The sequence below is a fragment of the Salmo salar genome, chromosome ssa27 (genome assembly GCF_905237065.1).
Source record: "Salmo salar chromosome ssa27, Ssal_v3.1, whole genome shotgun sequence".
In the NCBI taxonomy this organism is placed as follows: domain Eukaryota; kingdom Metazoa; phylum Chordata; class Actinopteri; order Salmoniformes; family Salmonidae; genus Salmo; species Salmo salar.
In genome coordinates this window covers 1,410,275-1,482,363 of record NC_059468.1, presented here as the reverse complement: position 1 = coordinate 1,482,363, position 72,089 = coordinate 1,410,275, and the positions used below count along the sequence as shown (strand labels likewise).

The window sequence follows — 72,089 nt, the reverse complement described above, 5'->3', positions numbered from 1 at the left end:
TCGTCCATAACGCTGTACTCCTGCTGCTCCTTCCTCTTCCGCCGCTTGGTCCTGGTTTGGTGGGTAATTCTGTAACGGCTGTCTATGGAAGAAGTGGACCAAAATGCGGCGGAGTTAGGGTTCGTCATATTTAATTAAACGAACACTATCCATTTCACAAAAACAACAAAAACTGACAGCCAACACAGTCCTGTCAGGTGCAACCACAATGACAAGAACAATTACCCACGAAACACAAAGGAAACGTAGGCAACTTATGTGTGACTCCCAATCAACCACAACCCTCTACAGCTGTGCCTGATTGGAAGTCACACGGCCAAAATCAATGAAACAATAAAACAAACACTCCCTTATGCCACGTCCTGACCCAACTACACCCTCTACTGGTCAGGACGTGACATGCTGTTGTTGCTCTGCTAGGGGTGCGTGTTTGCGCCACAGGGTTTTTTTTCCCTCACGGTCGTGTTGTACCGTTTTGTAGTGTATTTAGGAGCAGAGGTTTCTCCTCCGTGTGTTATATTTATTTCCCTGTGTGTGGCGACTTCGTTGGGTGTGTTTCCCCACCTGTTGTTGTCGTGTTTGGGACATTCAATAAACGATTGTGCTACTGGAATTCCTTGCTCTCCTGCTCCTGACTCCTGCACGTACCTCTTCTTAGGAGGCACCTGACAACAGTCGGTTGCTTTCACCTTACTACTGAATGTGCCATTAAAATAATTTGCATCTCACAAATCCTGAGCAGGGAGTTGAAGACCAATCAAATTAGATTCCATCACTCTAGCAAAGAGTGCGCCATCATCCCTTCATTCTACGTTCATAACAGTTTTGTTCTTTACTACACTTTTATGACTTGTATAATGTGTAAAAAAAATATCCCAATGGTTCATGCATTCAAAACAAGACTTGCAATGTCAGTTACCTGTGTGATATCATCGGTCTGACTAAACTGTTATCAATTTAAAATGTATATTCTGCGTGTGGTAAGCTCTTACTTACATACGTATGTACGTATATACAGATGTTGTATCTTAACTTGATCACTTGAATTTTCCTTCTGCATCAGGAAATTGAAATGAGCCTCCTGAGTCCCTGAAAATATGCAGCTCTCTTTCTCTCCATGCGGGAGCAGTCGAGCCATTGGGATCAGGACTTGCTGTCAAAATCATTTTCTTTCTCGCTCTCCTAAGTTCTATAATTGCAACAATCAAATGTACAACAATTTATATGAAATTCAGCCATACACATCAGCAACCGTTGTTTTATATAGTTTAATAACGCAAGATAGATATTGGTCTTCACTAGTGTACACTAAAGTCAACATTTTGTTAAATTGTTGCCTGGGGTGGTCTAGCGGTTACGGCCACTGCCTTCAGCATGCACATATAGGCCTACGTGTCAGTGTGGCACAAAACTCAATTCCCCCGATTGACTTGGTTTATTTACACATTTCAAACAGTCCAGGGATATTATACCCCCTGACCATACATACCAAACTCTGACCATACCAGACACTTTTGGATAACATAAATAGGGAACAAATAAAATAATAACAATAGGCTACATCAACATTAGTTTCCATTCATACAAAGTGTCGGGTAAATTGCCACAATAGATTTGCCGTGGTAAATGAGGAAATTTTTGATTTATATTGTAAGCAATGCTTGTCAAATATACTGAACAAAAATATAAACGCAACATGCAACAATTTCATTGATTTTACTGAGTTACAGTTCATATGAGGAAATCAGTCAATTGAAATAAATAAATGAGGCACTTATCTATGGATTTCACATGACTGGGAATACAGATATGCATCTTATGGTTACACATACCTTAAAAAAATGGGCCTCAGGATCTCATCCCGGTATTTTTGTGCATTCAAATTGCCATCGATAAAATGCAATTGTGTTCGTTGTCTGTAGCTTATGCCTGCCCATACCATAACCCCATGGGACACTCTGTTCACAACGTTGACATCAGCAAACCACTTGCCCACACGACGCCATACATGTGGTCTGCGGTTGTGATGCCAAATTCTCTAACATGACGTTGGAGGTGGCTTATGGTAGAAAAATGAACTTTCAATTCTCTGGTAACAGCTCTGGTAGACATTCCTGCAGTCAGCATGCCAATTGCACGCTCCCTCAAAACATGAGACATCTTAGGCATTGTGTTGTGTGACAAAACTGCACATTTTAGAGTGGCCTTTTATTGTCCCCAGCACAAGGCGCATCTGTGTAATGATCATGCTGTTTAATCAGCTTCTTGATATGCCACAGCTGTCAGGTGGATGGATTATCTTGGCAAATGAGAAATGCTCACTAACAGAGATGTGAACAAATTTGTTCACAAAATTTCATTGTAGATAAAATCACCCTTAATCTGTAAAAAAGGACTAAGTTGTTCCGAAACAATACCAACCAGAGGGCTAACATACAGTATCTTGAAAGACTTAGGTTGCAAGCAGGACTAACGTTAAGGTAACATAGTGTTAGGTTCTAATTCTCAGAGTAAAAAACTCAATGGACACTATGAAAGCTTAACCAAGTTTATTCTTCCCAGAGGGCCAATACAGCTGCAGTAGACAATGACATTTCACACAAGCACTGATATTTAACCCTTCCTTCTAGGCTGAGTCTCCTCCTACACATCTGAACAGCCAATGCATCTCTGTTGCTAGACAGAACCATAGTGATATCTGTTCTTCCTCACTTTATCTGACCTGACCTCTACCCCAAAGTGCTCACTCCTCCCCAACTCACAGCTGTCATGGAGCCTGGTACCAGACTGTGTCTCTTCTCCTCCCAGAGGATCCCTCCCATAGGATCCCTGATGGCTAACAATAGCATATCCTGAAATAATGTAAATGTGATACATTACCCTCTCTCCCTCAATGACATGAATAAGTATATTTCATATTCTCAGAATCCAACAATATAAATAATATTTTAGGGTGCGGTAATGAGGTGACCAATAATGGTTGCAACTGAGATCAGCTGTGCAGGTGAATTTAGCGTTATTCATGGTTTAATGAGACATCAGATGGCGATAATCTAGTGCCATCAATGGTTGCAAAAGGCCTGTTGTTATTTGATTATATTCCAATAGCCTACACCCATTAGCCTATGCATTGTAACATAATGAAAGGTGTGAAAACCGATAATAGGCTGTTAGTGTTTCCGTGGCTGAGTTGGTGAGCTGCTATTGGCCATCAGTTGATTGACAGATGTAGGTCTACTATAAAACGATAAACTTTCCTCCAATGTGGATGCTCGCCCACGTTTTATACTTAGGATACAGTTCCTTCAGAATGTATTCATTCCTCTGGACTTATTCCACATTCTCTTGTGTTACAGCCTGAATTCAAAATGGATTGAATGCAAAAATTAAATCTCACCAATCTACACACAATACCCCATAATGACCAAGTGAAAACAGGTTTTTTGAAAATGTTTCACATTTATTCTAAATAAAAATCAGAAATACCTTATTTACATACAGTACCAATCAAAAGTTTGGACACACTTACTCATTCCAGGGTTTTTAATTATTTTTTACTATTTTCTACATTGTAGAATAATAGTGACGACATCAAAACTACTTTAGGGCCTTATTGCAAACAGGATGCATGTTTTGGAATATGTTTATTCTGTACAGGCTTCCTTCTTTTCACTTTGTCATATAGGTTAGTATTGTGGGGTAACTACAATGTTGTTGATCCATCCTCAGTTTTCTCCTATCGCAGCCATTAAACCATTTTAAAGTCACCATTGGCCTCATGGTGAAATCCCTGAGCGGTTTCCTTCCTCTCCGGCAACTAAGTTAGGAAGGATGATTGGATCTTTGTGTGAGTTATTATGTGACTTGTTAAGCCAATTATCCTCCTGAAGTTATTTAGGCTTGCCATAACAAAGGGGTTAAATACGTATTGACTCAAGACATGTCAGCTTTTCAGTTTTAATGAATTTGTAAAAATGTGTACAAATGTAATTCCACTTTGACGTTATGGAGTATTGTGTGTAAGCCACTTGTATTTTTTCAACAACATTATAATTGATTGGTGGCGCAGTCTACTAAGACAGTTGGTAATCCTGCATGGGGCAAATATATATAAAAAAAGTAAAATCCTTTATTTACAATGTTCATCCGTGCCCACACAAAAGTGAAAGCATATCTTTGAGAGGGGTCACCCTGGTAGTAGTTGTAGGTTTTTATACAGTACCCAAGAAGACCAATCTGTGAGTTCATTTGACCATTGGAAAAAAAGCTGCATAAATACTGAAATGCGTGTTGGATTGAACTGAGCCCCTAATCTTAATTTTCAAGGTGATGATTGCACTTTTCTTTCCTTCTTTCCAACACAATTTCGCAATAAATGTGAGTTTAGTAATAATAATAATCGCATCACGGGGGATTCGAATTTACACAGCAAGTGGCAATAGATGTGACACTCACAAATAAACCACCCACAAATAATCCCCCTCCTGAACCAACATTTGCACTTGATCTCCCCCTTCTAGCTCTGACTTTGCTGATGGCTACTTTATTGAGGAAAAGTATACTTACTATGCCTGTGATACAGTATGTGGTTGTACCAACTAGCTATCTTAAGATGAATGTACTAACTGTAAGTTGCTCTGGATAAGAGCGTCTCCTAAATTACTAAAATGTCAAACGTAAATGTGAGGGGTCTCGGCGCCTTACCACTGTGAGTTAACTGTCCAGAACTGTATTTGCTTGCGATGCACATCATTTTATTATCCAAGTGGCTCTTTTCAGCTCGTTTCATCTTGTTCTTGATACCTTAGCTGTGTTCAAATACACATACTAACATACTGTATACCACATACTTAATGAGGATATAGTACATACTATATACTATTAGTTCATTTTAGTATACTGTAAATGAACGGTATCCTTTCAGTTGAGCATACTAACGCTACGCCTGTCTGCCAGAAGTTGATGCTGTTGCTATGCAACCTCTTGCTAACTTGTTAGCATAACAAATTACTAGCTAGACATTTTACAACTTCGGGTGTGTTTGTAAATTCAATCTGGAGTTCCAGAGTGCGCTCTGGGCGTTCGTAAATTTAGAGCGTTGTCAGATTGTCCGTTCGTAAATTCATAGCCTTTCCCTCTCGGAGCATTCAGAGCGCACACTGGACTCTCTGGCCGAGGAGTAGGGTTGATCCTATCGTTCTGACCATCACAACGGCAGTCAAGCACACAACAAGCTAACTGGCTAGCGACATCGAGACACAAATGAGAGACCACTTCACTCTGAACATTTTACTCGCCCTAGCAGAGCTGGTTAGGCTGTTTTCATGTTATCCAGAGCGTTGGTGACTGTGCTTCTGGCAACAATTTAATAATGATTTTTTGCCAATGTTTATTGACACCGGCCATATACAACGGGTGTTGAGCATTCGTAAATTCATCAGTTATTCTGCGCTCTGGCACAGTCAGGCAAGAGTACTCTGAAATAAGAGTAAATAGCCAGAGTGAATTTATGTCCATTGAGAACGCACCATGACTATACCACTTAGCTAAGAATGACGTGATTTATCAAGTCAATAAACATTGGGTAGTTAGTTAGATATCATATAGTTAATATACTGGCAATTAGTAGCCAACTAACATTAGGTAGCTAGCTAGCAATGCACCCCGTATTATCGGCATATTAAACAGTGTTTAAAAAATATATTATCTTCAACAGTGTTATCTTGTGATCAAGCCATCAATGTTTTGTAATTATTGGTGTCGTAAAAATGTTAGCTAACGGGTTAGCAATTAGCATGTTTGACATTTCAGTGGAAATACTACTACTATCAGCGGTAAGCGGTGTAGAAAAAAAAAATCCTGTATTATCGGCATACGGTTCCCAGTTAATGGCCACCTTAATATTTTGTTTAATTGCAAGATATATCTGTTTAATTTTGTTAAAAAAGAGAGACCAACCTTGTATCCGAAGTGTTTACTAGAAGTTGACTAGTTCCCCCTCCGATGTTGGGGGAAAATGAGCTAACATACCAGTAGTTAAAGCAATGAATTTGTATCCACTCTCGTCGGACTTCGGCTGCATATTTTCCGCCATTTATTCAAACGTTGTGAAGCCACGCCCATTTTCTGAAGAATTGCATTATTGGCCCTAAAAGCACGGAAATAGTGTCCACTGCTTGTTTACCTCGTATTTTGGCGAATGTAGCACGACATCTGAGAACTTTTGGCATAGTAACTATCTATACTATGACCAATTAGCATACTACATACTTAATTTACGTCACAAATAGTATGGTTAGTATGAGTATACAAACACAGCTCATGTCTTTTTGAGGTGTTTTGACTGATTTCATGTCAATGCTAATATGGCAAAAATGTTGCCCCATAGTTGCTAAAAAAAACTAACCGTCTATGCTTTAGTGAGAAAGTGTTAGGATCAGGTGCAACTACATGTACCCACCTCCAAAATGAATATTTATGAGCAATTCCCCCCATCCACAACTTCTCACCTGAATGCATTTTTTTTAACATTTGAAGCGGTTGGGCAATTGCGGTTGAGACTTACCCTTTAACCTTTGAGTTGTTTCTGTTTTAACACTGTAACCACACAGGATTAACGCGTCAAAAATGGATGTTCATCCGTGAGTCAAAGGGCAATGGGCCGGATTCGAACCCATGCTGAGTCTGGCATATGTGTGCTGGGGTCAGTGGCTATAATAATTTATTCTGCCTATTGCTTTCCTTCAACATACAGTACCAGTCAAAAGTTTGGACACAACTACTTATTCAAGGGTTTTTCCTTATTTTGACTATTTTCTACATTGTAGAATAATAGTGAAGACATCAAAACTATGAAATAACACATATGGAATCATGTAGCAACCAAAAAAGTGTTAAACTTGTAACGAGGGTCGTATAAAGGGGACCAAGGTGCGGCGTGTAGAGTGCTCAGACTTTGCTTTAATGAAAAACCTTGAACAAAAAACAACAAAACGACAGCCAACAGTTTCGTCATGTATACTCACAAAATGGAAAACAACTACCCACAAAAACCCAGGAAGAAAAACCCCTACTTAAGAGGCAACGAGGACCAGCTGCCTCCAATTGGAGATCAACCCCAAACAACCCCAACATAGAAATAGAAAAACTATAACTAAACATAGAAATAGAAAACATAGAAAAACACAAAACACCCCTGTCACGCCCTGACCTACTCTACTATAGAAAATGACATCTTACTAGGGTCAGGACATGACAAAACTAATCAAAATATATTTTAGATTCTTCAAAGTACCCACCCTTTGTCTTGATGACAGCTTTGCACACTCTTGGCATTCTCTCAACCAGCTTCACTTGAAATGCTTTTCCAACAGTCTTGAAGGAGTTCCGACATATTCTGAGCACTGGCTGTTGGCTGTTTCTTCTTCACTCTGTAGTCCAATGATTGGTTCAGACGCGCGGAGGAGACCTGGGAAGCCGCCCATGGTCACCCCCAGCAGGCCGCGCTGCGCCAAAAGACCAGTGAGGCCCTGGTGTTCGCACCGGGGAACAGGGTCTGGCTCTCGATCCGAAACCTGCCCTTCCGCCTGCCCTGACGGAAGCTGGGCCCGCGGTTTGTGGGGCCATTCAAAGTCCTGAGGAGAGTGAACGAGGTATGTTACAGGTTACAGCTTCCCCCCGATTACCATATTAACCCCTCGTTCCATGTGTCTCTCCTCAGGCCGGTGGTGGCTGGTCCGCTCCAGGAGTCTGAGGTACGGGAGGTTCCTCCGCCCCCTCTGGACATCGAGGGGGCCCCGGCGTACTACGTCCGTTCCATCCTGGACTCGAGGCGTCGGGCGAGGGGCCTTTAGTACCTCATGGAGTGGGAGGGGTATGGTCCGGAGGAGAGGTGCTGGGTTCCGGTGGCTGATGTATTGGACCCTGATGCTGCGTGAGTTCCACCATCGCTGGCCGGATCGCCCTGCGCCTCGCCCTCCGGGTCGTCCCCGAGGCTGGTGTCGACGCACCGCTGGAGCCGCGCGTTGAAGTCGGCTTCTCTCCTTGTTCGGACGGCGTTTGGCGGTCGACGTCACCGGCTTTCTAGCCATCGCCGCTCCATTTTTCATGTATCCATTTGTTTTGTCTTGTTCCCTGCACACCTGGTTTTCATTCCCCAATCAATCTACATGTATTTATTCCTCTGTTCCCCATCATGTCTTTGTGTAAGATTGTTTGTGTTACGTGTTTGTTGTTGATGCGCCAGACTGGTTTGTTTTTTCCGTGGTATTTCACAAAGATGTTTATTGTTAAACATAATTCTTGTGACTGTTTTGCGCGTTTTGCACTTTTGCCTCAATAAAGTGTGCGCCTGTTCACAAATCTCTGCTCTCCTGCACCTGACTTCGCTACCAGTACACACACACTTGACAATTGTGGAGGCCAGGTCATCTGATGCAGCACTCCATCACTCTCCTTCTTGGTCAAATAGCCCTTACACAACCTGGAGGTGTGTTGGGTCATTGTCCTGTTTAAAAACAAATGATAGCCCCACTAAGTGCAAACCAGATGGGATGGTGTATCACTGCAGAATGCTGTGGTAGCCATGCTGGTTAACTGTGCCTTGAATTCTAAAACAATCACAGACAGTGTCACCAAAAAAGCACCCCCACACCATCACACCTTCTCCTCCATGCTTCACGGTGGGAAGTACACATGCGGAGACTCTGCGTGAGCGGTTGAAACCAACAATCTCAAATTGGGACTCATTAGACCAAAGGACACATTTCCACCAGTCTAATGTCCACTGCTTGTGTTTCTTGGCCCAAGCATGTCTCTTCTTCTTATTGGTGTGCTTTAGTAGTGGTTTATTTGTAGCAATTCAACCATGAAGGCCTGATTCACGCAGTCTCCTCTAAACAGTTGATGTTGAGATGTGTCTGTTACTTGAACTCTGTGAAGCATTTATTTGGGCTGCAATTTCTGAGGTTGGTAACGCTAATGAACTTATCCTCTGCAGCAGAGGTAACTCTGGGTATTTCTTTCCTGTAGCGGTCCTCATGATAGCCAGTCTCATCATATCGGTTGATGGTTTTTGCAACTGCACTTGAAGAAACTTTCAAAGTTCTTGAAATTTTCCACACTGACTGACCTTCATGTCTTAAAGTAATGCTGGACTGTCGTTTCTGTTTGCATATTTGAGCTGTTCTTGCCATAATATGGACTTGGTCTTTTACCAAATAGGGCTATCTTCTGTATACCACCCCTACCTTGTCACAACACAACTAATTGGCTCAAGTGCATTAAGAAGGAAAGAAATTCCACAAATTAACTTTTAACAAGGCACACCTGTTAATTGAAATGCATTCCAGGTGACTACCTCATGAAGCAGGTTGAGAGAATGCCAAGAGTGTGCAAAGCTGTCATCAAGGCAATGGGTGGCTACTTTTTTGGTTACTACATGATTCCATATGTGTTATTTCATAGTTTTGATGTCTTCACTATTATTCTACAATATAGAAAATAGTCAATATAAAGAACAACCCTTGAATGAGTTGGTGTGCCCAAACTTTTGACTGGTCTTGGTACTGTAACAATTGATTTTCCGTAACTAAAAATACATATACCCCCTACAAATATGTAAATGTATTATAATACACATAAGAATTCACACGAGACGCGTTGTAGCCTGCACATAGCCTACATAAGGTAGCCTACAATGTTGGTACGATATTGCATCATATACAAACACTGCTTCCTGCTGCCACCTGGCGGCGATTCAAAATATTTTTTTAGATATTCAAATCCTCCTGCTGCAGGATTATTTTCATCCTTTGACCAAAGTGGTCAAATTAAGATCCGACATCTGTACGTACATACTTATTTACTAATTTCTATGCAGAACATAAGGCATTCCAAATGTAAGCTACTTGCCTAGTAGCCTACTTATAATAGTTTCCACCCCCAGGATCACCATCAGTCACAGACACCAGACCTCTGGAAGCCTCCCTGGGACCTCTGGAAGCCTCCCTGGGAGCTCTCATCATGACAATCCACAAGCACGCTGGCAGTGAAGATGCCAAGACCCTCATTAAGAAAGAGCTAACCAACCTCATCAAGGCTAAGCTGCCAAATATTGCTGGGGTGAGTCATTGCAACACCTTGGGACAGTTTCCCGGACACCGATTAAGCCTATAGTCCTGGACTAAAAAGCACTTTCAAAAATGAAGATCCATTGAGCATGCTTTTTTTTATGTCCAGGACTAGCCTTAATATGTGCCTGGGAAACCGCTCCCTTATGAGATAGAAAATGCTATTCTAATGCTATTTTTTATTGTTAAAGATGCAGTCCGGGATCTTAAGCACTTACAAATTTGTAACATATTTTACGAATTGGAATTCGCAGGACGTAACATATCATATGAAATGGATGACGTAGTACACAATTTTGCAACATTTTCAGGGACCCGTTTTTGCTCTTGAGCACCACTTTCAAAACTACTGATTGAAATTATACAAAAGCTCTGGAGCATCACTTTAAATGTGTCATGATTTTAAGAAAAAAATCCACTTGAAATGAAGTTTTATTGATCTTTGACTGATTCTATATTGCAGTCCTAGCCATTCGGTGTGAATGACAATTAAATACAGAAATCCTAATATATTGTGTCTTTCTTGTGATCCTATATTACATTGACATAAGCAGAAGGGTGGTCCTGAAGTGGGGCACCTGATGACAATGCTGGACCAGAACGCTGACGACTCCATGAACTTCAAGAAGTACATCACCTTGAATGGATCCCTTACATGTGCAACTCTGCCCTAGTGGGAAAATGCCAGCTTCCATCTGCTTTGTACAGTGTATTACATTACACTCGTGCACCCCCCTCCTGCAAATCAAAATGCGTCTGGATTTACCGGTAATATTCTCAACTCCAGAGCATAAAAAAAACTCCCATAGGCCTATTTCCTGTGGGATCAGGCGCATGCTTTCTCTCTAAAATGCTATGTTTTAATAGGCCCACCAAGAACCCATGTTATCTATATCTATTATAAAACAGTAGGCCTGTAGGCTAGGGCTGGTCCTGCATGTCCGATGCGCAAAATGCACATCCAAATTGGGAGTGAGAATGTAATTTTCACTTCTCCAGTGTAGGCTGACTAATCTACCAGCTCACGTTTGTTGCCTATGTTGTAGGCCTAGTGCTAGTTTGACTCATTGTGTACAGTACTTTGCTTTATTTGACAGCATTATTTTAAAGGATTTGAGGGGTAGTTTAAGAGTTGGGAAAAACAGGGCAATGAGTCATTAGATCAGCCATTGAAGATTTTATGCACAGGGAATAGGCTGCTATAAGCCCATAGCACTTTTGATAGTATACCTTGGATACTGTGGATTGCTGCATGTTGCATACATGATGTGTATAAACCCTGGATGACTGACAGGGGGCACTGTATTGAAGTCACCTCACAGCCATCTTGGCATCTCTGCAATGTAAAACATATTTTTAAAGATATAGAAATGCATTTATTAATGTCTACATTCGTTTTTTGACACATTTATTATATTACAGACACAATAATGCACACTTTTAAATTATATTATGTGAGCTAAACATATATATATATATATATATATATATATATATATATATATATATATATATATATATATATATATATATATATATATTTAAAAAAATCCTTGAAGTATATATTTTTGGAGAGTTGTTCCTGTTCCCAACAACAAAAATACTTAAATAGCCGTGGGAAGTAGGGGTGCTGAGGGTGCTGCAGCCACCCTTGATAGATTACAATAAAGAAAGTATTAATAAAAAATACATATATGTTTTTTTAAGAAAATAAAAAAATTGTGCACTAGGCCTTTATTACTCCTGTATGAGAGGAGCAGAGAAAAGAAGTCCTTATCAGCAGAGCCTGCCTCCGTTCTTTCACCATTCATTGTTCCCATAGGGGGATTTTACAACCACTTCAAACAAGGTCTGTGTTTCATGTAGGCTTTCCCTGGCGTGACATTTTGATAACCGTGTAAATCTCTCTCGGACAAGGTGACTTTTATCAATATATTCCGCTCTATTTACCCCCAGATTCTAAAATGCTAATTAGCCTCAAAGGCGACATATGAAAACCTACAAATCCATGCAAGCTCCTGCGCGTCATCTTTAGCTGACACCTTTGCTGTCAGCTAGCTAACTACTAGCTACTGTGTTAGAGCTAGGCCGTAACAAAACCCTTCCAACACTCCTGCTCTTCAGGACTTCCTGCAATGACTGAAACAGACCAAAGCCGGAGAATAGTATAAACAGCTTACCTAGTTGAGAGGTGATAAGACTCAGGCATACCCATTGGTTCTGGAATAGAGAAGGTTTGCAATTTGGCATCAATTACATGACAGTAATTCTACCTAAAAAACAAACGTGTGAATACCAATTACCTTTCATATTGGTAGTTACAGTCTTGTCCCATCGCTGCAACTCACGTACGGACTCGGGAGAGGCGAATGTCGAGAGCCATGCCTCCTCCAAAAACACAACCCCGCCAAGCTGCTTCTTGACACAACGCACGCATAACCCGGAAACCAGCTGCACTAATGTTTCAGAGGAAACACAGTACACCTGGCAACTGTGTCAGCGTGCATGCGCCCGGCCCACCACTGGAGTCGCTAGAGCACGATGGGACAAGGACATCCCGGATGGCCAAACCCTCCCCTAACCCAGACGATGCTGGCCCAATTGTGCGTCGCCTCATGGGTCTCCCGGTCGTGGCCTGGTATCAAACCAGGATCTGTAGTAAGGCAGCTAGCACTGTGATGCAGTGCCTTAGACCGCTGCGTCACTCAGGAGGCCACAATTCCAATTAATTTAAACCCCATTATAACAAGTAGGACTAAATAAGGTTACATAACCTTATTTAGTCCTACTTGTTATACAAATTGCAGTCTAGTAGCTATACTAATAATTTGCTGTCCAGAGTGTAACAGCAAACAGATCAATGTCTTCCCGAAGTAAAGTAAGTAGAAAGTTGACTCAAGAGATGCTAATTGGTCAAAACTCTCAAAAAGCCAGACCAATATAATACAGCTAGCTAGCTAGGGTAACTACAAGTCAAGTGGTAGGTTACTGGGAATAGGCTTCCCACCCCTCACCCACAGACACAAACAAACATGATCAAGAATGCCTAGCTTCATCATCAAAGTTAGCTAGCTAGTTAACTAGCAAGCTAGACTGTTGGTTTATAAAAGCCAAAGAAAGCAAACGTTGTTTTTAGGAATTTCTCATGCATTTAAATATCAAGACAAATAGATGGCTAATGTAGCCAGTCTACATTTGGCCACCCAAGTGGCGCAGTGGTCTAAGGCATTGCATCTCAGCTATTGGCGTCACTATAGACAACCTGGTTTGAATCCAGACTGTATCACAACCGGACATGATTGGGAGTCCCATAGAACGGCGCACAATTGAACCAGCGTCGTCTGAGTTTGGCCGGTGTAGGCCATCATTGTAAATAAGAATTTGTTCTTAACTGACTTGCCTAGTTAAATAAAGGTGAAATTAAAAATGCTAACTAGCTAACCATTAGTTAGCTAACCATTAGCTAGCTAGCTAGCCTACAACTCAACATCTTACAGGAACAAGCTCACTGGCCAAGCACACGCACGTTCGTGGATGCAAGGTCCGATCACTTCTGACACCAATGAAATGAAACAGACAGGGAGCAGGTCTCGAGCCCTCAACATTCTGGCCCGAATTCCAGCACGCCATCGACTGTGCCCCAAAAGCATGCTCGAGCGGCAGAGTCGATATCTACCCTTATAAACCTAGAGTTGTTACAGTATTGATAAAAGTAGACTTGTCCGAGAGTGATTTACAGTTATCAAAAATACAGTTATCAATCAAAGTGTTTCTAAAATCCCCCATGGGAAAAAGTAATGGTGGACAAACGATTGGAACCGTTTCCATGTTTGACCACTAGGTTTTATGGGTATTATGACTCATACTGTGATACTTTATACTTTATAGCATCAGAAATCCAGGGTTTATATACATAAATGGTTGCATATTAAGGGTGTGTTCGTAAATTCCCTCTGGAGTGTCAGAGTGCGCTCGGAGTGTGCTCTGGGCGTTCATAAATTCAGAGTGTTGTCAGATTGTCCATTTGTAAATTCAGAGCTGATCCGAGTGTTCTGACCTCGCCCATTTTACTCGCCCTAGCAGAGCTGGTTAGGATGTTTTCATGTTATCTAGAGCGTTGGTGATGATAACTGTGATGCTGGCAACAATTTAATTACGTTTTTTTGCCGACGTTTACTGATATCGGTCATATTCAACGGGTGTTGCACGTTCATAAATGCATCTGTTATTGCTCTGGCACACTCAGACGAGTGCTCAGAAATCGGAGTAAATAACCAGAGTGAATTTACGAACTCACCCTAATATTACTATTGGGATGTATAATTGCTATGGTAATTTGGAATATCCAGTCAATGAGCATTATGGGTAATGTAGTCATTATACAGAATCTACATTGCAAGTGCTTACAAGTGCTTACATCATTGACATTGTAACAGCATGGTATCCCAGGGAAAAAAACTGGAAAATAAACAAAAATACAAAATACAGGAGGACATGTTTCTTTTAAGCCTAAAATTAAGAAATGAATCGTAAAATCAACTGCAGTTTAGAGGCTTAAGGTATAGATGCCACATAAATAAATGCCTGTTTAATTTGAATTTGTTTGTCTGGGTGTTTTCTTTGTGAATAAGGTTTTTGTTTTGTAGAATGAGGAATTTATAAGGAATAAACGTTTGTGTCAATAACATATGTACCAGTACGCTAAGTAATATGTAATAATAACATTATGCGGTGACACCATTTCCTTGTACTATAAGGATATTTGAGATCAAATTGTATTCACATGGTTGCACTGGTTATGCTAGTAAATTAATGAAACTGTTTCCTATAAAAGTATAGCCTAACCAGATGTGTGGCTTTCTGAAATTCAGTCAAAATCAGCAAAAGCATGGTAGGCTATCTGTCCTGTCCCAGTATGGCGTCTGTGAGCGCACAGGCAGCGCCATTGAAATACAACGTTGCAAACTCTCTAGGCCTACATCTCTATGGGGACAACGGGAAATAATGGGGAAGTGGCTAGACTCTCGTTTTATGATTATCAGTGAAATTAACGAATGTATAAAATATGAATTACTATGTATAGCTTTGTAAGACTATAAATGTCTAATCACCCAGGTTTGGAGTAGTTAGAAGGTCTGTTCCCCTGCTTTTGAGTGGAGCTGGCGACTATACCGGGAGACTTCCAGCAATTGTGCTAAAATAACGGGTTGGCTGGATAACGATATGCTAACTTCAATAATCTCCAAACTGCAGGCAGACACATAAAAATGGTAGGCCTATACATGCGTTCGTCTGACTCTGGGTAAGTAGATAAACGACTTAAACAAATATAGTAGGCGACAGTATGAAGTTTGGCATAAACTGCTTCTCCAATACAACTGATACGCGTGTACCGAACGGCGGGGAAGGGAAGAGAAAGGCAAACACCCTGGTGCATGCCTGGTTTGAGAGGCATGGTGCATGCCTGGTTTGAGAGGCAAACACCCTCGCGCTAATAGGGTTAATGCACTCGGTCGGAATTGTAACATGGCTCATATAGTGGAGGATTGCTACAAAATGTTTTATCTTTGTTGTTAATAAATTGACAAAATACCCAACAACGTTTGTAAAGCGTTTTTTGGCACGCGTTGATGAATATCTGCAATCCCACTTGACAGTGGCGAACCCACTGTTTTTTTTCTCCCATTGAACAGCAGTCATTTCTTTTGTAGCCTAAAATATCAACGTACAGTGGGGGGGGAAAGTATTTGATCCCCTGCTGATTTTGTACGTTTGCCCACTTACAAAGAAATGATCAGTCTATAATTTTAATGGTAGGTTTATTTGAACAGTGAGAGACAGAATAACAACAAAAAAATCCAGAAAAACCCATGTCAAAAATGTTATAAAATGATTTGCATTTTAATGAGGGAAATAAGTATTTGACCCCTCTGCAAAACATGACTTAGTACTTGGTGGCAAAACCCTTGTTGGCAATCACAGAGGTCAGACGTTTCTTGTAGTTGGCCACCAGGGTTGCACACATCTCAGGAGGGATTTTGTCCCACTCCTCTTTGCAGATCTTCTCCAAGTCATTAATGTTTCGAGGCTGATGTTTGGCAACTCGAACCTTCAGCTCCCTCCACAGATTTTCTATGGGATTAAGGTCTGGAGACTGGCTAGGCCACTCCAGGACCTTAATGTGCTTCTTCTTGAGCCACTCCTTTGTTTGCCTTGGCCGTGTGTTTTGGGTCATTGTCATGCTGGAATACCCATCCACGACCCATTTTCAATGCCCTGGCTGAGGGAAGGAGGTTCTCACCCGAGATTTGACAGTACATGGCCCTGTCAAATGATGCGGTGAAGTTGTCCTGTCCTTAGCAGAAAAACACCCCCAAAGCATAATGTTTCCACCTCCATGTTTGACGGTGGAGATGGTGTTCTTGGGTCATAGGCAGCATTCCTCCTCCTCCAAACACGGCGAGTTGAGTTGATGCCAAAGAGCTCCATTTTGGTCTCATCTGACCACAAAACTTTCACCAGTTGTCCTCTGAATCATTCAGATGTTCATTGGCAAACTTTAGACGGGCATGTATATGTATTCTTGAGCAGGGGGACCTTGCGGGCGCTGCAGGATTTCAGTCCTTCACAGCGTAGTGTGTTACCAATTGTTTTCTTGGTGACTATGGTCCCAGCTGTCTTGAGATCATTGACAAGATCCTCCCGTGTAGTTCTGGGCTGATTCCTCACCGTTCTCATGATCATTGCAACCCCATGAGGTGAGGAGCCCCAGGCCGAGGGATATTGACAGTTCTTTTGTGTTTCTTCCATTTGCGAATAATCGCACCAACTGTTGTCACCTTCTCACCAAGCTGCTTGGCGATGGTCTTGTACCCCATTCCAGCCTTGTGTAGGTCTACAATCTTGTCCCTGACATCCTTGGAGCGCTCTTTGGTCTTGGCCATGGTGGAGAGTTTGGAATCTGATTGATTGATTGCTTCTGTGGACAGCTGTCTTTTTTTACAGGTAACAAGCTGCGGTTAGGAGCACTCCCTTTAAGAGTGTGCTCCTAATCTCAGCTCGTTACCTGTATAAAAGACACCTGGGAGCTTGCCTACGGAGCTGTGAGGGGAACGGCACCTCCGTACCTTCAGGCTCTGATCAGGCCCTACACCCAAACAAGGGCACTGCGTTCATCCACCTCTGGCCTGCTGGCCCCCCTACCGCTGCGGAAGCACAGTTCCCGCTCAGCCCAGTCAAAACTGTTCGCTGCTCTGGCACCCCAATGGTGGAACAAGCTCCCTCACGACGCCAGGACAGCGGAGTCAATCACCACCTTCCGGAGACACCTGAAACGCCACCTCTTTAAGGAATACCTGGGATAGGATACAGTAATCCTTCTAACCCCCCAAAAAAAGATATAGATGTACTATTGTAAAGTGGTTGTTCCACTGGATATCATAAGGTGAATGCACCAATTTGTAAGTCGCTCTGGATAAGAGCGTCTGCTAAATGACGTAAATGTAAATGTAAATGATTGAGAAGGGGTCAAATACTTATTTCCCTCATTAAAATGCAAATCAATTTATAACATTTTTGACATGCGTTTTCCTGGATATTTTTGTTGTTATTCTGTCTCTCACTGTTCAAATAAACCTACCATTAAAATTATAGACTGGTCCTTTCTTTATCAGTGGGCAAACGTACAAAATCAGCAGGGGATCAAATACTTTTTCCCCCCGCTGTAATTGAGGCCACTTTAACAGGGTTTATTAGGCTACACATGCTCCGACTATGTAGTCCGTTTTACCCCCGCCCCATCATATTACAGTGTAACCAGCCAGCAACAGCAGAGACAGAAACCCCTGAATCGTGGCAGATTTGCCAAAGTTGATGCGATTCGGTAAAGGAACGGTGGGAGAGGTCTGGGCGGGGAGGATCCCCCCAAGCGCATAATCTGGCAGCACTTGGAACAGTGCATTTTTATGATCGGATGATCGTTATACCTACATTTAATTTCGTTACAAATTTATTTTCTCTTCCATTTGTCTTCATTTTTCTATTGGGTTGCAGGCCTATAATGTAGCCTATAGCCTTGCTTGCGTTCAGTTCCAACCTTACTGCGCAAAACAGATGCCATATTAGGACAAGGCCTACTCCAGCTAAGTAAACGGATCTTCCAGGATTTATGAATATCTATTTTGCAATATTTGCCTTCATGGCACCTGTTGTTATTGTTATGATAACGGTAGGGGTATCATGTGTAATTCATCGAAGGAGGCACAGTCGGATTGAACGCTCGCTTCAATGATGGACGCTCTGGTTCGTGAGTAGCCTGTGTCTGTGGTCGTGTCAGTGTGTGTTTTGTCTGTGTTTACATGTTTTGTTGTTTCCCGTTGTAGTTATAGCCTCTGACATTTTATAGGCTAACGATGATGCATGCAGACAAATCTCCCCCTCACCCCTCCTTATGGCGGGGCAGAAATCCCCCCCCCCCCTTTCAGTTTCTATCCTCTCCGGGAGCATCGCTCCGATAACCATGGAAGAAACCTTCCTATCATGGCGGCTAGATTCCAGGTGAAGGTAAGAAATGCGCTGTTCTGGAAAACAAGCTGGTGAGAGACAGACGTCGCATTGCACAGCAATTTGCGCTGTAATAGGCTATTTGGACAAATTGCTGGTCTACATCAGTGTATTTCAGCGTAGCATGCACTGTAAAAAAAATATATATTGTTGTTTTTAAGGTAACTTACTGTCTGCCATTTACCTGTACTGTTAAAGCAAAGTTTAGACCTATTTAGAATTTATGGTATGCTAACATACTGTACTTATTTTTTTCCCCCAGTAACTTACAGGTGACAGTAAGATAGGGGAGACCGGGGTAACTGGCTGACAGTAAGTTAGGGGAGACCGGGGTAACTGGCTGACAGTAAGTTAGGGGAGACCGGGGTAACTGGCTGACAGTAAGTTAGGGGAGACCGGGGTAACTGGCTGACAGTAAGTTAGGGGAGACCGGGGTAACTGGCTGCCAGTAAGTTAGGGGTGACCGGGGTAACTGGCTGACAGTAAGTTAGGGGTGACCGGGGATGGATGTAACATGGGTTGATTGTAACACTCAATATCTTCAATCAGGAACAAACTAGAATCACGACTCACTGTGCACATGCTGTTTATTCCTCAACCCTCATGTGAAGAAGTAAGACCCTGTGATAGATTTTATTATCACAAATCTGTTTTGAGGTAAGAAAGTACTTTTTTTGACCAATTATTTTTTGCAGATGGTATCACCTGCTTTGTAATTCGATTCATATATTTTTTATGTAAGTCAGCAATGCTAGAGTTTTAATATGTAGCTAAAATTGAAGATAGCTAAAGATTGCAAGGGTCATGGTTAGTTGTAACAAGCCTAAGGAGGCCTGGGTGCAGTCGGAGGAATATAAATGATGGGCCCACCAAGCCTGTACCCCAAGACTACCATACCACTGTCCCAACTGTGACTCTGATTGAATGAACATGTACAACATTCACTCACACACACACACACACACACACACACACACACACACACACACACACACACACACACACACACACACACACACACACACACACACGCGCTCTGTCTTTCTCAAACTCACTCATTCACTCACCCTCACACATACGCACACACACACACACATTTTTTTGTTAAAAAGGGCCAGTTAATGGAGCATAAAAATAATACACATTTTATGATTTGTATTATTATTTTATTATTTCTGCCACACAAAATGTTAAACATGGCAATGTGGTTCTCATGTTCTCAAAAAAGGCCTTCAATATTTCTTAGCATGTCATGATTTATGCAATTTTTCAAACTGTTACATTTTACCCTAAGCCCTGTTACCACTGTCCTGGGAGGTGGGGTAAATTGTAACACTTCACTCCTTGCATTTGAGACAAAGTCACACCTTGTCTGTTTGATTTAGAGAGATATTACCTACACTAATTTGTAGCAGACAGATGTAAGTTGTTCGTATCTCATTTTGAATATAGTAGCTCAAACAATCTCAGAAAAATTAACAAAATGCAAAAAGTGTTATAACCATCCCTTGTCTACCCTACCTAAAAATAACATGATTTTTTTTACAGTGTGGATATTCCTTGTTTAATCGGCCGCTTAGACTGAAGCGTAGAATATTACATTGATCAATAGGGAAGAATGCAGGAATTTATAAAATAAATAATTAAAAAATACTTTTGAAAACAGCACATTATTCTTCATGCATGTGTCATTTTGAACACTCATCTACATAGGGTACAGCTGTGTGACTGTTAATGATTCTTTCCTAAAGATGTACTGTTCATAATTATTTGGTTCTTTACTAGACCAACACTACTTTTTCAGAAAAATATTTGAAATAGCGCCAACATTAATTTACATGCATTGAAAACACGAGTTGAAATGTCAGTTACCTGTGTGATATCATAGGTCTGAGTAAACTGTTATCAATTTAGCATGTATATTCTGCATGTAGTAAGCGCTTACTTACATGATGTACTTTACTTACTTACTTTCCTATGCAGAACATAAGGCATTCCAAATGTAAGCTGCTTGCCTAGTAGCCTACTTATAATAGTTTCCACCCCCAGGATCACCATCAGTCACAGACACCATGGCACAGCCCACACCCCTGGAAGCATCCCTGGGAGCCCTCATCATGGCATTCCACAAGCACGCTGGCAGTGAAGATGCCAAGACCCTCAGCAAGAAAGAGCTAATCAACCTCATCAAGGAGGAGCTGCCCAACATAACTGGGGTGAGTCAATGCAACAACTCGGGCCAGTTTCCTGGACCCCCATTAAGCTTATCATCCTGGACTAAAAAGCACTTTCAATTAAGATTGTCCATTGAGCATGCTTTAAAAAAAATATGTAATCTGCAGTGAGGAAACAGCAATGTGGTATAAAAAAATTAAAATACAGTACATATTCTGTTCTATCGTGCCGACCTGGTCTCAGAGCATTTCGTAATATACTGTACGTAAGACCGATAAGCTCCATTTAGTATGATATGTTACATTTGGTATGGTTACATAAGACAGATGGTTACTTAAGGCAAAAATCAAAGGAGGGTGCTTTGGTGGGCGTATAACGCAAATGTCTAGCAACCCAAAGGTTGCGAGTTTGAGGCTCATCACAGACAACTTTAGCATTTTAGATAATTACATTTACATTTAAGTCATTTAGCAGACGCTCTTATCCAGAGCGACTTACAAATTGGTGCATTCACCCTATGATATCCAGTGGAACAACCACTTTACAATAGTGCATCTAAATCTTTTAAGGGGGGGGTTAGAAGGATTACTTTATGCTATCCTAGGTATTCCTTGAAGAGGTGGCGTTTCAGGTGTCTCCGGAAGGTGGTGATTGACTCCACTGTCCTGGCGTCGTGAGGGAGCTTGTTCCACCATTGGGGTGCCAGAGCAGCGAACAGTTTTGACTGGGCTGAGCGGGAACTGTGCTTCCTCAGAGGTAGGGAGGCGAGCAGGCCAGAGGTGGATGAACACAGTGCCCTTGTTTGGGTGTAGGGCCTGATCAGAGCCTGAAGGTACGGAGGTGCCGTTCCCCTCACAGCTCCGTAGGCAAGCACCATGGTCTTGTAGCGGATGCGAGCTTCAACTGGAAGCCAGTGGAGAGAGCGGAGGAGCGGGGTGACGTGAGAGAACTTGAACACCAGACGGGCTGCGGCGTTCTGGATGAGTTGTAGGGGTTTAATGGCACAGGCAGGGAGCCCAGCCAACAGCGAGTTGCAGTAATCCAGACGGGAGATGACAAGTGCCTGGATTAGGACCTGCGCCGCTTCCTGTGTGAGGCAGGGTCGTACTCTGCGAATGTTGTAGAGCATGAACCTACAGGATCGGGTCACCACCTTGATGTTAGTGGAGAACGACAGGGTGTTGTTCAGGGTCACGCCAAGGTTCTTAGCACTCTGGGAGGAGGACACAATGGAGTTGTCAACCGTGATGGCGAGATCATGGAACGGGCAGTCCTTCCCCGGGAGGAAGAGCAGCTCCGTCTTGCTGAGGTTCAGCTTGAGGTGGTGATCCGTCATCCACACTGATATGTCTGCCAGACATGCAGAGATGCGATTCGCCACCTGGTTATCAGAAGGGGGAAAGGAGAAGATGAATTGTGTGTCGTCTGCATAGCAATGATAGGAGAGACCATGTGAGGATATGACAGAGCCAAGTGACTTGGTGTATAGCGAGAATAGGAGAGGGCCTAGAACAGAGCCCTGGGGGACACCAGTGGTGAGAGCACGTGGTGCGGAGACAGATTCTCGCCACGCCACCTGGTAGGAGCGACCTGTCAGGTAGGACGCAATCCAAGCGTGGGCCGCGCCGGAGATGCCCAACTCGGAGAGGGTGGAGAGGAGGATCTGATGGTTCACAGTATCAAAGGCAGCAGATAGGTCTAGAAGGATGAGAGCAGAGGAGAGAGAGTTAGCTTTAGCAGTGCGGAGAGCCTCCGTGACGCAGAGAAGAGCAGTCTCAGTTGAATGACCAGTCTTGAAACCTGACTGATTTGGATCAAGAAGGTCATTCTGAGAGAGATAGCAGGAGAGCTGGCCAAGGACGGCACGTTCAAGAGTTTTGGAGAGAAAATAAAGAAGGGATACTGGTCTGTAGTTGTTGACATCGGAGGGATCGAGTGTAGGTTTTTTCAGAAGGGGTGCAACTCTCGCTCTCTTGAAGACGTAGCCAGCGGTCAAGGATGAGTTGATGAGCGTGGTGAGGTTAGGGAGAAGGTCTCCGGAAATGGTCTGGAGAAGACAGGAGGGGATAGGGTCAAGCGGGCAGGTTGTTGGGCGGCCGGCCGTCACAAGACGTGAGATTTCATCTGGGGAGAGAGGGGAGAAAGAGGTCAAAGCACAGGGTAGGGCAGTGTGAGCAGGACCAGCGGTGTCGTTTGACTTAGCAAACGAGGATCGGATGTCGTCGACCTTCTTTTCAAAATGGTTGACGAAGTCATCTGCAGAGAGGGAGGGGGGGGAGGAGGATTCAGGAGGGAGGAGAAGGTGGCAAAGAGCTTCCTAGGGTTAGAGGCAGATGCTTGGAATTTAGAGTGGTAGAAAGTGGCTTTAGCAGCAGAGACAGAAGAGGAAAATGTAGAGAGGAGGGAGTGAAAGGATGCCAGGTCCGCAGGGAGGCGAGTTTTCCTCCATTTCCGCTCGGCTGCCCGGAGCCCTGTTCTGTGAGCTCGCAATGAGTCGTCGAGCCACGGAGCAGGAGGGGAGGACCGAGCCGGCCTGGAGGATAGGGGACATAGAGAGTCAAAGGATGCAGAAAGGGAGGAGAGGAGGGTTGAGGAGGCAGAATCAGGAGATAGGTTGGAGAAGGTTTGAGCAGAGGGAAGAGATGATAGGATGGAAGAGGAGAGAGTAGCGGGAGAGAGAGCGAAGGTTGGGACGGCGCAATACCATCCGAGTAGGGGCAGAGTGAGAAGTGTTGGATGAGAGCGAGACATCCAGCGAAAAATCATATCGCCATTAGCATAACAAAATTTACAAAAAAAAAATCGTATATTTTTTTTCTTCAAATTATATCGTTTTATAGATACACCTCTCCTGAATCGAACCACGTTGTCCGATTTCAAAAAGGCTTTACAGCAAAAGCAAAACATTAGATGATGTTAGAGGAGTATATCGTAAAAGTAGCCACATAGCCATTTTCCGACCAACCACATGCATCACAAATAACCAAAAAACAGCTAAATGCAGCACTAACCTTTTACAAACTTCATCAGATGACACTCCTAGGACATCATGTTACACAATACATGCATTCTTTTGTTCGATAAAGTTCATATTTATATATAAAAACAGCATTTTACATCGGCGCGTAACGTTGACTAACTATTTTCCCTCAAATGCATCCGGTGAAACAGTGCTACAATTTACTAAATTACTATTCGAAAACATTTTTAAAATGTAATATTGTCATTCTAAGATTTATAGATGAATATCTCTTGAAAGCACCTGTAATGCCAGATTTAAAAATAACTTTACTGGGTAATCACACTTTGCGATAAAAGGGGATGCGATACTCAGAACAATAGGCTAGCAATAGCAATAGGCTAGCCATCTTGGAACAATCGCATATCACATCTAGTCTTGTATATGTAACAGATGTATAGCGTACTCTCCTTGCGTTGTGTTTTTTTTCCTAATAAATCACATCAGCCAGCGGTCCCAGTTGAGCATCATTTATTCCTGCTGTTGTTAAATGAGAAACAGCACGGTAGTTGTGCAGGGCTTAATGGTACTGATGGCTGTCGATGACAAAAGCCCTTGCATCACATTTTCATACTGGGTCACAAAATACAAAAATACAATACAAAATATAACATGTGTAAATACCTGTTGTTAAATGAGAAACAGCACGGTAGTTGTGCAGGGCTTAATGGTACTGATGGCTGTCGATGACAAAAGCTGTAGCATGAAGACAACTGTGTTAGCAGTGGGCTTATGTGACCATTACAACGATGTATGCTAGCTAACACTTATCTACAGCAATCATATGCCAAAGCACATCCCAGAAAGCCCCTCAATCCCTAACAGGTACCATATACTCACACATGTATAAATCCGTAACGTACAGCAAACTTGAACACATTGTAAAATATAAAATATAAAACAGTATTCAGAACGTGACCTACCCCTTGCATCACATTTTCATACTGGGAAGACCTGACGTTCGCGATCTCCCCCTATCTGCAAGCGGGGCCAATCACAACACACCTTAGTGTCATCAGTTGAACCAACCAATACGAATGCTTGAACATTAAGTACACATTTCTTTAGAGGCAAGTGGAAACATAACCAACCCTGTTACATATACTATTGTCAATAATCCCTTACCTTTGATTATCTTCATCCTTAGGCACTTCCAGGAATCCCAGGTCCACAACAAATGTATTTTAGTTCGAAAAAGTTAATCCTTTACGTCCCAATAGTTTGTTCTTGTTAGCGCGTTCTGAAGGCTTCACCAAAAGTTCCGACGTGCGCGGGGCTACTCTTTCAACAAAATGCTTTTTTTTCTTATTTAGGTTCGTTCAAACATGTCAAACGTTGTATAACATAAATCTGTAGGGCCTTTTTCAACGAGAGCTCCAATAAGATTCGAGGGGGACGATTGCATTGTGTTTCAAAACGTTTCGAAAGGGGAGGGTAACCAGGGGCGCCGGCGTCATAATGGTGATGGCCCTCTCCGTATGACCACGTTCCACAGCGTGTCATTCTGTCAGTTTTCACAGTAGGAGACTCAAATCACTTTGTAAAGACTGGGGACATCTAGTGGAAGCAATAGGAAGTGCTCAAAGAACCATAGCTCACGGTGTGATTAATAGGCAACGTGATGAAGTTGAGTTCGCAATTCAGAATTCCACTTCCTGTTTCGATCGGTCTCGGGGTTTTGACTGCCATATGAGTTCTGTTATACTCACAGACACCATTCAAACAGTTTTAGAAACTTTAGGGTGTTTTCTATCCACAAGTATTAATTATATGCATATCCTAGCTTCTGAGTTTGAGTAGTAGGCCGTTTAAAATGGGCACGGATTTTTTTCAAAATGCGCTGTGGCGCCCCCTATCCTAGGCGACCGTCAAGAGGTTAACCCTATAACTTAATTCCTAAACTTAACCCCAACCTTAGCCCTAACCCCTAACCTTAACCCCTAGCCTAGCTAACGTTAGTGAGCTAGCTGAATTTAGACACATAGCCACCTAGCTGAAATTCGTAACATATCGTACATTTGCAAATTCGTAACATATTGTAAGTTTTGAAAATTCATAACATATTGTATGTTTTGCAATTTGTAACATATAATACGAATTGTAATTCGTAACATATCATACAAAATGAGTGATGACATCCACAAATGAATACATACCATATGAAACGAAAATGAAGTATTCCAGTTTTAAAGTCCAGGACTAGGCTTAATCTGTGTTTGTGAAACTGGTCCCTCATGAGACAGCAAATGCTATTCTAATGCTACTTTTATTGTCAAGTGTTGTGATTTTAATAAAAAATGCACTTGAAATAAAGTTTCATTGTGATTGACTGATTCTATATTGCATGGAGTCTCATTCATTTAGGACTAATGACAGCAAAGTAAAGAAATCGTCATGGATTGTGTCTTCCTTGTGTTCTAATCCCCTGTTCTCTTGACATGAGTGAAGTGTCAGCAATTCAGTGTGAATGACAACAAAATACAGACATACAGACATCCTAATGAATTGTGTCTTCCTTGTGATCCTATATTACATTGACATGAGCAGAAGGGTGGTCCTGACGTGGGTGAGCTGATGACAATGCTGGACCACGACGGTGATGGCGCTGTGGACTTCAAGGAGTACATCACCCTGATTGAATCCCTTGCCTGCATGTGCAACTGCTTCCTGGAAGGGAAACTGTATCTTCTATCTGCTTTCTACAGTGTATTGCATTAGGCCTACATGTCACATTAATAATGTCTCATATCTCATTGAGTAAATTGGATACACGCCTTCCTCGGTGTCCACACGCATGCCCGTATGCACACATAGACGCAAAGAGTTGCATACCTCTGCAACAATTATAAGACTGATCCTCAAATACATGCACCCAGATGGATTCTCTTGTCAGAAATTGGCTCAATTGGTAGTGCATGGCGCTTGCTACGCCAGGGTAGTGGGATTGATTCCTGGTACCATCCATACGTAAAATATATGCATGACTAAGTCGCTTTGGATAAAAGCGTCTGCTAATTACATATATTATTATATGATAGGCTGTTAAGATCTAAGGAATGCTGCTAAACAGAGCATGTGAGATAGTTAACAGGGTGTGTAGGCTATATGTAGGCTTATGTATTTACTGTGTTATGCATGTACAGTAATTCAATCAGTCTGTTTGGAATTATTGATATGTTTTGTCTTTGTTGCTAATAAATGGGCAAAAGACCCAACCAAAGATCCACGTTTGTGAAGCGATTTGTTTTGCATGCGTTTATGAACATTTGCAATCTCAGCTGTGCTATAGATGTCCCAGCTGTGCTAACTCATGTTCTCACAAAAGGCCTTCAATATTGCTTTAGACACTAGTGTTATTTTTTATTATGTTTATAAAGCAGTAGCATTTGTTTTAATGTAAAGTAGGCCTATTCATTCATTCTCACATTTTTTGGGGTGGTGACTTTTTGGTAACGGTTTATTACGCATGCTCCGACTGTAGTCCTTTTCACCCGCCCCTTTATTACAGTGCCTAGCAGAGACAGAAACCCCAGGATCGTGGCAGAATATCCGAGGCTGATGCGATTCGATAAAGGAAGGTTGAGAGATGTCTGGGCTGGGAGTAGTTTACGAAGCGAATAATCTTGCAGCATTTGGGATGGTGTGTGCATTTTCATGATCGTTTACATTTATTTCGTTTAAATAAAATGCCTCTCTCCCATTTGGCTTAATTTTTCTATTGTTAACGTTTTTTATGGGTTGTAGCTTCACGCGCCTGCGCCCAGTTCTTATAATCTTATTGTGGAAATGGTGAACCAGGAGTTATGAATATCTATTTTGCAATTTTCGCCTTCATGGCACCTGTTGTTATTGTTATGATAACGGTAGGGGTATCATGTGTAATTCACCGAAGGAGGCACAGTCGGATTGAACGCTCACTTCTTCAATGATGGACGCTCTGGTTCGTATTAGTATGACTAGCCTGTGTATGGTTGTGTCAGTGTATTGTTTGTGTTACATGTTTTGTTGTTTCCCCGTTGTAGTCTACTAATAGCCTAGGACATTTTATAGGCTAATGATGCAGACAGTAACCTAATGCCTAAACTACCAGAACCAGATTGCCACTATTTCTTTTCAGGTGTCTGATTCGCCCCAATTTGCACCTGTCGGACCACTCTTATTTCATAATAATTCCCAACATTTAACACGGCTCAATGTCACACATTAATATGTTAAAAAAGGTGATATAGGCCTATCTATAGCATACGAAAAAATATATATATTCCTATTCCACCCCATCCCTCTACCTGGTCATTAATTCGTTATGTTGGCTAATAGTCTTCAACCTAGACCAAAAGGAAACAGAAAGGCCTATTTGTGTTTTAAATAACATTGTAGCCTTTACCATACTTTCCCATTCAATTCACCTGTAAATATGTGGATGCCTACCAAATGTATTGAACCACTCATAGGCCAATTATAGGCGTTACCCATTTTGGTGCAATTTTTTTTTACAACTAGTCTATAAGGTGCGCTATAATGACCTGGTGATTTTTTTTGTGGACAACAAAAATGCGTTAAGGATGTAGACCCTATGCTTATTCGAATGCAACACTTGACACGCTGGAAACAAACAAAGAAGCCGTGCAAATAAAATGCCACACGTTTTGTGCGAGCTTGTAGGATGTGCAGGTACCAGGGATGCTTGTTACCATGGAGACGGGATGCAGGCACGCGGTGCAGTCTTGTGGTGCATAGGGGGAGATTAAAAAAACTAGGGTACCGAAGATCGCACAGCGCATAGGCTATTGTAGTTTTCAACAAAGAGAACAATGAAAGACTGACAATCACTATTTTTAAGCACTATATCAACAGGAATTAAAGGTACTCTTTAAAATAATTAGCATCTCACAAATCTCCCATGTCACACCTCCTTGTAGTTGGGCAGAAATCCCCCCCCTTTCAGTTTCTAGTATCACCTCTCCGGGAGCACCGCTCTGATTACCGCGGAAGAAACATTCCTATCATGGCGCCTAGATTCCAGCTGAAGGTAAGAATTGCGCTGTATCACAACGCGTGTTCTGGAAACCAAGCCGGTGACAGATATTGCATTGCGAAGCAATTTGGGCTTTTAAAATGGAATGCAGGTCCTATGTGGACAAATCATTTGTGGGCGTCAGTGGATTGTAGCCAGTGTAGCATAACCTGGCTAGCATATTGCTCGTATACTCGGCCGCTGTTTGAATAGAACAAGAAAGGTCAGGACGGAGTTGACATTGGTGAATGACATAGGGACAGTGTGACTCAAACCATATCGTGCTCGTAAATTATAAATTATCTTTCTTTGACCTTCAGATCTGCGTGTTTATTGAGGTGTGATGTGATGTGTGTGAAGGGCTTGGCTTCATATACATTATATAAAAAAGATAACTTTGGTGCATATTCACAACTCTGAGCACAAAAATCTAAACAGATCATCAAAATAGCTCATGTTTCAAAACTCGAATCAACATTTCTTATTGACCAATTACAACAAACGAATTCACAGTCACTTGTTCACTGCAACAAATCACTCTTTCAATTTGGATGCATATTCAATTTAATTATCTGCTTTTGAAAATGCAATATTCACTTTAAGCCTACATTTGATATGATATTCTTATCATTTGTTAACACTACAATTCATTATCACTCAATCAAACTGCTCAAAACTGTTAATTACTGAGCTAAACTGATGTAGTGCCTAGTTAACATATATAGTTCGATAACTGTACATTTCTATATTTTTACCTCATAAATGTATCCATTTGACATCAATTTATGTTGGAAGGGAAAACGAAATCATACTGTATATGGATGTGACTGTAAATACTACATCATCATTTTCCAGAAGCCAGTGTGCTTCAATAGGACAACGTGGAAAGAGTCACTCTTATGTGCTACCATTTGGAATTATAGTGTAGAGTACAATGCACTGTTGAAATACCTGGGTTGTATATAACAATATATTCCACTCATTTGAATTTCATCGATACACTCACTGTAAGCTGATTCATTTTGTTGAGCAGAGAGATAGGAGATACTGTATAGAAACACATAGAAAAGGTGATCTTGTAAAATGTTGCAAGGGGCAGAAATGACATACAACACCATGGTAAGTGACAATAAAACATATATTTAAAAAAAATATATATATATACCCCATATTTCTGATGATTTGTCCTACGTTTGTACTGTATAAGGATAATGAAACCATAAGACTGACCTATTTCCCAACATGCTCACAATGTGTATATTGTATTGTTTTGCTATTGGATTAAATAGTAGTTTAAATAACTAAATGGTGAACCTGTCATTATCTGATGCTTTGGTGATTTTGCATGAATGACTCGGGGGTGAAAGACATGTGCAACCCCAATGAATGCACAATCAAAAGTTATTTAAAAAGATAGGGGCCATTACAAGTGTTATCAGTTTAGAGTTTTGTACTTAGAGTTTTGAAAATATACCACTTACAATACATTCGGAAAGTATTCAGACCCCTTGACTTTTTCCACATTTTGTTACGTTACAGGCTTTTTCTAAAATAGATGAAATAAAAATGTTTTTCCTCATCAATCTACACACAATACCCTATAATGACAAAGAGACAACAGGTTTTTAGAATTTTTTGCAAATGTATTAAAAACAAACAGCAATACCTTATTTACATAAATATTCAGACCCTTTGCTATGAGACTCGAAATTGAGCTCAGGTGCATCCTGTTTCCATTGATCACCCTTGAAATGTTTCTGCAACTTGATTGGAGTCCATCTGTGGTAAATTCAATTGATTGGACATGATTTGGAAAGGCACACACCTGTCTAAATAAGGTCCCACAGTTGACAGTGCATGTTAGAGAAAAAAACCAAGCCATGAGGTCGAAGGAATTGTCCGTAGAGCTCCGAGACAGGCACAGATCTGGGGAATGGTACCAAAAAATCTCAGCAGCATTGAAGGTCCCCAAGAACACAGTGGCCTCCATCATTCTTAAATGGAAGAAGTTTGGAACCACCAAGAACCTGATGGTCCCTCTGACAGAGCTCCAGAGTTCCTCTGTGGAGATGGGGGAACCTCCCAGAAAGACAATAATCTCTGCAGCACACCACTAATCAAGCCTTTATGGTAGAGTGGCCAGACAGAAGCCACTCCTCAGTAAAAGCCACGACAGCCCCGTTGGAGTTTGCCAGAGGCACCTAAAGGACTCTCAAACCATAAGAAACAAGATTCTCTGGTGTGATGAAACCAAGATTGAACTCTTTGGCCTGAATGCCAAGCGTCACGTCTGGAGGAAACTGGCACCATCCCTATGGTGAAGCATGGTGATGGCAGCATCATGCTGTGGGGATGTTTTTCAGCGGCAGGGACTGGGAGACTAGTCCGGATTGAGGGAAAGATGAACGGAGCAAAGTACAGAGAGATCCTTGATGAAACCTGCTCCAGAGCACTCATGACCTCAGACTGGGGCGAAGGTTCACCTTCCAACAGGACAATGACCCTAAGCACACAGCCAAGACAACACGTGAGTGGATTCAGGACAAGTCTCTAAATGTCCTTGAGTGGCCCAGTCAGAGCCCAGACTTGAACCCGATCTAACATCTCTGGAGAGACCTGAAAATAGCTGTGCAGCGACGCTCCCCATCCAGCCTGACAGAGCTTGAGAGGATCTGCAGAGAAGAATGGGTGAAACTCCCCAAATGCAGGTGTGCAAAGCTTGTAGTGTCATACCCAAAAATACTTGAGTCTTTAATTGCTGCAAAAGGTGCTTTTAACAAAGTACTGATAAAGGATAGGAATACTTATGTAAATGTAATATTTGTAATACGTTTTTATTTTTAATAAATATGACAAAATGTCTAAAAACCTGTTTTGCTTTGTCATTATGGGGTATTGTGTGTAGATTGATGAGGGGGAAAAAACGATTATTCAATTTTAGAATAAGGCTGTAACGTAACAAAACGCGGAAAAAGTCAAGGGGTCTGAATACTTTCTGAATGTACTGTATATCTGAAGAATGTGCCAAAGTGATTGAATAAAACTGTAATGTGGGAAAAGTATCACTTGATTTAGGCTGTGCTATAGTGTTGCTTAAAGCAGGAAGGTTGTCATCCTCCTCTCCCCCTGCATCAGGGCAATCAATAGAATGGATATTAGAATGGTTAGTTTAAGTGTTTTTCAATGTACTGATTAACTTGTGTGTGTGTGTGAGTGTGTCACTGTTAGTGTCAATGTGTGTGTGTGAGTCAGTTCCTGGAGCCTCAGGTTCAGAAAGCCACAAAGCTGAGTTTTGGATAGTCATAGAACCCTTTCCTGGAATGATGTCATTGTGCCACTGAAAAATCCCCTTAGTGAAAGACAGCTGGAGTAGAGTTTGCACTGTTTCCCCCCCACCCTCATTTTTATACCACGTCATAGGCTATTACCAGAGCTGCTATCAGTATTGTTGCATCCTGCAACAGTTAGGCTACTGATTCTGCTACAGTTAACAGGGTGATTTTATAAATTAATTAATTAATTCATTAATTCATTCATTTTCTTCACTTAGAGTAGGAATGCTGATCTAGGATCAGGTCCCCCCTGTCCATGTAATCTTACTCATTATGATCTGTTTTAGCCAGAGCGGGACAACTTCCGGTGAAACTGGAGGGCGCGCAATTCAAATAAATCATCATAAAAATTATGGATATTAAACATTTAGGTACATATCAGTGTCTTATATCGGTTGAAAGCCTAAATTCTTGTTAATCTAACTGCACTGTCCGACTTACAGTAGCTATTACAGCGAAAACATGCCATGCTATTGTTTGAGGACGGCGCCCCACATCAAAATATTTTTCCACCGGCACAGGTTTCATAAATTCACAAATAGCGATCAAATATTCACTTAATTTCTGAAAATCTTCCTCTGATTTGTCATCCAAAGGGTCCCAGCTATAACATGTAGTGTCATTTTGTTAGATAAAATCCTTCTTTATATCCCAAAAAGTCAGTTTAGTTGGCGCCATCGATTTGAGTAATCCACTCATTCAACATGCAGATAAAGGAATCCGAAAATCTACCCATAAACTTTGTTTCAACAAGTCAAAATACGTTTCTATTTACTCCTCAGATACCCAAAAATGTAATCAAACTATAATATTTCTTACGGAAAGAAGTATGTTCAATATGAAACCGATTTTAGCAGGTGCGTCCTGTCTTCATGGCGCTCGCAAACATGAATTTCCAAGACTGTGTCCCTGTACTAAAACTGATATTTCTTATTCGTTTTTGAAGTTACAAGCCTGAAACCTTGAACATAGACTGCTGACACCCTGTGGATGCCATAGGAATTGGCTTGGCTAATTTTGGCTTATTTCCAAAATGACCTTACACTTGCCATTCTAAGAGGACGGTCTCTCTCTCGAAAAAAGTTATGGTTGGTTTTTCTTTGGATTTACTCCTACCATATCTATTGTGTTATATTGTCCTACATTATTTTAACATTTATACAAACTTCAACGTGTTTTCTTTCCAATGGTACCAATTATATGCATATCCTGGCTTCAGGACCTGAGCAACAGGCTTTGGGCACATCATTCAGGCGGAAATTGAGAAAAAAGGGGCCTAGCCCTAAGAAGTTTTTAACCCTAAACCTAACCCTAGCTCCTAACCCTAACCCTAAAATTAGACCTAGCTCCTAACCCTAACCCTTAACGTAATTCTAACCCTAACAATCATTTTAACATTAACCCTAAACCCCCTAGAAATAGCATTTGACCTCGTGGGGACTAATAAAATGTCCCCAGTTGGTCAAATTTTTGTTTGCTTACCATTCTTGTGGGGACTTCTGGTTAAACACGTCCACACACACACACACACACACTCCGGACCAGGCATGTGCAGGAATTAAATAATTAATGTCTGGTCATCCTTCCTTATTGATATTTAACGAGTCTCCCACTGCTCTGACAGCCCATTGAGGACAGCTATTTATAAAGACCACTGTCATACTGTCACGTGTTAACACGTAGCTCGAGAAATCTCTGCCATCTCGCACACTACGCTGCATCCCAAATAGTGCACTATTTTTGAGCAGAGCCCATAGCATCTTGAGCACTGCAGTTTATTGTAGTTGGTGGTACAACTGTTTTATATGTTTCATTTCAATACCTCTTCTTCATGTCATTCCTCTATTTTGGTCCCGTGCTGTGTACTTACTTCGTTCTCTTTTCAAACACTATAAATTCAGCCCTCTACCCCCTCTTTTTTGTCTTGGTGGGTTCGTTTTAATTCAATTAATTAATTCCCTTGAATATCAAAGGAAAAGTGACCCATTTACATTCCATTTTAGTCATTTACCAGAGGCGATTTACAGCAGTGAGTGCACATATTCTCATCGGTTTTTTGTATTGGTCCCCAATGGGAATCAAACCCACAACCCTGGCATTGCAAGCACCATGCTCTACCAACCAAGCCACACAGGACCCCTACCTGTGTGATTCATTGACTCTCCACCTCTCCCTCCTCCCCAGTCTAACGTGAAGAGCATGGAGTGCGAGCTGCATTGCCCAGTGTGTAAGGAGATCGTCAAGCAGCCCGTGGTCCTGCCATGTCAGCACAGCGTCTGCCTGATGTGTGCCTCAGAGGTCCTGGTTCAAAATGGCTACCCTGCTCCGGAGCTGCCACCCGAGCCCAACTCTCCTGCCTCCACCCCCAACACCCGCTCTCCCCGCCAGGCACGCAGGCCCATGTCCAGCAAGGCTGACCATCGACCCATTGACCGCGTGCTACGTTCAGGTAATGTGTGTGTGTTTGTGTAAATGTGTGTTTGCACATGAGAGAGAGTGTGTGTATATGTGTGTGTATGTCTTTAGATTCAATGTCAAGTGACGATCAATAAGACTAGTCTGGGGATGCGATGGGAATACACACGTCCTTCTCTCTTTCTCTCTCCACTCTTTACCCATCCCTCTCTCCTCATCCCACTGACTGACTTCTCCCCCTCTGTCACCCTTTGTCCAGGATTTGGGACGTATCCGTCGCCGGGGCGACGGCGTAAGGAACCGCCCCCTGCGATGTTGTTTCCGTGCCCGCCCTGTGGGAGAGAGGTAGAGCTGGGAGAGAAGGGCCTGACTGACTGCCTGCGTAACCTCACCTTGGAGCGCATTGTAGAGAGGTAACACACACACACACACACACACTTATACACACTTACATTTATACACGCAAGTACACACACATGCACTATGCACAGGTCTTGGTCTTGTGAGCTGTTACGGAAAAGACACATACATTTTATGTGATCCCATGTGAACTTATGTGAAGTTAAGGTAATAACATGTAAAGCAACATGTGATAACATGAAACTACACATGTGAAAACACGTGATCACATGTGAAGTGAACACAATTTCACATGATTTTCATGTGAAATTTCACATGAAATAATGTGATTTGCCACTTGTGAAATCGTGTTTTTTCTGTAAGGGAGGATGTAGGCCTGCCTTAGGGCTCGGCGGTGTAACGTATTTTGATGCACAGACTGGTTTTGGTTTTTACTTTACCTTCTATAATGGATATTGAATGTTTGGTTTGTTAAATGTGATACACCATGTGTAACATCCATTTTTATGGTCATCTCTCTCCATGCCGCTTTCCACACAGACCTAGAACTGCCCCCTGTCATTCAAGGAGCGCATTTGTTGTTCCACGACCACGAGACACTTGCGTTCAGTGGTCAATGCAGCACATGCAACAATGATGACAACGATGCTGTTTTCACTTTGATTCTTAAAATAAATCCACAAGCGTTCTATAATTACACTATTTGTTTGTGTTTCTTATATCTGCAAATTTGTAGTTCGTCTTTCCTTAGCAAGTTGGGCCTAAATCGCGTTAGCCACTAATGCTAATTGCTAGTTAGCTGGCTAGCTAATACATGTACTGAGTCAGAACAAACGTAACTAGCTATACAGCCTGATAATACCAGGGAGGGTGCGATCTAAATCAGCATGTCGTTTGTGCAACAGCATCTTCTAAATCCAAGAGGAATATGCGAAGCATGAACATGTTAGCTACATAAAGTATCTAAGAGAAAACATTCAATGTAACCAAAGGTTATAGGGTCCCCTATGAAACACTGACCATCACTTTGGTTCCTACCCTGTCACAATAACTCCTCCCTTGTATTTTCATACATTGTCATGTCAAACAACACTGTATTCAAAGTGCCCACTATTATAGTCTAACTATAGAATTAGAATAATCATTCTATTTCCATTATTCCAACAGTTCACCCAAATGGTTTGCTCTAAATCGCAACTGCAACATTTTATTTGAAATTGTTTGCCTGCATCAGCAGCCCTACGTGGCAGTGTGGAAATGATGTCAAATGAGTGCAGGAAATGCAGAAATTGATGAAAATTATGAAAATGATTTTTGTTTCAAGTTTAATTGAACAGTATAAAACAATCAGAAGGGAGAAAGACCCATTGAAATCGCTTAGAATGTATGTGTTGCCATCTTATGGTCACACACCTCTCATAAAGCAAATGTAGAACTTTTATTATTCAAAAACATAAAATATCTTGATACTGTAGGATATTTTGGCCATATTGCCCAGCCTTACCCTGCCTGCAAAATCAGTGTCACCGTCGGCAAGGAATTTCCTCTTGGTCTGTTGAAGACGTTGGTTTCCCAGTCTCACCCGTGACACACACACACACACACACACACACACACAAATGTGTAGCATTTCAATTAGTTGCATCTTTAGCCCCTTGAACAGTGAGTGAGAGAATGTGTCCAAGTACGGCTTTCCAAATGGCACCCTGGTCAAAAATAGTATGGGTCCAGGTCAGAAGTAGTGCACTATATAGGGAATAGGGTGCCACTCTTGTTAATCAGCATGGAGCTGACCTAGAGAGGAAATTAGCAGAGCTCCCAGACTGCAACACACTGCAGCAACCTACTGTAGCAGAAAGACACTGCACTTCCACTGGACTACTGCAGTGTAACTGCTAAAAGCTTATTTTCCCCATGTAGAGTAACCTCTTTTATGTTATTTATCACCCGGTCTACCCATCCCCTCTCTCTCTGTCTTGGCCCTGTTCTCTCCTTCCATCATTCTTATTTTTGTCTCTCTTTCTTTCGCCTTTTCCAACCTCATCCACCCCCTTTCTACTACTATCTTGCCCTAATTCGCCCATGCTCTCTCTCGCTCTCGCTCTCTCTCTCCCCTACCCTCCTCCCTTTAATCATTCCCCTCTATCTTCCTCTCCCCCTCTCTTAGGTACAGACACACAGTGAGCCTAGGCAGTGTGGCTGTGATGTGTCAGTTTTGCAAGCCTCCCCAGTCCCTGGAGGCCACTAAGGGCTGCGCCGACTGCCAAGCCAGCTTCTGTAACGAGTGTTTCAAGCTCTACCACCCCTGGGGGACGCCACGTGCCCAGCACGAACATGTCCAGCCCACCCTCAACTTCAGGCCCAAGGTGAGGCCTGCCTCTCTCTCATCCCTCTCTCATCCCTATCTTCTCTCCTCTCTCACCCCTCTTGTCTCTCCTCCTCCAGGTTCTGTCGTGTCCTGAGCATGACCAGGAGCGTCTGCACTTCTACTGTAGGACGTGCCAGCGGTTGCTGTGCCCGCTCTGCAAGCTGCGCCGCGTCCACGCCGGGCACAAGGTGGCGCCAGTCACCCAGGCCTACCAGACACTCAAGGCAGGCATCTGGTTGTAGCATGGTTCCTGCATTGGCCTTATACTGTACAATATACTGAATAATGTATGTAATACCCTTTAGCTGCTTTGAATAAAAGTACCTAAATGGCAATATTGTTATAATCAGTGGCATTAGTGGATATCACACGCAATGGAGATTGGCCCTCAATGGTTGGTGGTTAGTCTAGTAGTACAGTGCATGACAGAAAAGGGGTAAGTCGCCATTGAACTGTGGGTTTAGATCATCCAGTGTGTAAGAGATGAACACAGTTAAAATGGAGGGTAATACAGAGCTACTGATGTGCATTAGGATTAAGTCTGGTCAGGGCATTAACTCTTTGTTTATTTGCGGTCACTGATTATTTGACAGGACAAGATTACCAAGGAGATGAACTACATTCTGTCCAACCAGGAGACAGTGCTGGGCCAGATCTCACAGCTGGAGAGTGCCACCACTCAGACAGAGGTGACTAAATAATACTGTAGTCTGCAGGGCTCCAGAAATGACCCACCAGAGGGGTATACCACAAAGCAGGATCAATGAGTTAGCCAGCTAACTTTGATAAACAACCAGAAATAACTTTTGATGAATTAAAAAAGTTTACCTTATATATGTGTTTTTGGATGTTGAGTCAATTAGACCAAGTTTTCTTTTGTAAATAACTTGCAAATTCATCATATGAGCTCCACTGTGCGGGCAATAATATATAATAATACTTAAGCAAGTTAGCTGGCTAATTTATTGATCCTACTGACCACACCACCATAGACAGCATTGTTTACAACAGTAGACATCATATGCTCATGTATACTGTATTCATAATACATAGCGCTATGGTCCTAATCTGTGCATTGCTGTCTGATACATAATCTCTGTGGTCCTCCTAACCTCCCTGTGTGTTGCTGTCTGACTGTTGAACAGCATAGCCAGAACACGATTCTAGAATAATATTGATTGAAGTACATTATATCTCTACGGTCCTACTCCTCCCTGTGTGTTGCTGTCTGTCCACAGGCGAATAGCGTAGCGGCACGGGAGCAGCTGTCTCAGAGCGTGAGAGACCTGACCGCCCTCCTCGCTGAGCGCCACGCCTCATTGTCTCAGGCCCTGGAGGGGGCACGGCAGAGGCGGGGCGAGGCGTTGGCGGGCCAGGTGGCGGAGAGGCGGAGCCTGCTAGAACATGCAGGCCTCATGGTGTTCTCCCAAGAGCTGCTGAAGGAGACGGACCCGCCCTGCTTCGTCCAGGCAGCGCGCCAGACACACAGCAGGTACTTTACACACAACAGGTCTGACTGGCTGGGCAGCAGACAGTGTGGAAGCTTATACAAATAGCACCCTATTCCCCATAGAGCTCTGATCCAAAGTAGTGCACTGTAGGGAATAGGGTTCTATTTTGGACGAATACCCAGGGCTCTTTAGCGCCCTAGTTTTGTTGATTTTTCTGTTCCTTTGTTTGTTTTGTTTGTTTGTTTCTCTGTTCGTATTGTTCTATTTCCTCTCACCCAGTCCTTCAATCAATGTCTATTGTCTATTCTTCTTTCCCTCTTGTGTATGCTTTCACTGCTCATCCCACGGCATCAGCAAAATGACAAATGGCCACAAGAGGGAGCCAGTAGACCTGTTTGATAAAGAGAACTGCGTGGCTTTAGTGATGGTGTTCTATGTAGTTGTGCTCCAAACAGTGTTCACTGTTTCCAGTGATGGTTTGTTAGACTGACACTGGACTAGTGGCATGAAACATGTAGTTATACAGGTAGACAGTAGACTGCTACAGTATGTAGTCACATTAATCTACAGTATCTGTAATCTCTCGTGGACAGGTCTATGGAAACATAACTGGTACCGTAAAATCTGTAGGGAATGGAATGGGTTGTGTGGGATAACAATCAGCAGCAGTGCCGGTGTTTGGGTTTTTTGTAACTGGTTATTTGGTCAAATCACAATTTTGCAGGTATTAGCATCTTTCGGATTTCGGAAGGGGAGGGGGCATTCGGCCTGTAACTTGCAAAGAGAGAAGTTGGAGCTCCTCGTTCCAGTTCTGCTCCTCATTCTAGCGTCTCTTAGTCCCTTTTCTTAACATGCATGGACCCAAAAGTTAATCGAGCAGCTGACCAATTACGTGAGACTTTAGTTCTGGATTAACCAAGATTAATCTATCTGCTATCAATTAAAGTTACTCTAATTGCGTATTATCCTAATAATACAGTTGTTAAGTCTGCGTAGTGCATACCTCCCTCCTCGGACTTGTCATCTACTCCCAAACAATTATTCTAAAAGTCTCTCTCTCTCTCTCTCTCTCTCTCTCTCTCTCTCTCTCTCTCTCTCTCTCTCTCTCTCTCTCTCTCTCTCTCTCTCTCTCCCTCTCTCCCTCTCCCTCTCTCTCTCTCCCTCTCTCCCTCTCCCTCTCTCTCTCCCTCTCTCCCTCTCCTCACTCTCCTCACTCTCCAAGGTTATCCACGTCCATTGAAGGGCTGCAGTGTTTCTCTCTGGCCGCTGATCCCTCCTTCAGACACTTCCAGCTGGATGTCTCCAAAGAACTCAAACTCCTCACAGACCTGCAGTTCATCCAGGGTGAGACAGAGGAGAGGATGAAGGAGGGGATAGGGGGCTAGGGAGGGGTAGAGGGATAGAGCCAGCCAGAGAGAGAGAGGAGGATAAATGAGGAGGCTAGGGAGACATAGAGGGTATAGTCAGTCAGAAAGAGAGTAGGAGAGGAGGATAAATGAGGAGGCTAGGGAGACGTTGAGGGGTAGAGTCAGTCAGAGAGAGAATAGGAGAGGAGGATAAAGGAGGAGGCTAGGGAGACGTAGAGAGATAGAGTCAGTCAGAGAGAGAGGAGGATGGAGGAGGGGGCTATGGAGACATAGAGGGATAATCAACCAGAGAGTAGGGTTAGAGCCAGAGTACTGAAAAAGGGATTTAGGAGAGGAAAGAGAGGATGTAAGAGAAATGACATACTACAGAATACAATCATGTAACATTTTGGTGGTAATTCAATTTAAAGGTGAAATGCACAAGAAAAACAGCAGTAGTGGGTCAATTTCCGCAACAACTAAGAGCGTTGAAGCGCAAGGTTAAACTTCTCCTGTAGCTATCACGTTGTAGAAGCGTGAAGCGCACCCGTGCACATGTGCAGATACTCTGTGTGGCTGTGTGAGAGCAGTGTTGTATCGCGCTCATCTGAATATCTGCGCTGCTGCTGCTCGTGGCAACATCATCACGCTGAGTCTACCATTAATTAAGTCATTTTACTGAATCATACTGTATCTTCAACTATGCATTAGCAAATTGTAGTGAACATCTGGTAGTATTGCATATGTAATCAAGCCAGCGAGTGAGTATGTTTTTGTATCCAACATCTGACTGACAGCTGTAATGTTTCTCCCATCAGCCCCTCTGGCCCCTGTTATCGACACTCAAAAGACCCTGGCCTATGACCAGCTCTTCCTGTGTTGGCGGCTGCCTCAGGAATCCGCCCCCGCCTGGCACTTCTCTGTGGAGTTTCGTCGCCGGGGGGTGGTGCCAGGAGGCGGGGCCAGGGGTGGTATCCAAGGGCGATTGGCTGCGGCCCGCTGGGGCTGGCAGCGGCTGGAGGAGGTGGGCGGAACCAGTGCTGTGATTGACAGGTTGGAGATGGACAGTGTGTATGTGTTGAGGGTGAGAGGCTGCAACAAGGCGGGCTTCGGGGAGTACAGTGAGGAGGTGTACCTACACACCCCGCCAGCACCAGGTGAGGTCTATACATTGCTCTATAGGAACACACACTACATGCACACTACACACACACACACACACACACACACACACACACACACACACACACACACACACACACACACACACACACACACACACACACACACACACACACACAATCTCATCAGTATTGGTATAACTGATATGCATCAGAACAGTATCCATAGAGATCATCTTAATGACTAATTTCTCTATTTTTCTGCCCATTCCCATCCTTCTCTCTACCCATACCATCCAACTCTCCTCCCATCCCATCTCTCTATCCAACCCATCCTCTTAACACTGTCTTCACATGTCTCTCCTCATCTCACTCATTCCACTCCTAGGTCCACTCTCTCAATCCGCATCTCCCCCTCTGCCTGTTAATGTGAGCATCGACACTCTTTTCTCATTTTTCCTCGTGTTGCTTCGCACATATATCTACCTCTTTTTACATTTATACCATGCATCTCTTGTCCTCCCAGCCACCCTCGTTCTCCCTCCATAATGAGATCTCAGAGTGTGTTGATGAGGTTTGCTATTTGTTAAAACCTGAGGCTTAACAAATGGATTTGGTTGATTGAGATCTATGCTAATGAGTCTGGGAAGTCTGGAGTGGTCAATGTATTCCTTGTCTCCCTTGGTAAATGATCCTATTCTGCTATGTTTCCCTCAGGAATATTAATAATCCCAATTTAGGAAAGATGCACCTCCTCCTTTGATTGACCTTCTGCTTTGACTGTTTTGTATCAGTTTCTAGTTTGTTGATGAAAGACAGTTTGACTCCCTCTCTCCTAGTCCATGTTTCCTCTTTTCATTCCAGAGGAGTTGCATGACAGTTCTTTATCCCTCTTCTATGTTAACCCTCTCAGTTCTTTCTTTGTAGCCCTGATTCTATACAGTGCATTCAGGAAGTATTCAGACCCCTTTTCCACATTTTGTAACGTTACAGCCTTATTCTAAAATGCATAAAATTATTTTTTCCCACTCATCAATCTACACACAATACCCCATAATGATAAAGCGAAAACAGTATTTTAGTAATTAAAAAACAGAAATACCTTATTTACATGAGTATTCAGACCCTTTGATATGAGACTTGAAATTGAGCTCAGGTACATCCTGTTTCCATTGATCATCGTTGAGATGTTTCTTCAACTTGATTGGGGTACAGCTGTGGTAAATTCAATTAATTGGACATGATTTGGAAAGGCACACACCTGTCTATATAAGGTCCCAAAGTTGACGCTGCATGTCAAAGAAAAAAACACGTCATGAGGTCAAAGGAATTGTCCGTTGAGCTCCGAGACAGGATTGTGTCGAGGCACAGATCTGGGGAAGGGTTCCAAAACATTTCTGCAGCATTGAAGGTCTCCAAGAACACGGTGGCCTCCATCATTCATAAATGGAAGAAGTTTGGAACCACCAAGACTCTTCCTAGAGCTAGCCGCTCAGCCAAACTGAGCAATTAGGGGAGAAGGGCCTTGGTCAGGGAGGTGACCAAGAACCCAATGGTCACTGACAGAGCTCCTCTGTGGAGATGGGAGAACCTTCCAGAAGGACAACCATCTTTGCAGCACTCCACCAATCAGGCCTTTATGGAACCAGATGGAACCACTCCTCAGTAAAAGGCACATGACAGCCCGCTTCGAGTTTAAGGACTCTCAGACCATGAGAAACAAGAATCTCTGGTCTGATGAAACTAAGATTGAACTCTTTGGCCTGAATGCCAAGCGTCACATCTGGAGGAAACCTGACACCATCCCTACAATGATGCATGGTGGTGGCAGCATACTGTGGGGATGTTTTTCAGCAGCAGGGACTGGGAGACTAGTCAGGATCGAGGGAAAGATGAACGGAGTAAAGTACAGAGAGATCCTTGATGAAAACCTGTTCCAAAGTGCTCAGGACCTCAGACTGGGGCAAAGGTTCACCTTCCAACAGGACAATGACCCTAAGCACACAGCCAAGACAACACAGGAGTGGATTCGGGACAAGTCTATGAATGTCCTTGAGTGGCCCAGCCAGAGCCTGGACTTGAACCACATCTCTGGTGAGACCTGAAAATAGCTGTGCAGCAACGCTCCCCATCCAACCCGACAGAGCTTGAGAGGATCTGCAGAGAAGAATGGGAGAAACTCCTCAAATACAGGTGTGCCAAGCTTGTAGCGTCATACCCAAGAAGACGAGGCTGTAATCGCTGCCAAAGGTGCTTTAACAAAGTACTTAGTAAAGAGTCTGAATACTTTTTGTTTTGTTTTTAATGGAAATTATCAAAGAATTCTGAAAACCTGTTTTTGCTTTGTCATTATGGGGTATTGTATGTAGATTGATGAGGGGAAAAAAATGTAAACAATTTTTAGAATAAGGCTGTAATATAACAAATGTGGAAAAAGTCAAGGGGTCTGAATACTTTCTGAATATACTGCATCTTACTACTCCTCTATCCCTGTATTAGTGCTGATCGATTAACAGAAATATCGGTTATTTTTGGTTTTTTAAATAACTAATTGACCGACGTCGGTTCAATTATTTTGAATTCCACTTTGTTCTGTTTTGTTCTGTGAGCTCAATGTGCGGTTTCTGTATAGATAACTCAGATCAAGCCTGAACTGTGCAATGTATTAGGGAGTTTTAGTTTTCAACAGGCCAATATTCTACATAGTTTAGCGCAGAAAACTTGATAATATACTACGTACAATGACCATAATCCATTGCGTGCCCGCTTGAACTTGTCTGGTCTGCAGAGCAGACACAGAGACTGCGACAAGAGAGAATGTGCGATGAAGAGGGACAGAAAGCAGTTGCTTCACGAGCCTGTAAATACATGATCTAAGTGATTGATAGTTGGTATTCAGCAGTCAAAAGTATGCCTTATTTACTTTGAAAAACGACTAAAATAGTGATTCTGTCAGACAGCATAGGCAGCAGCTCTATAGAGATGAGATGACTTGGAATTAAATCTAAAGTTATCAAATAAAACAAATATTTTATTAAAGTAATTTGAATAAATTATGGTTAAGTGATAAGCAGTCACTACCATCATTGTTTTATTCTGTGTTTTTACTGCATTCAACCCACATAATGCACATTGCATTTAATGTCAATTTCTTTTATCAAAATAAAAATAAAAAAGTGATTATTTTTGAATAATCGAACCAACCTCAAAAGGCACTAATTGCTCAGCACTACCCTGTATTTACCTCCTCTGTGCCATTATTGTCTTCCCTCTCTCCTACTTCACTTCTCTACTCTATCTCATCAAAACCCACCTCTTCCCTCTTCTCTCCTTCCTACTTATGCACTCCTCCTTCCACCCTCCCTCTTTCTTTCCCCCTCTCCATCTCCCTATCCTCCCCTGGCCTCCTCTCTCTCAGTGTTAAACTTCTACCTGGACTCTCGCTGGGGTCTCCATGCCGACCGGCTGGTGGTGAGTAAGGAGCAGCGCTGCGCCCGGAGCGTCCCCGGCCTGTCCCTGATGCAGGCCGCCGACCGAGCGCTCACTTCCTGTCACCTGACTGCAGACCTCCTGGTGGGCGACGTGGCCATCACCCAGGGCAGGCACTACTGGGCATGCTCAGTGGAGCCCGGCTCCTATCTGGTCAAAGTAAGTGGAATGGCTGGGAGGAGAGTTTGTCCCAATCCCAAATCGTCCCGTAAGGCCAGTGCCGTATTCACCTGTGGAGAGCTGAGAGGATTTGCCCTCTGCTAGGTGGAAGTTAACCCATATTGCTTATACCAATCAAATCCTTTTCAATCTCCACAGGTGCATAGGGCAGGGATTAGCAACTAGATTCAGCCGTAGGCAGATACAATTTTTTCTTGTGTGGATGGTTGGGGGGCCGGAACATAATTACAAATAATTTGACTGCACATTGACCGCAATAAGCCCAAACAGATACTAAAACATAATCATTTCAAACCTTGCTTACATTTGTATATTGACTCCACATTGACTCTGTACCAGTACCCTCTGTATATAGCCCCACTATTGTTATTTACTGCTGCTCTTTAATTATTTGTTATTCTTATCGCTTACTTTTTGGGGGATATTTTCTTAAACTGCATTGTTGGTTAATTAAGGGCTTGTAAGTAAGCATTTCAATGTAAGGTCTACACCTGTTGTATTCGGCGCATGTGACAAATAACATTTGATTTGATTTTGATATGATCACGTCTCTCTGTTATGAGAGACGTGATCATATCGACGTGATCGACGTTATCATACCCCCCCCCCCCACACAGACACAAAAAAAAAAAAATATATATAATATATATAAATAGATATCTCAAAACGTATAAATAAATAAAACCAAATAAAACCAAAACCATTTTTTCTGAGGTCTTGGCTGATTTCTTTTGATTTTCCCTTGATGTCAAGCAAAGAGGCACTGAGTTTGAAGGTAGGCCTTGAAATACATCCACAGGTACACCTCCAATTGACTCAAATTATGTCAATTAGCCTATCAGAAGCTTCTAAAGCCATGACATCATTTTTCTGGAACTTTCCAAGCTGTTTAAAGGCACAGTCAACTTAGTGTATGTAAACTTCTGACCCACTGGAATTGTGATTAAATGAAATAATCTGTCTGTAAACAATTGTTGGAAAATTTACTTGTGTCATGCACAAAGTAGATGTCCTAACCGACTTGCCAAAACTATAGTTTGTTAACAAGAAATTTGTGGAGTGGTTGAAAAACGAGTTTTAATGACTCCAACCTAAGTGTATGTAAACTTCCGACTTCAACTGTATATGTTGCATTCTGAAAGTATTCAGACCCCTTCACTTTTTCCACATTTTGTTAAGTTACAGCTGTTTTCTAAAATTGATTTAAAAAAATCCTTCAATCTACACACAAAACCCTATAATGACAAAGCGAAAACAGGTTTTAGAAATGTTTGCAAATTTATTAGAACTAAACACATTTACATAAGTATTCAGACCCTCAAAATTGAACTCAGTTGCATCCTGTTTCCATTGATCATCTTTGAGATGTTTCTACAACTTTTTTGGAGTCAATTCAATTGATTGGACATGATTTTGAAAGGCACACACCTGTCTATATAAGGTCCCACAGTTGACGGTGCATGTCAGAGCAAAAACCGTGAGGTCGAAGGAATTGTCCGTTGAGCTCCGAGACAGGATTGTGTCAAGGCCGATCTGGGGAAGGGTTCCAAAACATTTCTGCAGATTTGAAGGTCCCCAAGAACATCATTCTTAAATGGAAGAAGTTTGGAACCACCAAGGCTAGAGCTGGCCGACCAGCCAAACTGAGCTATCGGGGGAGATTGGCCTTGGTCAGGGAGGTGACCAAGCACCCGATGGTCACTGTGACCAGAGTTCCGGAGATCCTCTGTGGAGATGGGAGAACCTTCCAGAAGGACAAGCATCTCTGCAGCACTCCACCAATCAGGCCTTTATGGAACCACTCCTCAGTAAAAGGCACATGACAGCCCGCTTGGAGTTTGCCAAAAGGCACCTAAAGGACTCTCAGACCATGAGAAACAAGATTCTCTGGTCTGATGAAACCGATATTGAACTCTTTGGCCTGAATGCCAAGCGTCAGGTCTGGAGGAAACCAGGCACTGCTTATCACCTGGCCAATACCATCCCTACGGTGAAGCATGGTGGTGGCAGCATCATGCTGTGGGGATGTTTTTCAGCCTCAGCGACTGGAAGAATAGTCAGGATCAAGTGAAAGATGAATGGAACAAAGTACAGAGAGTAGGAGAGATAGGAGAAACTCCCCAAATACAGGTGTGCCAAGCTTGTAGCGTCATACCCAAGATTTGAAGCTGTAATCACTGCTAAAGGTGCTTCAACAAAGTACTGAGTAAATTGTCTGAATACTTATGTAAATCTGATATCAGTTTTTTGTTTTGAATACATTTGTAAAAATAAATCAAAACCTGTTTTTGCTTACTCATTATGGGGTAATTTGTGTAGATTGATGAGGGGAAAAAAACAATGGAATGCATTTTAGAATAAGACTGTAACGTAACAAAATGTGAAAAAAAGTCAATGGTTCTGAATACTTTCCAAATGCACATGTAGATAGCTTTTTTTATGTAGTATTACTTGTTAAATAGAATCTCTTTCTCTGAGTAATTGTATTAGTATAAAATAATATAATAAAAAAAATAGCATACAATATAGTATTTGTATTATTTATTTTATACATTATGTTTTGTTCATATTTTCAAGGGTGCCAATAAATTTGGACCCCACTATGTTGCTGCCTCCTTTCTTTGCCTCTCTCTATCTGTTCCACAGGTGGGAGTGGGCCTAGAGGCCAAACTACAGGAGTGGTTTCACCTTCCGCAAGACATGGCCAGTCCCCGGTGAGTGGTGCTGGAGGTTGAGGCTATAAAGTGCAGGGAGGACAGGAAGTAGTCAATGGAAAATTGGTTGAGGAGAGACTGACTATCAGGGCTTGTATAAAAAAAAAACATCTCAGAGTAGGAGTGCTGGTCTAGGATCAGTTTAGCCTTTTACATCATAATGAATAAGATTACATGGACAGGGGGAACAGATCAGCCCACCTACTCTGAGACGCTTTATGTATACGGGCCCTAGTTGTGTGTGTGTGTGTGGGTATGACTCCGCACTCTCTATTTCCTTCTCTCTCTCTTCCTCTCTCTCTCTCTCTGCCTCCCCCTGTAGTTATGACCCAGACAGTGGCCATGACAGTGGGGCAGAGGATTCCCTGGAATCCCCTCCCCCCTTCTCTTTCCTCACCATGGGCATGGGCAAGATCTTCCTGCCCCAGGCTCCCAACCATCAGAACAACCACGGTTGCAACGGCACCAACCCCCGCCGCAGCCCCACCGTCGCCAACGGCAACAGCCCTGCCTCCTCGCCTACGGGCCTCACCTACCCCCTGCCTCCCAGGCTTGGGGTGTGCCTTGACTTTGAGAAGGGTCGCGTCACTTTCTACGATGCCCACTCGCTCCGTCCTCTGTGGGAGGGGCCTGTCGATTGCTCCGGCCCCGTTTGCCCGGCTTTCTTTTTTATTGGCGGAGGGGCACTTCAGTTACAGGAGTTGGTGGCCAATCGGATGGCAGACCAGACTCCAGTCAGGAGGGTCACCATCCAATCACGTGTCACTAATCTGAATAACTAGGCTGCGATTCAATTTGAAACCATGGTGTAGGTAATTTAAAGGTAATTTCCAATTGAGCCGACCTCTACAGCATTTACCTTGAATGTGATCTCTGCAAACGCAGTAACATTGCCTTTCAACGGCGCATTGAATCTTGGCCTTAATCTGAGGTGAGTGATTGGACATAGAATGTAAAGTTAATTGTAAGCTATTTACTTGGCCAGAGCAAAAAGTTAGTAACCTCATTTTGTTGTTTTGTATCTCTAGTTTTTATTGCAACCGATATGCAAATGTATTTAACTTTATTACATACTTTTTTGGTTTACACATTTTATTTTGCCAGAAATGCTAAATTGCTTAAGTAGGGGCTGGCAAATTACACACACAGCAATTATGTAATGTCTCCTATCTTTGACGCTTGCTCTATTAACCACGCTATACTGTATATATTTACGGTATATATGCAAGAACATATATTTATTTTAGAAAAACTGTTTCTCAGTCATGTCCTGTCTGGGTGTTCATCTATGTCAGGGGTATTCAAATCTTACCCTACGAGGTCCGGACTGCTGCTGTTTTTCCGTTTTACCTGATAATTAATTGCACCTACCTGGTGTCCCATGTGGAAATTACTTCGAGGTCCAGAAATTAATTGGAGGTTCTATGTTTTCTGATCATGTAACAGTTCCCCCCTTCACTGTACTAAAACTATTTACACATCTACTGTACGTATGTGTATCTCCAATGGAAAAAAAAGTCCTGACTGTTAGTGAAATCTTCCCACTCACTCCATCACAACCCCAACTAAAGATTTGAATCTGGTCTAAATAATGCTGTCATTGAGTAGACAGTAGATTGAGTTAGGAGGATAACATGTCACGAGGAAATACTGAAATTAGGAACTGAATGATACCGCTTCAGCTTCAGCCACCTTTATCGCTTGCTCCTTGATTAATGTGTTTGTGCATTGGTTGTTTTTCCAACGTTTAACTGTGTGTTTGTGTGTGTGTGTGTGTGTGTGTGTGTGTGTGTGTGTGTGTGTGTGTGTGTGTGTGTGTGTGTGTGTGTGTGTGTGTGTGTGTGTGTGTGTGTGTGTGTGTGTGTGTGTAGGAGTGAGACTGCAGTTAAAATACAGTGAGGGAAAAAAGTATTTGATCCCCTGCTGATTTTGTACGTTTGCCCACTGACAAAGAAATGATCAGTCTATCATTTTAATGGTAGGTTTATTTGAACAGTGAGAGACAGAATAACAACAAAAACATCCAGAAAAACGCATGTCAAAAATGTTATAAATTGATTTGCATTTTAATGAGGGAAATAAGTATTTGACCCCTCTGCAAAACATGACTTAGTACTTGGTGGCAAAACCCTTGTTGGCAGTCACAGAGGTCAGACAGTTCTTGTAGTTGGCCACCAGGTTTGCACACATCTCAGGAGGGATTTTGTCCCACTCCTTTTTGCAGATCTTCTCCAAGTCATGAAGGTTTCGAGGCTGACGTTTGGCAACTCGAACCTTCAGCTCCCTCCACAGATTTTCTATGGGATTAAGGTCTGGAGACTGGCTAGGCCACTCCAGGACCTTAATGTGTTTCTTCTTGAGCCACTCCTTTGTTGCCTTGGCTGTGTGTTTTGGGTCATTGTCATGCTGGAATACCCATCCACGACCCATTTTCAATGCCCTGGCTGAGGGAAGGAGGTTCTCACCCAAGATTTGACGGTACATGGCCCCGTCCATTGCCCCTTTGATGTGGTGAAGTTGTCCTGTCCCCTTAGCAGAAAAACACCCCCAAAGCATAATGTTTCCACCTCCATGTTTGACGGTGGGGATGGTGTTCTTGGGGTCATAGGCAGCATTCCTCCTCCTCCAAACACGGCGAGTTGAGTTAATGCCAAAGAGCTCCATTTTGGTCTCATCTGACCACAACACTTTCACCCAGTTGTCCTCTGAATCATTCCGATGTTCATTGGCAAACTTCAGACGAGCATGTATATGTGCTTTCTTGAGCAGGGGGACCTTGTGGGCGCTGCAGGATTTCTGTCCTTCACGGCGTCGTGTGTTACCAATTGTTTTCTTTGTGACTATGGTCCCAGCTACCTTGAGATCATTGACAAGATCCTCCCGTGTAGTTCTGGGCTGATTCCTCACCGTTCTCATGATCATTGCAACTCCACGAGGTGAGATCTTGCATGGAGCCCCAGACCGAGAGAGATTGACAGTTCTTTTGTGTTTCATCCATTTGCGAATAATCGCACCAACTGTTGTCACCTTCTCACCAAGCTGCTTGGCGATGGTCTTGTAGCCCATTCCAGCCTTGTGTAGGTCTACAATCTTGTCCCTGACATCCTTGGAGAGCGCTTTGGTCTTGGCCATGGTGGAGAGTTTGGAATCTGATTGATTGATTGCTTCTGTGGACAGGTGTCTTTTATACAGTTAACAAGCTGAGATTAGGAGCACTCCCTTTAAGACTGTGCTCCTAATCTCAGCTCGTTACCTGTATAAAAGACACCTGGGAGCCAGAAATCTTTCTGATTGAGAGGGGGTCAAATACTTATTTCCCTCATTAAAATGCAAATCAATTTATAACATTTTTGACATGCGTTTTTCTGGATATTTTTTCAAATAAACCTACCATTAAAATTATAGAATGATCATTTCTTTGTCAGTGGGCAAACGTACAAAATCAGCAGGGGATCAAATACTTTTTTCCCCTCACTGTAATTCACATGTATGATAATCATATTGACCACCATTTGCTGATTATAATTGTCTTTTAGGGAATATTTTGTATTATTTCAAAGTGTGCTTGATTGTAAATTATGAGCAGTACATCTTATGAATGATATGCTTTCTAGAAATGTAGGTTGTTTCCAAAATGACACCCTATTCCATATATAGTGCACTACTTTTGAAAAAAGCCCGAAGCTTGGTAAAAACTAGTGCACTATTTAGGGAATAGGGTGCCATTTGGGACGCAGACAAAATGTAGACTACACCTGCTGGCAGAATGTTTGTAAAAAAAAACAGACCAACAATTTACGCTAAATAAAGACAAATTTTGAAAATGAGAAAAACCTGACCTTATTGTTATGTGTGGTAGTAGAAGTAGTAGTCAAACCAGCTTCCGTTAATTTGCTTCAGCATGTGTCACATTTTCCAACTCTAAATTCATATTGAAAGTACTATCATGTCAAAACAGACCCTTGATATTTATGATAATAGTACAGTAATATATATATATATATATACACTAATAGTACAGTTAAATATATATGTACGGTGCATTTGGAAAGTATTCAGACCCCTACCCTTTTTCCACATTTTGTAATGTTACAGCCTTATTCTAAAATTGATTAAATCCTTTTTTCCCCCTCAATCTATACACAATACCCCATAATGACGAAGCAAAAACAAGTTTCGAAATGTTTGCACTTTTATTAAAAAACAAAAACACCTTGACATAAGTATTCAGACCCTTTGCTATGAGACTCAAAATTGAGCTCAGGTGCATCCTGTTTCCATTGATCATCCTTGAGATGTTTCTACAACTTGATTGGCGTCCTGTGGTAAATTACCTGTGGTAAATTCAATTGATTGGACATGATTTAGAAAGGTACACACATGTCTATATAAGGTGCCACAGTTGGCAGTGCATGTCAGAGCAAAAACCAAGCCATGAGGTCAAAGGAATTGTCTGCAGAGCTCTGAGACAGGATTGTGTTGAGGCACAGATCTGGGGAAGGGTACTAAAAAAATTATGCAGCATTGAAGGTCCCAAGAACACAGTGGCCTCCATTCTTAAATGGAAGAAGTTTGGAAGCACCAAGACTCTTCCTAGAGCTGGCCATCTGGCCAAACTGAGCAAACGAGGGAGAAGGGCCTTGGCCAGGGAGTTGACCAAGAATTCGATGGTCCCTCTGACAGAGCTGCAGAGTTCCTCTGTGGAGATGGGATAACCTTCCAGAAGGACAACCATCTCTGCAGCACTCCACTAATCAAGCCTTTATGGTAGAGTGGCCAGACGGAAGCCACTCCTCAGTAAAAGGCACTGAGAGCCTGCTTGGAGTTTGCCAAAAGGCACCTAAAGGACTCTCAGACCATGAGAAACAAGAATCTCTGGTCTGATGAAACCAAGATTGAACTTTTTGGCTTGCATGCCAAGCGTCACGTCTGGAGGAAACCTGGCACCATCCCTACAAACATTTCGCTACACCTGCAATAACATCTGCTAAACACGTGTATGTGATTTTAAAAAAAAATGATTTGATGGTGAAGCATGGTGATGGCAGGATCATGCTGTGGGGACTGAGAGACTCGTCGGGAAAGATGAACTGAGCAATGTACAGAGAGATCCTTGATGAAAACCTCTTCTAGAGTGCTCAGGACCTCAGATTGGGACGAAGGTTCACCTTCCAACAGGACAACGACCATAAGCACACATCCAAGACAATGCAGGAGTGGCTTCGGGACAAGTCTCTGAATGCCCTCGAGTGGCACAGCCAGAGCACGACCTTGAACCCGATCTGACATCTCTGGAGAGACCTGAAAATATCTGTGCAGCGACGCTCCCCATCCAACCTGACAGAGCTTGAGAGGATCTACAGAGAAGAATTGAAGAAATTCCCCAAATCCAGGTGTGCCAAGCTTGTAATCGCAACCAACGGTCTTTCAACAAAGTACTGAGTAAGGGTCTGAATAGTTATGTAAATGTGATATTGAATTTATTTATATTATACATTTACAACCATTTCTAAAAAACTGTTTTTGCTTTGTCATTATAAGGGGAAAAAACTATTTAATCCATTTTAGAATAAGGCTGTAACGTAACAAAATGTGGAAAAAGTCAAGAGGTCGGAATACTTTTCGAATGCACTAATATATATATACAATTTACTACCTTTACTACCTTATTTACATAAGTATACAGCCCTTTCCCATGAGACTCAAAATGTAGTTTCATAGTGTATCTATAAAAAATGTTTTTATATTTATTTAACCAGGTAAAGACCCTTGAGGTTAGAAACCTATTTTGTGAGGGGGACCTAATAACTGCAGAGGGGTGACTACTGCACTTGTTTTGTCTAATGCTGTATGTAAAACACTAGATGTGTTTGTATGTATTTGCCAATGAAAGGCTTTGAAGCCACCAGACTGTCATATTGGTACTCCTCAGAAGGAGCAGTCCTCAATAGGAATTAATGGAATTCTACAGTATTTCAATTAAATGTTTCAAGGGCAAAATTACATGTATTTAAGTATTTTTTTGTTGAAGTGGGGACAGTAATATTAGTATTTTATAAAAATATTACTTTAAGGAAATATTTATATATTTTTTATGTTTAGCTCACATAATGTAAACGTATGCATTAAGGTGTCTGTAATAGAATAAACGTGGCAAAAACGAATGTAGATATTAATACATTTCTATAGCTTTCTAAATCTACCAACATGGAGGTGTGGTGGCTTCAAAACAGCATCCTTTGTCATCTAGTGTAAATACATATAATTTCATTTGACTAGTATCTGTGCAGTGCTTCTCCTTGACCACTGGGTGGCAGTAGAACATGAAATACTCTAACAGTAAACCTAATTCATACCTTGGGAGAATCTTAATTGATTTGCCTTGATTCCTTGCATTCTCTCTCCTGGCCCCCTTCTCAAAACCCATTGGATGAGAAAGTTAGAGGGGCGGGACCAAGTGGTATTAACAAGAAGGCAAGGAGAGAGAGGATGCGAGGAATCAAGGAAATGCAATTAATATTCTCTCCCTGTCCGATATTCAGTATGTACTGTGGACAGACAGCAGTAATGAAGGAATGTACTTCACTTTATCAAACATGCATAAAAACCCTGATACATAAAAATCAGCACAGCCTAACAAACAGTCTTAAAAAAAGAAAAAAGAAAATATTATATGGTGAATTATATAAAGGACCATTGTCAGATACTTTAGTGTTGTGGAGGAGCCACCTGTTGGGAGATGATGACAATAGAGTCACTAGCCTTGTTCCTGATCACTTGGATTTAGAAGTGGGGGATAGATATAGATATATATATATTTTTTTATCCAGCCGGAAAAACGCTCCAAACAGCCTACCCTAAAGCTCAGATGCATCTGCATGGTCCTAAAGCACACCGTTGCCTCGTTTTGTATCACATTCCAATGATAAAACTGTGTGTGTGTGTGTGTGTGTGTGTGTGTGTGTGTGGGAGGGGGGGGGGGGCAATGACTGATGGTCAGAAGACTTGACTAAAGCACACAAACAGACCTGGAACCAGGCTATGCTGCTATCCCAGCCTTTATAAACAATATAGTTTATGTCTATGACACTTTATTGTAGTTTAATGGAATGAAAAATACAGGTCTGCTTCCAAGTTGCCTAAATGCCAAAGATGGATGACAAATTTAGACTACACATAAATGTTAAATTCCACATGTTTAATGAAAACACAATTCTGACTGTAAAATGCCATATTTATAGAAATATAAACACTTGGCTGCAGTGAGAAATGACATGTTTTTATGAATCATAAATACAATGAACATCTGCTAAACCATAGGGCAGCAACAGCAAGAGCTGTCATCTATCTACCTGGGCAGAGCCCTCCAGAAGGCTAATAAAATAGCGGTTGACTCTTCCCATCCACTCCATTCAAAATTCCAGCTCCTTCCTCTCTGGCCACAGGTACAGACTACCTACACTCTAAAAATGAGGGGTTCAACAAGGGTTCTTCTAATCTTCTAAGATCCTTAAAGTTCTTCGAAGAACCTTAGGGTTCTTGGCACCGAAAAGGCCCCCCCCCCCCCCAAAGGTTCTTCCAAGAACCCCATTGAGGAACCGCCTTAGTTGGTGGGGGTTCTTGCAGGAACCTAACTGCCCAACTGAAACACTTGGATTTGGAAGGACAGCAGGTGCAGGCACTTAAGTTACAAATGTAAAGATCTCAATTTAAGGTAAGGTTTGTCACTTGTATGATCTAAATTGATATTGTTTTATGATTATACCATCTATCTTTTCATATTTGTGCAAATCTTTCTAAAACAGAAAATGGACACAATTCAACAGATATCAATCAATAAAAAGGTGAGAATATGTAGACTATAAGAATATGTTGATGGTTAGCTGTATTGGGGGCAGATGGCTGAACTCCTCACTTTTGTGTCTGTGTCTGCAGGTGTACAGACAAAGAGGCATACAAAGGTATTTCAATGTGTATGTTGTGCAGATCTCATTTACCATCCTCCTTCCTTACCTCATAAATGAATATCCCATAGGCCTCTACATTATGGACAAGGTATGTGTATGAAAACCATTATCAAAACAGTTTTTTTTCATTCACATTCACCACAAAAACCAAGGTATGAATACTGTTGTGTGCATGTTTTGTTAATCTGTAGAATTAAAATGTTTGGTAATAACAGACTTCAACCTCCCTACACCTCTGATGAATATAACAGGAAATCTGTTCGATCACCATGCACGGCAAAATCATTAGAGCGTTGGGCCAGTAACCGGAAGGTTGCTGGATCGAATCCCCGAACTGACAAGTTAAAAATCTATCGTTCTGCCCCTGAGCAAGGCAGTTAACCCACTGTTCCCTGGGTGCCGAAGACGTGGATGTCGATTAAGGCAGCCCCCCGCGCCTCTCTGATTCAGTGGGGTTGGGTTAAATGCGGAAGACACATTTCAGTTGAATACATTCAGTTGGACAACTGACTAGGTATCCCCTTTTCCCGATGGATACGGAGAACGTCAACATCAACACGCCAGAGGATATACCCATTGGACTTGGGGCTCTGCTGGGAGTTTACCTCATATTTGGATTTTTTTATTCTGCTTTGCCACTAAAATCATGATAAACACTGAGAACTAAAATATTGTGTTATACATATTATTATTAATTAACCCCAAAAGGTTCTTTAAAAGATTGTTTGAGGATCCATTAAAAGGGGTTCTTCGAAGAACTTAAAGGGGTTGCACCTCTGTTAGATTCCATCTAAATCTGTAACAGATTGTTTAAGGCTGGCTGGAGGTATGCTGCCACAACACCAAATGCAGCGGGACCACATTATCCTCCCACTGAGTATTAATCCCAGCATGAGCCTTGTTTTAAATACCTCAGAGGAATTACCACCGAGATTTAATCTCAATGAACATCATGTAACATTCTGGTTGTTGAGGCTGGTAATGACACTATCCGTACAAGATCTGTTTTTAACTATACACTCTAAGCCAATATCATTCTAAGGCCTAGTGTACTAAATACTGTCTGTATAGCATGAGTTCCAGTCTGTTTGTGCTATTATGACAACTCCCAGTCAGCAGCGATGGAATAGACACGCGCACAAACAGATATGTGACAAGGCTACTGTCTGTATACATGGCCTATTTTTCATTGTTTGTTGAGAACCTGTCCTATACCGTACAGTTAAAGTCATCATTACCATGTTTTGCTGTAATGGAGGTTCTCAGTGATACATATAGACAATGCCCTTTATTATCTAGTATAAACAGTAGCTTTCCATTCCACTGTCCCACTTTGATTGCAATATAAGTGCTTTGAATTAATTGATACCCAACATGTTCACACGTTACATACACTAGTGGTTCTGGGGGGGGGGGGGGGACAGTGCCCCTGTGACAACAATTTTGGAACCCCTTGTGGCCCCCCTAAATGTGGAGAATGAACTAATTTTTACATAACTAATTTTTGCTATCGTTCTTTTTTTACATCCGTTATTAGACAGTGGCAACGATGATGATTATGAGCATGGTCTTTTGCCTGCTAATGCCTGCAATGCAGTGAAGAAAACGATATGACAACAATAACGTCTAATGTAACTGGCCCCTCTAACAGTGCAACTGGCCCCAGCTTGGCCACCCCAGTTGAAATGGTCTAGAACCGCCACTAGTTACATAGTAACACAATTCTATTTGTTCTCCTTTTCACCTTTGGCATGCTGTAACATTCACATTATCCATTGTTCCAAATGATAATTTTTCATAAATATAAAACAATTTCACACTAAAAATAGGCCTTTGTCTAGAAATACAGTTTAAACATTCAGTGCTTCTTTCATCCATCAGCAGCATGAATATATTCCTGTCTGGCTACCTAATTAAAAATGAGAAGCTGAACCGAAGTGTAGAAAGAAATTGGATTTGAGAAGCCATTGTGAGGCCATCTTCACTCACTATAATAAATGAGGGGTGACACAGTCCATATGGCCACTTAGTGTAGGCTAGTTCACTACAATCATGGGTGGAGGGACATGGCTAATTCAATGACCATTTACACTCCCAAAGCCATATCCATTTGGATTGTTTTTCCATATTTCTGTTTTCTCCAGACAAACTGCTTTTATTGTTTCACAATAAAGATGTACTTGTAGTGTAAATGTGAATGTAGGCAGGCATAAAAATGTCGTCATTGGCCTTGCTGCAGTAGCTATATCCCTAAACTAGTTAGGGTACAACAGCTAAAGCTATTCCACCACCCACTTTGAAGTGTGATGTTACAATATTGCTGACTTAAAATGTGGCATCAACCTCAAAGACTTAGGCTTTTCATTCATATCCCTTAACTTCTCTAGGGTAGGGGGCAGTATTTTGACGTCCGGATGAAAGGCGTGCCCAAATTAAACTGCCTGCTACTCAGGCTCAGAAGGTAGGATATGCATATTATTAGTAGATTTGGATAGAAAACACTCTGAAGTTTCTAAAACTGTTTGAATGATGTCTGTGAGTATAACAGAACTCATATGGCAGGCAGAAAACGGAGAAAAATCCAACCAAGAAGTGTGGAAATCTGAGGCTTGTAGTTTTTCAAGTGATTCCCTATCCAGTACACAGTGACTTAGGGTTAATTTTGCACTTCCTAAGGCTTCCACTAGATGTCAACAGTCGTTAGAACGTTGTTTCATGCTTCTACTGTGAATATGGAGCGAACAAGAGGGCCTGGAGTCAGATGAGTGAGAAAATGACATGAGCTCAGAGGCGCGCACTCACGTGAGTGTGAGCTGTGTTCCTTTTCTTTTCTGAAGACATTGGAATTGTCCGGTTGGAATATTACTGAAGATTTATGTTAAAAACATCCTAAAGATTGATGCTATACATCGTTTGACATATTTCTACGAACGTAAATATAACTTTTTTTACATTTCGTCGTGACATTTTCGCACGCTTCCTGCATTTGGAGTAGTGGACTGAATGCGCGAACAAAAAGGAGGTATTTGGACATAAATTATGGACTTTATCGAACAAAACAAACATTTATTGTGGACCTGGGATTCGTGGGAGTGCATTCTGATGAAGATCATCAAAGGTAAGTGAATATTTATAATATTATTTCTGAGTTTTATTGACTCCACAAAATGGTGGGTTTGGTTTCGTGTCTGAACGCTCTACTCAGATTATTGCAAAGTGTGCTTTCGCTGTACATTTTTTTTTAAATCTGACACAGCGGTTGCATTAACTTCTCTAGGGCCGGCGGGACGAAATCGTCCCACCTATGTAACAGCCAGTGGAATCCTGTGGCGCGTTATTCAAATACCTTAGAAATGCTATTACTTCAATTTCTCAAACATATGACTATTTTACACCATTTTAAAGACAAGACTCTCGTTAATCTAACCACACTGTCCGATTTCAAAAAGGCTTTACAACGAAATCAAAACATTAGATTATGTCAGCAGAGTACCCAGCCAGAAATAATCAGACACCCATTTTTCAAGCTAGCATATAATGTCACAAAAACCCAGAAGACAGCTAAATGCAGCACTAACCTTTGATGATCTTCATCAGATGACACACCTAGGACATTATGTTATACAATACATGCATGTTTTGTTCAATCAAGTTCATATTTATATCAAAAAACAGCTTTTTACATTAGCATGTGACGTTCAGAACTAGCATACCCCCCACAGACTTCCGGGGAATTTACTAAATTACTCACGATAAACGTTCACAAAAAGCATAACAATTATTTTAAGAATTATAGATACAGAACTCCTCTATGCGCTCGATATGTCCGATTTTAAAATAGCTTTTCGGTGAAAGCACATTTTGCAATATTCTCAGTAGATAGCCCGGCATCACAGGGCTAGCTATTTAGACACCCAGCAAGTTTAGCACTCACCAAAGTCAGATTTACTATAAGAAAAATGTTATTACCTTTGGTGTTCTTCGTCAGAATGCACTCCCAGGACTTCTACTTCAATAACAAATGTTGGTTTGGTCCCAAATAATCCATAGTTATATCCAAATAGCGGCGTTTTGTTCGATGCGTTCAAGACACTATCCGAAAGGGTAAATAAGGGTTACGAGCATGGCGCATTTCGTGACAAAAAAATTCTAAATATTCCGTTACCGTACTTCGAAGCATGTCAACCGCTGTTTAAAATCCATTTTTATGCCATTTTTCTCATAAAAAAAGCGATAATATTCCGACCGGGAATCTGCATTTAGGTAAACAGACGAAAAAAAATAAAGCATGGGGTCGACTCGGGCACGCGCCTAAGCCCATAGTACTCTGATCGGCCACTTGCCAAAAGCGATAATGTGTTTCAGCCAGAGGCTGCCTCGATATCGTTCAGCTTTTCCCCGGGCTCTGAGAGCCTATGGGAGCCGTAGGAAGTGTCACGTTAGAGCAAAGATCCTCAGTCTTCAATAAAAAGAGCCCAGATGAACAACAACTTGTTAGACAGGCCACTTCCCATATAGAATCCTCTCAGGTTTTTGCCTGCCATATGAGTTCTGTTATACTCACAGACACCATTCAAACAGTTTTAGAAACTTTAGGGTGTTTTCTATCCAAAGCCAATAATTATATGCATATTCTAGTTACTGGGCAGGAGTAGTAACCAGATTAAATCGAGTATGTTTTTTATCCGGCCGTGTCAATACTGCCCCCTACCCCCAACAGGTTAAGGAGAAGTGTATCTATAATTCTTTGAATTACAGTTTAATATTTTATCAACGTTTATGATGAGTATTTCTGTAAATTGATGTGCTCATTCAGCGGAAGTTTTGGGAGGCAAAACATTTCTGAACATTACACGCCAATGTAAAACGGGGTTTTTGGATATAAATATGAACTTTATCGAGCAAAACATACATGTATTGTGTAACATGAAGTCCTATGAGTACCATCTGATGAAGATCATCAAAGGTTAGTGATACATTTTAGCTGTATTTCTGGTTTTTGTGACGCCTCTCCTTGCTTGGAAAATGGCTATGTGGTTTTTTCTTGTCAAGGTGATGTCCTAACATAATTTAATGCTATGCTTTTGCCGTAAAGCCTTTTTGAAAACGGACAATGTGGTTGGATTAACCTGTCTGGGAACCTGGGACGTTTGCGTCCCACCACAGTCAACAGCCAGTGGAATCGCGTCGTGCGAAATACAAATACCTCATAAATGCTATAACTTCAATTTTTCAAACATATGACTATTTTACACCATTTTATAGATACACCTCTCCTGAATCGAACCACGTTGTCCAATTTCAAAAAGGCTTTACAGCAAAAGCAAAACATTAGATTATGTTAGGAGAGTACCCTGCCAAAAATAATCACACTGCCATTTTCAAAGCAACTAGCATGCATCACAAATACCCAAAACACAGCTAAATGCAGCACTAACCTTTGACAATCTTCATCAGATGACACTCCTAGGACATCATGTTACACAATACATGCATTTTTTGTTCGATAAAGTTCATATTTATATATAAAAACAGCATTTTACATCGGTGCGTGACGTTCAGAAAATATTTTCCCTCAAATGCTTCCGGTGAATCAGCGCTACATTTTACAAAATTACTATTCGAAAACATTGTTCAAATGTAATATTGTCATTCTAAGAATTATAGATTAACATCTCGTGAATGCAACCGCATTGCCAGATTTAAAAATAACTTTACTGGGGACTCACACTTTGCAATAAACGAGGTGCTATGCTCAGAAAAATAGGCTAGGCGATACAGGTTAGCGCCATCTTGGAACCATCTAAAATCAAATATACTATTGTAAATATTCCCTTACCTTTGATTATCTTCATCAGAAGGCACTTCCAGGAATCCCAGGTCCACAACAAATGTAGTTTTGTTCGAAAAAGTTAATAATTTATGTCCCAATAGCTCCTTCTTGTTAGCGCGTTCCGAAGGCTACTCATAATGTACGAGGCGCGCGGGACTTGTCGTCACGAATGTGCAAAAAATATATATTTACGTTCGTTCAAACATGTCAAACGTTGTATAACATTGTCTTTAGGGCCTTTTTCAATCAGAGCTTCAATAATATTCAAGGCGGACGATTGCATTGTCTTACTAAACGTTTCAGAACGAGAGGGTACCCACGGGCGCCCGCGTCATAGTAGTAATGGCCCTCCCCCATGACCAACATTCCAGGCCTCTCGTTCGGTCAGTTTTTACCGGAGAAGACTCAAACCACTTTGTAAAGACTTGACATCTAGTGGAAGCCTTAGGAAGTGCTAAATGAATCCTAACTCACGGTGTGTTTCATAGGCAAAGTGTTGAAGGTGATTCCACAAATCAGATTTCCACTTCCTGCATGGAATCTTCTCAGGTTTTGGCCTGCCATATGAGTTCTGTTATACTCACAGACACCATTCAAACAGTTTTAGAAACTTTAGAGTGTTTTCTATCCAAATCTACTAATTATATGCATATTATAGTTACTGGGCAGGAGTAGTAACCAGATTAAATCGGGTACGTTTTTTATCCGGCCGTGCAAATACTGCCCCCTAGCCCCAACAAGTTAACGAGAAGTGTATCTTTAAAATGGGATATAATAGTTGTATGTTTGAGAAATCTGAATTATGAGATTTTTGTTGTTTTGAATTTGGCGCCCTGCTATTTCACTGGCTGTTGAATAGTGTGTCCCGCAGGTGGGACGGTCACGTCCCACATGCCCCAGAGAGGTTTTAACTTATTCCACATAAAAAAGAAAGTGTTACAGCCTAAATTCATTTTTTCTCTCTCACCGATCTAAACACAATATCCCATAATGACAGTGAAAACGTTTTTAGAATTTTTTGCTAATTTATTGAAAATGAAATACCAAATTTACTTACATAAATATTCACACCGCTGAGTCAATAATTTGTAGAAGCATCTTTGGTGGTGATTATAGTTTTGTCATCTTGGGTATGTCTGCATCAGCTTTGCGCATCTGGATTTGGGGATTTTCTCCCATTCTTCCAGATTTTCTCATTCTCTGTTAAATTAAATGGGAAAGGGCGGTGAACAGCAATTTTCAAGTCTTTCCACAGATTTTCAGTGGGTTTCAAGTCTGGGCTTTGGCTGGGCTACTCAAGGACTTTCACATTATTGTTCTGAAGCCATTCCAGCGTTGCTTTGGCTGTATGCTTGGGGTCATTGCCTTATTGGAATGTAAATCCTTGCCCCAGTCTAAGGTCGTATGCACTCTGAGCAAATTATCATCAAGGATTGCCTGTTTGGCTCCATTCATTGTTCCCTCTAACCTTACCAGTCTCCCAGTCCCTGCCGCTGAAAAGCATCCCCATAGCATGATGCCGCCACCAGCATATTTTACGGTAGGGATGGTGTTAGACAGGTGATGAGTTGTGCCTGGTTTTCTCCAGACATAGCACTTTGCATTCAGGCCAAATAGTAAAATTTTTGGCTCATCAGACCACATAACCTTTTGCCTTATGCTCTCAGAATCTTTCACGTACCTTTTTGCAAACTCCAGGCATGCTGTTATGTGCCTTTTTCTCAGGAGTGGCTTCCGTCTGGCCACTCCCACAAAGCCCAGATTGAAGAAGTGGTGTAGGAACTGTTGTCCTTCTGTCAGGTTCTCCCATCTTAGCCAAGGAACTCTGTAGTTCTAGCAGAGCGGTCATTGGGTCCTTGGTCACCTCCCTGACGAAGGTCCTTCTTGCCCGGTTGTTCAGTTTAGTCGAACAGCCAGAGTCTAGGTAGTTCCATATTTTTTCAATTTCCCAATAATGGAGACCACTGTGCTCTTGGAAACTTTCAACACTCTAGAAATTGTTTTATATCCTTCCCCAGATATATGCGTCGTCACAAGTCTATATCAATTATATACAGACATAGTTTCTGCTCTGACAGGTATTGTCAACTGTGGGACCTTATATAGACAGGTGTGTTTCTTTCTAAATCATGTCCAACCAATTTCCTTGGCCACAGGTGAAGTTGTAGTGAAATTGTAGTGACATCTCAATGATGATCAAAGGAAATTGGATGCACCTGAGGTTAATTTGGAATGTCATGGCAAAGGGGTGTGAATACTTACTGTATGTAAATTAGATATTTCTATATTACATTTTCAATAAATTAGCAAACATTTCTAAAAACATGTTTTCTCTTTGTCATTATGGGGGTATTGTGTGTACATGGATGAGAGAAAAAAAAATATTCAATCAATTTTGAATTCAGGCTGTAACACAACAAAATGTGGAATAAGTCAAGGGGTATGAATACTTTCCGAAGGCACTGTAAATCAAGTGTGTAGGAATCCAGCAAGCCATGACACCCACCATCTCAGATTGTTCTTAAATTGTTTCTGTAGTTAGAAACAGATAAGATTAGCATTCCTGCAACATGATTTTGTTGAAATATAACAATCTCTGAGAAAAAAATAAGGTAATTGATTGCAGCCAAATTGGCCATTTCAATTGATAGGATTAATATAATATTAAATAAATATAGTACATAACATCCGATTTAGACCAAACTTTTTTCTAACAATGAGTAAGACATGGGGAATCCAAATAAATTGTCAAAAGCCACCCACGGACCCCCCACACCCGACGCCAATCCCACCCCAAAACGAGTATACGGTATCAGTTCTCTATGTCTGACAGTAGTATGGAGCTGCGTCTTGGAGTATTATTTCTTCATCCTATGTAATGTATTCTCAGTGAGTTAAGTGATGTTTTTGTCCACTGTTCAGAGAAATTAGTCATTGAAGTTGTTAGGTTTATGTCCATCCTACATCCTCATATTACCAGGTTCTGACCACTAGATGGTGCTGTTCCTGCTATTATCAATGTTAAAGGAATAGTTCACCCAAATTACAAAATTACATATTAGTTTCCTTACCCTGTAAGCAGTTTATGGACAAGGAATGACAGCAACCCATGCTTTGGTTTACCTGGCCACTGTTTCAAATGCTAACTTTTTAGCACTTTTAAGCACAATCCCAATGCAGGTCTATGGTACCTTTATTAGCATTTTTGCGCTTCATATCCAAATCATCGATAAGTAACATCATTGAGTTATACAATACATTTTGAGATACTTTAGGATGATTTGGACATGAAGCGTGAAAATGCTAATATAGGTACCATTTAACTTGCATTGGAGTTTTGGCAGAAATGCTAAAAAGTTAACATTTTAATCAGTGGACAACAAAACAAAGAATGGGTTGCTGTCATACCTTGTCCATAGACTGGTTTAAGATCTATTCTACCTTATGATCGCTGGAGACAAATGTGAAACCAGTCATATGGCAACAAACTTAAAAGCATATCAACATGACAGGTATTTTTGCCCCTTCCCACAGTAAAGTATAAATGCTGTGATGTTATGCAAAATTTTTATTGTATGGCATTTTAGCTTGCAGGGATGAAACTTGGTAAGGCAAACCAAATGGGTACCGCAGCCTAGTTCATGTAATCACAGGAGCAATGTCGTGCCAAATGTGACCTTTATGCACTCTAACGTTTTAATCATATGCCCGAATTTCTCTGTTTTGTATTTGTAGCCTATCATGTTAAGTATTAGCCACTATCAGTAGTGACTGTCAGTTCATCCTTTATTTAAAGGGGGAGATCAAGCTCATCCTAAATATTATAGGCCTATTTCTATTGTGCCCTGTTCATCAAAAGTGTTGCCTTTTGGTAGGCTGTCATTGTAAATAACAATTTGTTCTTAACTGACTTGCCCAGTTAAATACATTTAATAATAATAACACATATTTAACTGCCAATTTAGTGTTAGTTCCCTTCATTTAGCCTGCATTTTGTAGGCTCTCATTCCATTCCAATGTTTAGTTTTGGTCAATGGTTCTGAAACCTCTCCTCGGGGACTCCCAGCTGTTCTATCTATTTTAATTATTCCAGAGCTAGCACACCTGATTCAATTTGTGAACTAATCATCAAGCCCTTGGCTGGGTAGAGCATACGGCCCAGTAGATCAATGGGGCCGAGCCCCCCCGCCATCCAGGACCTCTATACCAGTGTCAGAGGAAGGCCCTAACATTTTTCAAAATCTCCAACCACCCAAGTCATAGACTGTTCTTTCTGCTACCGTACGGCAAGCGGTACCGGTGCATCAAGTCTGGAACCAAAAGGACCCTGACCAGCTTCTACCCCCAAACCATAAGACTGCTAAATAGTTAGTTAAATTGTTAACCATATAGCTACCGGGACTGTCTGCATTAACTGTCTGCATTAACTTTTTTGACTCATCACATACGCTGCTGTTACTGTTTATTATCTGTCACTTTCGTAGTTATATGTACAGGTATCTACCTCAATTACCTCGTACCCTGCACATAGACTCAGTACTGGTACCCCTTGTATTGAGGTAGATAGGTCATTCCACCTCAAAAGCAAAAGAAATAGGATTTCGACACCAATCATCTCAGATTGTTCTGAAATTGTTTCTGTTGTTAGAAACAGATAAGGTTAGCATTCCTGCAACATTATTTTGTTGAAATATAATTTGATATCTGATAAATTAAGCTAATTGATTGCACCCAAATTGGCCTTTTTAATTTATAGGATTCATATAGTATTCTATAAATATACACTGGCCAAAAAGTATGTGGACACCTGCTCGTCAAACTATATGCAAATAGCCATTGCCATAGCCAAGTTATCGATACTCATTGTGTATCTATTATTACTTTTATTATTACGTGTTTAACTTTTCTATAATTGATCTATTTTCATTCTCTTTGCATTGTTGGGAAGGACCCGTAAGTAAGCATTTCACTGTTAGTCTACACCTGTTGTTTACATTTGAGGCAGGCAGTTAGCTACTTTTTTAGAATGGCTTTCCCTCCCCGGTCAAACACGCTGTGCTGACTGGAACCTCCACCTACAGTCTCAGAGCTGTTAAAATTCCAGGTCCCTAAAAAGCGAAAACCGAGGTAAATCCGCGTGTCAACAAGGGGTTTCTAAACCACACGCTTCCAGGACCGCTCTGTCAGGAGCAGCTGTGCATACATCACATCACAGCCCTGAAGGTGTGTAGTCATCAGGAGTCACATGACACGCACCCTGAGAGATGGACAGAGTGAGAGAAAGAAGAGAAAGAATCAGGGGAGAGACAGGCAGCAAGGGGGGAGGGAGGGGAGAGACAGACATTGAGGGAGGGAGGGAGGGAGGGAGGGAGGGAGGGAGGGAGGGAGGGAGGGAGGGAGGGAGGGAGGGAGGGAGAAAATACCAAAGTATAGAGAGGGTTAAGACAGATGAGGGAGGAGGGGTGGTTAAAACAGTTGACCTGTGAGAAGAGAAAAACAGTCTGAGCTGTCTCTTCGTAGTCTGGGACTGTTGGCCCTATCTGTTACAGTGTCAACATTTGACCCTCTTCAAATGCTCCCCAGGTTCACGGGTCAGAGGTTGGCAGGTGCCTGAGGGGGCTCTGGGGCTGAGGGTACAGGGGTCAGATTTCTGGAAGGTAAAGGGGGGGGGCTGGAGAGCACAATATGCCCCGTATCCAGACTAAAGCGATCGACAGGCAGGTCGACATACAATCCAATCAGCCTCATCTACTGATTGACACGCACCCACCCCCCCACACACACAGAGACACCTGTCTAGAGCGACCACCAGAATCAGCTGTCAGCGTAATACTGAGGGGCAGTCAGAAGTTGACCTTTCACATTCACACGTCTAGTTCATAAGGTTGTATATGAGGTCTATAATACATTTATATCCCTACACTATTTATGTAATTGTGAATATGAATGTAAATAAACGTTTAAATGTACAATATTGGTTTAATTGGATAACTATTTGAATCAATGTACCATAGTTTAATATAATATGTTTCAGGTAGTTAGTTTAATATGAATCATGTGACCCTTTCCTTGTAAGCGGAACGCAAATCACTGAACAGAAAATGCCCTATTGAGATATGAATTACTGATATACTAGTGACCTTGCTGACCAATATATCAATACCAATGAATAACCCATGCAGAAGTGGATACCCTCATCTGGTTGGACAACATAAGATATTAATTCCATAATGAGAAGCTGAAGGCTATATAATGTTTTCCATGTGAGTCACAAAAAGCCCATTATCCCCATAGTTAGGCTATGCTAATTTGTTTGTGTCCGTAGACTTTTTTTTAGGGGTAGATCAGCTTTAATATCACAGATAGATTGTGGCTTCTATGATTGTAATTGTCCAAATAATCTCAGATCGCCCGTATGTATGTTTTTGTAAATATATAAAATATATATATTTTGTAATATATTTTCCTTTATGATGTTCCCCTAACCCTACCACCCCTCCCCTAATTGGAGTAAACTAATAGACAACAACACTTAGGCTTCTACTTCCAGCTTATACATACTATATACATTTTGCGGACAGTATATTTTACAATAGTTATATTTTGCTTGTTTTTAGTTCCATCCTTCAGCTACCCTCAACCCCTCCCATCTATCTCTGAACACCATCCAGTTTTTATTTTTATTTGCCGTATATTTTTCAACTATGGAGTGATATTTCACAAAAGTTCTGCAGAGCTGGTATGTGTCATAATTGTTGAAGCCGTGTTGAATGGACCAAACTGCAGGCGGAATGTGGATACTCATCTTTTAATGTAAAGAATAATAAATTAAAGCAAAGTATACACAGGAAAACAATAAACACGAAACTCACGACAGGCTAACAGGCTTACTACAAACAAAAAGACTAGCGGTGTTAGCACACACCTATTTATAGGACTCCCAATCAGAGGCAACTAGAAACACCTGCCTCCAATTGAGAGTCCAGCACCCAACCTACACATAGAAAAACTACCCTAGAACATACACAAGGAAATACAAACATAGACCAGTGACCAAAAAAAACCTTAATTAATAAATAAGCTACCCTCTGCCACGTCCTGACCAAACTACAATAACAAAATATCCTCTATACTGGTCAGGACGTGACAGTACCCCCCCCCAAAGGTGCAGACTCCGGATGCACCTACACAAAACACAGAAAACCCCCAAAGCAAACAGAAAAAAATCCACCCTAAACTAAAGGGAGGGAAGGGAGGGTGGCTGCCGTCAACGACGGCACTGTGCTACACCCCCCCTCCCCAACCCACCTATATCGGAGGCGGCTCAAGTGCGGGACGTGGACCACGCTCCACCCTCGGCGTCGCCCACTTAGGTGGCGCCTCTGGCCGCGTCGGAGGACTGGTGGGCGACCCTGACTTCGCCCGGCTGGCGGGCGATTCTTGCTGCGCCCGGCTGGCGGGCGTCTCTGGCTGCGCCCGGCTGGCGGGCCACTCTGGCAGATCCGGACAGGCGGGCCACTCTGGCAGATCCGGACTGGCGGGCGGCTCTGGCGGCCCCTGACTGGCGGGCGGCTCTGGCGGCTCCGGACAGGCGGGCCGCTCTGGCGGCTCCGGATAGGCGGGCCGCTCTCGCGGCTCCTGACTGGCGGGCGGCTCTGGCGGCCCCTGACTGGCGGGCGGCTCTGGCGGCTCCTGACTGGCGGGCGGCGATGGCTGCGCCCGGCTGATGGGCGACCCTTGCTGCGCCCGGCTGGTGGACGACCCTTGCTGCGCCCGGCTGGCGGGCCACTCTGGCAGATCCGGACAGGCGGGCCACTCTGGCAGATCCGGACTGGCGGGCGGCTCTGGCGGCCCCTGACTGGCGGGCGGCTCTGGCGGCTCCGGACAGGCGGGCCGCTCTGGCGGCTCCGGATAGGCGGGCCGCTCTCGCGGCTCCTGACTGGCGGGCGGCTCTGGCGGCCCCTGACTGGCGGGCGGCTCTGGCGGCTCCTGACTGGCGGGCGGCTCTGGCGGCTCCTGACTGGCGGGCGGCTCTGGTGGCTCGGGACAAGCAGGCCGCTCTGGCGGCTCCGGTTGGCGGGCCGCTCTGGCGGCTCCTGACTGGCGGGCCGCTCTGGCGGCTCCTGACTGGCGGGCCGCTCTGGCGGCTCCTGACTGGCGGGTGGCTCTGGCGGCCCCTGACTGGCGGGCAGCTCTGGCGGCCCCTGACTGGCGGGCGGCTCTGGCGGCTCCTGACTGGCGGGCGGCTCTGGCGGCTCCGGACAGGCGGGCCGCTCTGGCGGCTCCGGTTGGCGGGCCGCTCTGGCGGCTCCTGACTGGCGGGCGACTCTGGCGGCCCCTGACTGGCGGGCGGCTCTGGCGGCCCCTGACTGGCGGGCGGCTCTGGCGGCCCCTGACTGGCGGGCGGCTCTGGCGGCTCCTGACTGGCGGCGGCTCTGGCGGCTCCTGACTGGCGGGCGGCTCTGGCGACTCCTGACTGGCGGGCAGCTCTGACGGCTCCTGACTGGCGGGCGGCTCTGGTGGCACCAGACTGGCGAGGCTGGACTGACGCACTAGAAGCCTGATGCGTGGGGCTGGTACAGGATGTGCCAGTCTGGGCACACACACCCCAGGGCTAGTGCGGGGAGTGGGAACAGGCTGAACAGGACTAGGCTGACTACTGGGAAGCTTGGTCCAGGTTGCTGGTACTGGTCGTGCCAGACTGGAGGTACTTACTTCCGGGATAGCACGAGAGGCAGGAACCGGAAAGACTGGGCCATGGAGGCGCACAGGTGGCCGTGACCGCACCGCCTGCACAACCCGTCCTGGCTGGATGGAACTAACAGCCCTGTACAAGCGGGGTGCTGGTAGAGGGTGAACTGGGCTGTGCAGGGGCCTGATGTTTACTGTGCGTAGAGCGGGAGTAGGGTAGCCTGGTCCTAGGAGGCGTACCGGCGACCAGATGCGCTGCGCAGGCATCCTCCTACCAGGCTGGATGCCCACTCTAGCACTGCATCTGCGCGGGGCTGGAATGGCGCGCACCGGACTGTGCGTGCGTATGGGTGAGATAGTGCGCACCTCAGCAAAACATGGCGCCCTCCACCTCATACGCTCCTCCATATAATCACGGGTAGCTGGCTTATGGCTCTTCCTTGGCCTAGCCAAACTACCCGTGTGCCCCACCAAAAAAATTGGCTTCCTAGCCAGCGCGTACATAGCATCATGACGCCGCCTCTCAGCCTTCGCCTCCTCGATCTCCTCCCGTGGGCGACGGTATTCCCCAGCCTGATGCCAAGGTCCAGCCCCGTCCAGAATCTCCTCCCAAGTCCATTCTTCGCCATAGTCCATGTAGTTAGTAACCTGCTCCTCTTTACGCTGCTTGGTCCTGGTATGGTAGGTAGTTTTGTCACGTTCTTTATCTTCGTCTGAAGATATCGAGAAATCGCTGTCGGACAAAGTTGACCAATATGCAGCGGATTGCGTGCTCAACATATTTATTTATAATAAATGTGAACACCACGGAAAAACAATAAACAAACTAACTCACGACAGGCTAACAGGCTTACTACAAACAAAAAGACTAGCAGTGTTAGCACACACCTATTTATAGGACTCCCAATCAGAGGCAACTAGAAACACCTGCCTCCAGTTGAGAGTCCAGCACCCAACCTACACATAGAAAAACTACCCTAGAATATACACAAGGAAATACAAACATAGACCAGTGACCAAAAAACCCCTTAATACATAAATAAGCTACCCTCTGCCACGTCCTGACCAAACTACAATAACAAAATATCCTCTATACTGGTCAGGACGTGACAGTATGGTTGTATCCCCATTGTATTTTGACACCTAGGGTTACTATACATATGTTTAACCCATTGTATAAGAGATTCTCAAGAATTGAAATATTCTAGGCATTTATATATACAGTTGAAGTCGGAAGTTTACATACACTTAGGTTTGAGTCATTAAAACTCATTTTTCAACCACTCCACAAATTTCTTGTTAACAAACTATAGTTTTGGTAAGTCGGTTAGGACATCTACTTTGTGCATGACACAAGTAATTTTCCAACAATTGTTACAGACAGATTATTTCACTTACAATGCACTGTATCACAAATTCAGTGTGTCAGAAGTTTACATACACTAAGTTGACTGTGCCTTTAAACAGCTTGGAAAATTCCATAAAATGATGTCATGGCTTTAGAAGCTTCTGATAGGCTAATTGACGTCATTTGAGTCAATTGGAGGTGTACCTGTGGATGTATTTCAATGCCTACCTTCAAACAGTGCCTCTTTGCTTGACATCATGGGAAAATCAAAAGAAATCAGCCAAGACCTCAGAAAAAAAATTGTAGACCTCCACAAGTCTGGTTCATCATTGGGAGCAATTTCCAAACGCCTGAAGGTACCATGTTCATCTGTTCAAACAATAGTACGCAATTATAAACACCATTGGACCACGCAGCCGTCATACCGCTCAGAAAGGAGTCGCGTTCTGTCTCCTAGAAATGAACGTACTTTGGTGTGAAAAGTGCAAATCAATCCCAGAACAACAGCAAAGGACCTTGTGAAGATGCTGGAGGAAACAGGTACAATAGTATCTATATCCACAGTAAAACGAGT

At 42.6% G+C, this 72,089-nt stretch overlaps 2 protein-coding genes and 1 long non-coding RNA gene across 9 annotated transcripts in view; all 3 read left to right on the top strand.

Moving 5' to 3' along the window:
• Positions 1–14,728, top strand: part of LOC106588174 (uncharacterized) — a 23,439-nt gene extending 8,711 nt beyond the window's left edge. The window contains exons 2-3 of the long non-coding RNA XR_001324599.2: positions 9,947–10,122; positions 10,685–14,728. This is a non-coding gene — a long non-coding RNA (uncharacterized lncRNA). The remainder of the gene's footprint in view (positions 1–9,946; positions 10,123–10,684) is intronic.
• A 3,211-nt stretch (positions 14,729–17,939) lies between these two features.
• On the top strand, positions 17,940–27,106 carry s10a4 (S100-A4). Of its 4 annotated transcripts, XM_045709181.1 has the most exons (5): positions 17,941–18,431; positions 18,535–18,692; positions 19,242–19,349; positions 20,742–20,908; positions 26,434–27,106. In XM_045709181.1, the coding sequence occupies exons 4-5, from the start codon at positions 20,765–20,767 to the stop codon at positions 26,602–26,604; spliced, it is 315 nt and encodes a 104-aa protein (XP_045565137.1). In that variant the 5' UTR covers positions 17,941–18,431; positions 18,535–18,692; positions 19,242–19,349; positions 20,742–20,764; the 3' UTR covers positions 26,605–27,106.
• Positions 27,107–27,406: 300 nt separating this feature from the next.
• On the top strand, positions 27,407–49,495 carry LOC106588173 (tripartite motif-containing protein 46). Of its 4 annotated transcripts, none has more exons than XM_014176897.2 (12): positions 27,407–27,526; positions 34,417–34,681; positions 34,907–35,060; positions 37,175–37,373; positions 37,453–37,599; positions 37,969–38,064; positions 38,614–38,867; positions 40,049–40,170; positions 40,991–41,329; positions 44,712–44,941; positions 47,609–47,676; positions 47,999–49,495. In XM_014176897.2, exons 1-12 carry the CDS (start codon positions 27,473–27,475, stop codon positions 48,456–48,458), a joined length of 2,388 nt encoding a protein of 795 aa, XP_014032372.1. In that variant the 5' UTR covers positions 27,407–27,472; the 3' UTR covers positions 48,459–49,495. The 4 variants fall into 4 exon arrangements, with proteins under 4 accessions (XP_014032372.1, XP_014032373.1, XP_014032370.1 ...); XM_014176898.2 differs by having other exon boundaries at positions 27,407–27,826; XM_014176895.2 differs by lacking the exon at positions 27,407–27,526 and adding an exon at positions 28,543–28,915.
• Positions 49,496–72,089: the final 22,594 nt, after the last annotated feature.

Bases quoted from the DNA above. Each gene is read 5' to 3' on its own strand.
- LOC106588173 (XM_014176895.2), top strand. From the start codon at position 28,787: ATGTCACACCTCCTTGTAGTTGGGCAGAAATCCCCCCCCTTTCAGTTT. The intron at 28,916-34,416 runs GTAAGAATTGCG...CCTCCTCCCCAG, and splicing joins CGCCTAGATTCCAGCTGAAG to TCTAACGTGAAGAGCATGGA. The intron at 38,868-40,048 runs GTACTTTACACA...TCACTCTCCAAG, and splicing joins GCGCGCCAGACACACAGCAG to GTTATCCACGTCCATTGAAG.
- s10a4 (XM_045709182.1), top strand. From the start codon at position 20,765: ATGGCACAGCCCACACCCCTGGAAGCATCCCTGGGAGCCCTCATCATG. The intron at 20,909-26,433 runs GTGAGTCAATGC...TGACATGAGCAG, and splicing joins AGCTGCCCAACATAACTGGG to AAGGGTGGTCCTGACGTGGG.